Source organism: Melopsittacus undulatus, chromosome 7 (genome assembly GCF_012275295.1).
Source record: "Melopsittacus undulatus isolate bMelUnd1 chromosome 7, bMelUnd1.mat.Z, whole genome shotgun sequence".
Taxonomy (NCBI): Eukaryota; Metazoa; Chordata; class Aves; order Psittaciformes; family Psittaculidae; genus Melopsittacus; species Melopsittacus undulatus.
This window is the reverse complement of record NC_047533.1, coordinates 67,159,413-67,231,501: the sequence shown is the minus strand read 5'-3', so window position 1 is coordinate 67,231,501 and position 72,089 is coordinate 67,159,413.

The following is a 72,089-nucleotide window of genomic DNA, read 5'->3' as shown; positions in this document are numbered from 1 at the left end:
ACCAAAAATCCCAACAACAAAAAACCAGAAATCTGTTGTATCTTTCCTTTGTTAGACTGTGTCATTCACCTTTCCTAGTGAAACAGTGAAAATTGGTTTCTGCTCCACTTCTGGAGCAAATACTATTGCTCAAGAATACGCAATAGATGGTAAGTAGTAAATAAATCGAGCTAACAGCCTCTACATCAGAAGATGATTTTACTAATTTTGTTCCTGCTTTTAGATCACATAATGTGTTCTCCTTGCTTACTGCGAGTGCGCACTACGCTATTCAGAGGTAAATGACTTCATTAAATGGTGGAATCATTCAGATTTCTTGTAATTTTGTTGCTTGGATCCTGCTTGCTTAAGTGCTCATTTGAAGCTTAATGGAGATGCTTTGCCCATTCAGTTACTAATATCTAAGCATGTTTTATTCACATGCAGAATTTTCCCTCAGTAAGTGCTTCTCTACTTAATAAATAATATAATTAATTTACTAATAAGCAGACCTAGAAATGATGGAGAATTTTCTTCCTGTGCTACATAAAATCCCTTTTCCAGCCTTCCATTCACCTATTTTTCTCATTTTCCACCACTGAACTTTGTGTTTTCCAGCTCTTTCTAATGTAGCATACACTAAGATGGCAAGACTAAACGAAAAATGCCCTTGTAAGGTATACTTTATATAGCAGTTCTTGATTTGTGAGTGAGACTGAGATAGCAAGATTACAGTAAAGGTGAGGGAAGGTCATAATTAAATGTTAAATATGTTAAATATTATGTTTATTGTTTATATGTTAAATAACATTAAATATGTGCCATGTTAAATATGTTAAACTGTTAAACATGTTAAACTGTTACATACTTCTTAATAGCTGGGATTTGGGACAAGTGTCCACATCAGTGGTAAAACCCACTTGCACTTCCTAGTTGTACTCAGATGGATGCAGAAAATCTCCTCTGGAACTTGAGCAATATTCCTCATTAAATCTTTATCAAACCCTCTGTTTCCCTTAAAAGGCTTGGTTTTGTCAAACTGGTATTTGGAGGGAGCAAAAAATGTTTCATTGGTAGCTCCTATCTCTAGAAGTCAATTAAAAATAAATGCACATAAGCTTTAAATAAAGTGGATGATTTCACGTATTTCACATCTAAATTATCCAATGAACATCTTGTTGATTGCTCAAACTTTTCCCCACTGTAGGTTAAGAATTACCTTCCTTGTTTCACAAGTGGAGAAACAGGAACAGGGAGATTAACCGATTCATTCAAGGTCATGCTCAGAGTCCATGTAAGAGCCACCAGCACAGAAAATGAGGCTTGATCCTGCCTATTGCTCCATCTTGTAATGATACCTAGAGATGCTATTCTGGTTTGGAGAGTGAGGACTTGTACTTGACATGACTTTCTGTAGTGAATTTCCCTGACAGCCTTAAAAAAGCCCGAGTAAAAGATAACTTCAAAATGTATTTCAGGCTTAGTTTTATTCTTTAAAAGAAATTATTTATTTAATATCCTTTTAGTTCCACTGGATTCAAATCTTTCACAATTGACAACTTTGGAGCCTAATTAAGTTACAGTCAGGGACTATTTTATCTTTTCTTAATGTCTCTGATTACATGGAACATATTTGTAGAGTAAAGCACATTTCTGATTTAAAGGTGTAATGGAACAAATACGTATTATATAGTATTCCTCCTCAAGGTAAACTGGGATGGATAATTTAATTTCCAAGGCGACAAATTATCTTATCATGAGTGAACAGGCAATTTCTTCCCTGCAATAAACTAAGTAGGTACAGACAGCTCTAACCAGATGAAATCATTATCCTTTTTAAAGCAGAAGCATTGAGTAGAAGTAATTTTCTCAGCCTTAGTTTCATAGTAGAAAGAAGCTCTCGTAAACACTGTGCACTATGATCTTAGGTAAGAGCAACAAGCTTAACCCTTTCAGTGGGAAAAAGATTAAACAGGGCTACATGATATAGTTGATGAAAGGAAACAAAATCATATCTATAAAATTGCACATATATATGTATAAAGAAATTGAAAAATCCAGTGCAAGGTAGAAATAGTTTAGAAAGCAAAGGTAATAGATTTGTTATACATTTTGAATGTTTCTAGATATCAGTTGCATGAATTCTACTAGAAAAGGACTACATTGATTTTTACAAAACTGCAGTATATTGTTTGGTTATGTATTTACATTTGGAGTGTAAAGTTGGTATATAGTCCTGTGTCTTTTCGTACTTTGCAGTTCATTTTATATTATAGTAATAATGCACATGTATGTGTGCATGTACATGTACACATAGGTTCATAAGCTGCCCATCTTAGCTTGTAACATAGAACAAAAATTGACACTTTAAGTCTGTCAGTTTGCGTGGGCTGAAATTAAAAAGGAAGATGAGGTTTCTTACATGTCGGGAGAATGAGAATCTTTTACACAACTTCAAGTGCCTTTTCTGAGGAAATAACACCAATTTCATGCCCTTTGGAGGTGGTGATTCTTAGAAAATTAATTCAGCAACAAGAGAACCCTGGGCTGTGTCTACCTGAGGAAAATCAAGCTTTCATTCCTAGTTTTTAAGAAAGGGCTCTGAATCTGGAGGCTGAAGTATCTTCCACTCACAATCTCTAGCCCTGCAAGTGTTCTGCTCTTGCACAGTGGTATAGCTTCCTTAGGCTGGCTTCATCACAGCCTTTTCAGAAGGCATGATATCTTCCTGAATTTGGAGAAACAGGATGCTGTATGAGGATAGTTTACAACAGGTGTTTCTTCTCTCTTCACTGACACAAAAGATGGAAGATACCTCCTCCTCTTTACAGAAGTGTTTTGGGGACAATATTACCTCTTTAGGTGTTGAAGTCATTGCTGCATATTGAATTCCACGGTCTTTATTAACTTCCTGGTAGACGGAGACATACATGAAATTAACAATTTATCTATGAAGATACCCAAATATGATAGTTTGTGCTTTGTAAGATCTGGATTTTCACCCATCTCAACTTTTTTCCCAAGAAAGCTACTTACTGCTAGAGTGTTTTAGTTTTTCCTCCCTCTCTCCAGAATTAAGCAGGAAATCAATGGAACAAGTGTCATGATTGCCTCCTTGGTTTGCTACTGAGAGATGAGGGGATTATCGCCATATTTGTGTAAATTAATTCTGAGGAGTCTAAAAACCCTCAGCAAGTAACACTTATCCAATAATTCTAAACAGGTCTTGCTGCTTAAGAATGTGGGCACTATCTATCTTTGATATTGTCAGAACAGATTTTTTGAATGCTTGATCTTTTCAGATGCATTTAGTTGTTTATGTGTTTTCACCTATTTAAGCAAACCTGTTAAAATTATTGTTCCTGGGATTATGGGGCATTTCACTTAATGTGCATAAAGTAGCATAACTAGCATTACAATCATCTTTTATGGGTGTTAATTGCAAACAATAGGTATGTGTGAATTTAGTATCCTACATTTAGATATGTGTGAAATTAGTATTGCTCTCATTTAATTCTTCTTTTTAAAAAAAAGACACAAAAGAAACCCAAAAAACAATTAGCTCCAGGGTTTGGTTGTTGGTTGTTGGTTGTTTTTTGGGTTTTTCTTGTGGTAAGTTTCCAGGATGGAGATAACATGAAAATGAGAAACACTAACATAAAACCCAGGAATCTGTTCTTACATAGCCTATGTGTTGTGTTGATAAACCTTGATCACATTGTTTAGGTTGAAGGCCACAGGCAATGGAACAGGGGTTGAAAGTTTGACATTTCTCATTCCACTCTGAATGTGCACTTCCTCCCTGTAAAAACCTTCTAAATGATCTGATATTAATGACTTCTTGAGGAAAAACTGTTGGATTGGAGGCTTGGAGAGAAGGAGGTTTCTTGGGTTTCTTGTTTGTTGGGTACTGTAGTGAGCATAAGAAACCATAAACAAACAGTCCTCCAAGGAAATAATTTTAAGCTGATAGTTCAATTTTCAGTTGCATACACAAGCACTCTAGCTGACATGTCTAAGGAATTAAAAGTCATTATGTTTATACTTAACCATCCCTAGGTTTTAGCAACCTCTAAAACATTTTGGCACTTTGAACTAAGTTGTGAGAAGTTGCTGACCTCATGTTGCTATCTCTGAAATGTTCTGTGGATTTCTGTGGTTAATGTAGCAATGTCTTTCTGAAAGCACTTTATGATACCCTTAGTATAAAAGACTTCTATCTAAAGTCTCATTCTGTAGTCTGCCTCTCCTTACTTCTGCCTCAAGCCATTTTCCAAGAGAACCACAAGCCATTTTCCAAGAAAACCTGGTCATGTAATTTCCAAGTGTAATTTAGCATATTTTTAATAATTTCAGTATTAAAAATCAAGAAGCAGCTATGTTCAGCGGCCTCATGTAGATAGGTAAACATAGAACCATAGAATCATAGAATGGTTTGGATTGGAAAGGATATTAAGATCATCTAGTTCCAGCCACCCTGCCATGGGCAGGGACACCTCACACTAGACCAAAGGCCCTGTCCAACCTGACCTTGAACACTGCCAGGGATGAAGCATTTACCAGTTCTCTGGGCAGCCTGTGCCAGTGCCTCACTACCCTCACAGTAAAGAACTTCTTCCTTATATCTAACCTGAACTTCTCCTGCTTAAGTTTGAACCTGTTACCCCTTGTCCTATTGCTACAGTCCCTGATAAGAGTCCCTCTTATCTGAAGGAAGGAAACTATATGCTTGATGAATCAGATTTGACTTCTGTAGCAAGCTTTCTTTCTGATTGAGGATGTTGGTGTTCCCTTCCATCATAATTTTTTTTTTTACCCTCTTGATTCAAAAGGAAAAGAACCAAATTGCTACAAAGCAATTCTGCATTATGCTCCAAAGACATGAGTTTTTAAAATCTAAAAATCCTTACACTGGGGTTAGGCTTTTACTGTCATAGGTGAGAAAAATGTGTTACTGCAGGATTATTCAATGATAGGGAACACCAACAAAATTACAATGGCCACTCACTACTTCTGGCAAAAATCAAGTTCAGCACTATCCTTGCTTAAGGCTGGATTACTTTCTTCCTCTCTCAGAACTCTAATATTTGCTAATGTGGATTAGCTTTGAAGGGCAGATAGTTTCCTAAAGCAGAGAGCTTTTTACAGCCTTTAGTAATTTGTTTCTTTTCCCTCACAACTGAAAATGCATTTCTCTTGTAAGTTCATGATAGGTTTGTTTCAGAAAGATGACAAATTGGTTTTGGGTAGTGATTTACATAAACATGCAAAAAAAGTGAGGTGTAAAGCCAAAATGAAAGTAAGGGCTTTTTCTGTCTTCTGTGCCTGTGAGCAGAAAGCTGTGGCATTGATTGATGCAATACTATAAGCATTCTGCATAATTCTTTTATTATTCCTTGTACTTAAAAATAAAGTTTATCAGAATCGGCAATATCTGCATGACACAAAACCACATTGATGAATTGGCACTGCTAATCAAAGAACTAAAGTTTCTTCTACACAAGTGAAATGTCACATCCTGTCCTTTAAGCCTAATAATGTCCTGAAGTCCACATTTACTGAAATTCCAGGTACATTTTGTTCTTATTTGTACTGGGAGTATACTTGTACTTAACCACTAATACAGTAAAAAACACTGTGGCTTTATAGTAGTTTGGACCAGCAGCACTGGAGAGTAGTACTGATCATTACTGGTGATTGTTTTCATGGTTAGTCTTCTTTTAAGTCATAAGGTACCCACATTTTCGTCATTTTGGCTGAAAAGCAGCATGTGTAAAATTACTGAGATGACTCAGTCAAATCAGCAAGTTAGGAAATGCAGAGATGCTTCATAAAAATGCAGTTTGTGGGTAGTTGAGGTATAAGATTACTCTTGAAAAAAAATTACAATGATTGTAAGACATGTAAAAATGGAATTTCAAACATCCAGGTGGCTGACCAGACATTTCTTAAATGCATGTTGTTTGAACATTTTAAAGGCTGAAAAAGGACAGCTTCAAAGGTATCGTAGATCTATTTTTTATGAATAAGCTATTTTTTGGTGTGGGGAGCCAGCTGAGGCTGTAGGGAAAGAAAGGGTTGACCAGAAAAGGACTTTTAGCTCAACAGTGAACAGCAGTCATTTCTCTTAACAATTCACTATATTTCTGTTGTTTTGCCTGAAAAAGTTGAATTATTTGCTGTTACTCTGTTGTCAAGAACAGCTGGGGAAATTAGATGCCATCCTTTCATCTATCGCAGATTCCCTGGGAAATGCTAAGCCAGACACATACACAATGGGTTTTTTTTTTCCTGCCTTGAACACCTGATACATGTGTGCTGAGTGTTTCCTGCTGCAGTTGGTGTCCAGGAGAGATTCGCCCACACTATTGTTATAAAATGATAACACACACTGCAAGAAAGGATTCTAATTCACTTATTTTGGTATCTGTCTGTCATGAATTAGTATTTTTTAGCTTAATCTCTTTGCCCAGTGGCTCTTTATTTTTAAAGTGATTGCAGTGATTAAAGCTGGTGCCTGAGTTGTTAGGCAGATGCCATTTGGTTTAATGAAGCCACCCTAGTCAGCATCCACAGGTACCTGATGGGACTGTGTTGATGTGAAAGCTGATGTAGGAAGTGAGTCTTGCCTGGTCTTCTGCCAGCCCAGATAGATACCATCCCAGATGCAACCACAGCGGTGGTCTGAGTATCCTGATGCCACATCCAGCGTGGAGCCTGGGGCTCAGCTTCCTGCCAGGCAGGCTGCCACCAAAATGAGCCACTGCTGGGTCCCCCCTGCCTGGACTTCAGCTTATTTAAAAACAAACAAACAAACAAATCCCTTCAGATTACCCTGGGGTAGGTAAGAAAGCTTCCAGAGCTGACGGCTGCCTGCTCAACCTCTTCCAGAAGCCAGATAAATAAATGGTCCTGCTGTGGAAGACTTTGAAGTATTTGTGTAAGAGTAGGATGTGTCACCTGCTTCCTCTGAAACTGAGGCATTATCCAGACATGGTTGCAGGGTTGCATTCTCTGTTTCTGTCTTTCCTTTCCCCCACGAGTTGCCTGTGTTGAGAATGACCATCTTTTCAGGAAAAGATTTTTACGTGTATTTTCCCCCAGATATATAGATTTCCTATGGGATAGTAATTCCAGTTCTCTCAGCATTAATGAAAGCTGTTGAAAGAAGAACACATGATAAATGCTGAAGAAGCAGTTAAATATGACAGAAATCAGGACTTAATTTTATTATCCTCATATCTGTGGTAATGCATGGTATCAAAACCAATACTAAATAGCAAGAAAATGGAAAAGCTTCTCAAATCCTTTGTTCTGAAGGAGAGGGTGTCATTAGGACAATGCAAGTGAAGCCTGATCCTGAACCCATATGCATTTTTTAGTAGAGAGGAGAATATGTTTATGTGCAATTTTAATTCTGATATTTCCTATCTGATAGCATATTGATTTTTTCAACAGTGATAAGTTTGTTTAATGTATTTGTGTCTGTAACTGCATTTAGGTAAACACTTGCTACTGTGAGTATGGGGTGGTTGGGGGGGTTGGGGGAGACAGGTTGTGCCATATACTAGGCATGCAGAGAATCCAGTCTGGGTAATTATATGTCTACATAATTTAAGGTTAATAGTCATCATTTACTCAGTGAGGTTTCAGTGAATTTTTAATGAAGGTCACTGATGCTCAGTTTATCAATTGGATTAGTCTTGTTCCCACCAGATGAGTGAAGATCATAAGTAGCTCTAACACTGATTGCCAGGACCTCGGTGTTTCATTCGTCTGCTTCACTTGATATATTTCCTGTGCAACCTGAGACTTGATTTCAGTGAATTTTCTGACATCATCCATTTTAGTGGCCTTTATTAATATATATTATGCCAGTAGTGAAGTTTCACCAAGAGCAACTGAAACGTTCTAATTATTTCGTACCAGATTTTGATCATATTCTGTGTAATTGCCTCAGATTTACTCCTTTGTAATTGAGATCATAAATTGACCTGATATGTTAATGACTTTAAGGTAATATAAAAAAAATGATGAAACCATTTAATGAATATTTTCAAATGGGGTCACCTACTTGCTCATACACTCAGACAAAAGGGTGTCTGATTAGTCTGATAGAGGTCATCTGGGGAATGTTGGGCAAAGGCCAATGTTAGTGTCTCTAAGTGCTGTCAGAAAGGGTGTTTCATGGAAAGTTAATATCTGAAAGAGTGGAATAAACAGTTTCTTGTTGGCAACAACGCAATCAAAATTCAGGTTGGATTAGCATTTTGGCAGCTGGAATTTATTTCAAGCAGAATAAGGCTGCTGGATTCCACCAGTTCATAGTAAATGACAGCAAAGGCAAAAAGCAGGCAAGATTGCCATGGGGGCCAGGAGGACGTGAAACATATACACTTTTGAAATGTACAGGTGCTGACATACCTACTTTCTATTCCAGCTATTAAAAATGATCCATTTCTGGTGGGTAATCATAACCACTAGTGATAGCAGCGCTCTTCACAGATGTACTCTGTAGCCTGTCTGGCTCAGCAAAGGCTGCTATGAGTTTTAACTCAATAACAAACTGCTGCTGCACTAAAAGGCAAAGGCCTTGGACCACTAATACGCCATTTTCTTCCAGTTCCAGAGAGGTGAAGTAAGTTTTGGGGTTTGGTCCTGACACTCTGGATCATTTCCTTTCGCCTTCCAATGACACAATGACAATCAAACTGGGAAAACGCTGGGAAGGAAGAGGCAGAATTTAAGAACTTCCCTTTCTCTCCAAGTAACTCAGTGTTACCTGTAGTTATATTTCTTTTGCTGCTCTCCTTTTGCACCAGGAATATTACCCTCAAGGGAAGAGAATGTTATTTTCAGCTCAGCTGACTGTCTGTCCTGGGTTTAGCAATAGCAGTCATTTTTCTCCTTCTTAGTAGCTGGTGCAGTGCTGTGCTTTTGACTTTCAGCCTGGGAACAATGGTGATAACACTGATGTTTTTAGTTGGTGCTCAGTAATGTTTACTCTGATAAAGGACTTTCTCAGTCTCATGGTCTGCCAGGGAGGAGGGGAAGGAGGCCATCAGGGCAAAGATGCAACATAGAGATGGACTCATGATCAAGGGGTGGACTTAGCAATGGGCACTATTGCCCAGGTTATTCACAAGTGTGAAACGTGCTGCAATTAAGCAAGCCAAGTGGTTAAAGCCTCTCTGGTATGGAGGACAACGGGGAAGTACAAGTATGGGAAGTCCTGGTAGATTGACTACATCACACCCTCTCTCCTACTCTGAAAGACTGTTACAAGAGATGGAGCCCGACATCACGGACCGGTTGGAATCAGCAGCTTTATAGGGATTGGTCCATGCACTAAGGAATGATCTCTCTCTCCCTTTGTGTGGATGTATATATATGAGACAAGTATATTGAAAATGTGGGATCTGAGCATGATGTGAATGGTATGGAATAAGGGGTGGATACTGTCCTGGGTTCAACAGTAGCAGTCATTTTTCTCCTTAGTAGCTGGTGCAGTGCTGAGCTTTTGACTTTCAGCCTGGGAACAGCACTGATAAACACCAATGCTTTTAGCTCCTAAGTCATGCTTACTCTGACCAAGGACTTTCTGAGTCTCATGCTCTGCCAGGGAGGAGGGGAAGCCGGAGGAAGCAGAGACAGGACACCTGATCCAAACTAGCCAGAGAGGTATTCCCTACCACAGCATGTCATGCCTAGGATGTAAACTGGGGCAGTTACCCCAAAGGGCTAGTTCACTACCAGGCTGGGTATCCGTCAGCAGGTGGTGAGCGGTTGTATTCTCTTCCCTTGTTATTTCCCTTATCATCATTATTACTGGTGGTAGCAGCAGTGGTTTGTGTTATACCTTAGTTACTGGACTATTCTTAGCCCGTGGGAGTTACATTCTTTTGATTTTCCTCTCCATCCCACTGAGAGAGGGGGTGATGATGAGGTGGAAGTGAGAGAGCGGGCTGCGTGGCTGGGCTTAAACCATGACACCGTCCACTTGTTCTAACTCCTCCTAAACTGGAAGAAATGGTATGGGAATGAGTGGTGGTTGCAGATGTTACATCTGCTGTCTTTTGTATAGAACTCGGTACTTAAATATGTACCACTTAAAGACCTTTGAGGGGCTTTGTTTCAGGAAAGCTGAATCTAATTACATGTTAAGATACTGAAACTGTGACATGTGATTACCTGCTTTAGATTGAAGTAATCTGTCACATTCCTGGTAAATAGGATAACAGTAATGAACTTTATGTGTTGACTACTCAGTTTAGAAAGCTGTATAGTGAAGGATACTTACTAAGAAGAAAGGTTTCATGTTGCAAGTTTGGACTTGGCTCCAGACATCAAGTCCTGCTCTCAATGTCAAAGCACTGTTTCAATTCTGCTGTGACTTCCCAGGAGTCACACAGGGAGAAAATCTTTTTCTGAACCGAGAGCTCAGTCTGGGATTTTTATAGCTCCTGATCCAGGCCCTTTCCAAAGACATGTGGATTCTGTTGCCCGTATGCTCTCACATGTGCCTCCTGATGCCCCAGAGAAAACAGAACTGTTGTGTTTTCTTCTGTTTCTTCACCCTCTATCAGTTTTGTTTGTGTTCTGATGTTTTGAATTACATGTAAGACAAGTTCAGAGGCTAGTAGTCCTTCTCAGTAAACACAGTCTAGTTTTCTCAGACAAGCTTCTGCTTTTTTTTCTCGCTTTGCTACTTCCTTTTACCCTATAGCTGTGTGCTTTCTATTATGGCTCTACAGGAATTGTCACTTTAGTTATCTCAAGAAACTAAAGCAGCTGGGTTCTTTTTACACAGATATCATGTGTGGTTTATTGTATATTTCCTAGAAGCCTCAAGTACAGACCTCAGTGTCTGGAAAGGGGAAGTGTTTGGAAGGTTTCCAATAATTTTTAATCCCCTGTTTAACTGCAAACTAGAAACGTGAATAAAAAAGGGGTATGTTGTTCAAACTTAACAAAGGTCTGTTCTAAATCTCTGCTGCTCCTCTAGAACCACAGGATTATTTCACAAGACATCAGTATTCAGGATCATCTGTTCTCTGCAACAACAAGGCTTGTCCCTTAACTGTGAGAGTTTAATGAAGTAAAAAAGGAGTCTGAGGTGGATCACCCTTCTCTTTACTGGGCTGTTTCCTTCACCTTGCTTATGTTTCCCATTCTTCTTCTAGTGTGTGAGGCTCTGTGGTTAAACTGCAGGCTGGGGAGTCTGACAATTTGTGTCATATTCCCAGCTCTGCCACAAAGTTGACATAGCAGGATGTATGGCTTAGCTCACAGCCATTTTTTTATTATAAACATAGGAACATTACAATGTGTGCAGTTGCATACCTAATTTATGCACATAGCTGTAACAGTGACCATACATGTAAATGAGATATTTGCAGATGCAAATAGCTACTTATGCATATAACAGGCCAACAGAAACACACAGTGGTAATTATACCCACAAACTGTATGAATGAATGAACAAGCACGTTAGGAAAATCAGACTGCTGGCTTCACTGTTCATTTATACCATTTTAAGACCACAAGAATATCATTAATATTCCTAACCATGATGAAGCATGGCTTATTACCATTTGTAATCAGCTTTAATATTATTAAGTGGGAGGTGCTAAAGATCAGCAATATTTTTTATCTGTGCCTGGGGATTAATTTATTTCATAGATTCTTCCCTTTGGATGATCTTGAAAATTTATGAATTGTTGCTTGGCTCATATTTGCAGAACTTTGTCTAACAGGGCTGGTGAATGGGGGTAAATGCAGGCTGCTCTTCCCTGGTTCTGAGAAGTAAAAACAAGAGCGTGGAGATAAAATGAAGTTACTCTTTTGGTACTTTTAAACCTTCCCTGAGTGGTGCCATGCTCTAGGAGGCAGGATGGGACTGGATGTGGAGGCCATTTGTTTGTTTTGTAACTTTGCTGCCATCCCTCAGGCACTTCATGTACAGCCTAGTCAGTGTGATAATGTAGCAACAGGGGAGAAAGGGAAAGGCAAAGAGCCTGTCAGAAAGAGCGTTTTAAAGTCGATACTCAAGTGGCTGAAACTTGAACATCCTGCTTAGGGTTTTTCTTTCAGGAAGAACCAAACCAGAGCACCCTGCCTAGGAAACCAGGAAGCTCTGCCAAACACAAAGTCAGGCTAATTGCATGAGAGACCTGTGCACCCAAAGAGAGTATTGATCCTGCAGATTTAAACCATCTATTTGCCAAGTTGTGTATTCTAAATAAGTGCTATTTATGAGGCAGTACTTCCAGAAGTCATTCCTACTCTTGGCTAGCCCTTGCGCTGTTATGCCCTACCAGAGAGTGATTGAGAATCAGTTATGGCTTGGTTTTTTCCACCCAGCTCATTTCTTTTGAGAGCTGCAATGGAAAACTCAATATCTTTTTATCAAATGTTCATTTAGTAACACTAAATTACAAGCAAATGTAAAAGCAATTATCCAGGATAAAATAAGGTAGCAGAAACATAAGTATTTGTTTAAAATACCATGAATTTTTAATTCTGTATTCTCAGTTCTTCCTGATTAGGGCTGTATTTCATGACAGACGACCTTACAATACACCCTGTGCATGTGGCTTGCTAACTGCTTGGATGGGAGGACATGGTAAGTGTTTGCACTGAGGGTGGTGAGACACTGAGACAGGCTGCCCAGAGAAGCTGTGGCTGCCCTGTCCCTGGCAGTGTTCAGGGGCAGGTTGGACAGGGCCTGAAGCAACCTAGTCTATTGGAAGGTGTCCCTGCCCATGGCAGAGGGTTTGGAAATATATGATTTTTAAGGTCCTTTCTGACCCAAACCATTCTTTATGGACATGGTAGGACAAAGGGATGTGTGCTTGGATCTTTTCTGAGAAAAAGAGTTTTTCACCCAGGTTTCAACAACAAGAGCAGATTTTTCCCAGGTACCTTAAGACAGATACAGGTTTAATAATATAATTAATTACTAATGCCAAAAGAGCCTTATTTTACATCAAATTATTAGTAAACTTTCAAAAGTTTCAGGAGTTGACCTTAATGTGGATTGTTTTTCTTTTATATTTATCTTTTTTTAATTAATTCTGTCAAGAAGATAACTCATATATACAGTATTTGCTGTAATACAAGGCACTTCGGTTGCATGGAAGTACTTGAAAAGATTATATAAATATTATTATATGAAGGTATTATTGAACCCTATCATAAGAATGTTTTGAGAATATTTGTTTTGTGTCTACTTTGATTCCTTCTTTTTTTTCTCCCTTAGTTTTCCATTGTCTCTGTTAGTGAACCTCTCCTTTGCACACTATGTAGATGCAGCCTTATGTTAATATCACAAATAGAACGCTGTTTTGGCTGGTAGAGGGGAATGTTACTGGGACCAGGGCTGTTGCATCCTCATATTAATTTGAACTGGGACACTAATAAGTGTTCACAATAAACAGCATGAGAGGCAGAAATGTTAAAACAAAAATCATTGGTAAAGATATAGCTGAAGCAAGTATTAGGAATATGGTTCTCCAGTTAATCTCCAGGGAACAGCTCTATCATTTAACTTCAGAATATTCAGATGAATTTTAAACTGTGTATAACCGTATCTCCACTAAATGCATCCTACTCATTGATGCTAATGGAGCCATTTAGAATTCTGAGATTCTGAGCTTTATCTAATAACTTTGTAAACTTAGTTTGACTTGAGGTTTATGACTCACATTAGAAGTTGGACAGCTACTAAAAATAAATTTGTAATCCTGTGATAGGCAATCTTTGAGAAACTTTGTGCACTGTCTCTCAACTCATCTAAACTCCAGTAAATCTTGCTTGTCTGGAAATCTCTATGGAAATCTGAGGAAGTTAAGGATCTGTCTCTGATATTGAAAGCACAGAAGATGGAGGAAAATCTGCAGTCAGATCTGCCACTAAGTGAATGACTTTGGGTAAGTGTCCAGATGCTGAGGTTAAACCTCAGCAAGAATTAATTTCCTTTACTGTCACCTTTTTTCTTTTGCAAGCTAATGGATACCAGTGTTTTCACCAGAGAATTTGCATAGATGTACCCCAAACTGCAATTTTGGTGATAGGACTGAGAAAATCAGTTTTATTTTATACAGGGGGTTAAAAGTCTCTAACTGGTATCTATCATATGGTTTTGTATCATAGGTCCTTCGTATGCCAAAGTCCTTGGAGGCTTACTACCATAATAATGGTGGTTACATCAGTAATAGCAGGTTAGAATGATTAGGAAAACCCCTTTGTGAGATACTTATTTATTTTAATCTTTAACTATTATTTAATCAAGAACTGACAACTTATTTAAAAGAAAAACAAAACCAAAACCAAACAAAAACCAAAAGACCCAAACCAAACCCCAAACAAATAACAACTAAAACACCATAACTGGATTTTTTTTTTTGCATCTTGGTATAGATACAGTTTAGGATTCACTTGGAGTTTTATCACTATGCATGCAAGTCCTAAGGCTACAAGAACTGGTGTATGTCTCTCTTGGATAAAACAAACTGAAAGAGAGAAGGGAAATTATGTTATTTCTTCTTTAAGGACCCTTTGTTACTGTATATGTTTACTGGAATATTTGATAATGAAGATAGCAAGTAGGTGATACATAGCAAAAAGTCTGTGTAGAGGCAAGAAATAAGCAGCAGGATATGAATGTTCGAGACATTTAATGATAGAAAGGAATTTCAGATTTTGGGAATTATGTCTATTTTGCTCAAATAATAAATAAACCAAAACTGCAGATCCTAAACCTGCTAGCTGTACCCTGTGAAGTTTATAAGCAACTCTCGGTTGTACAGCTTGAGAAAATCTCTAGCACAAATACAAAAGTCTTGTTTATATAATTTCATGAGGTGATGCAATTAAGGTGAAGTGTACTTAGTATAAATATTACAAATATGCTTCTCTGTGAACATGACACTTTTAAAGGACTGTAACAAGATGGCTTAAGTAGCAGACACAGCACCTCTTTGTCTGCATTGCAGCAATAATTGGCTGAAGAGGCAGACAATGTTAGTGAACATTTGTCTGCACTCCTTGGAAAATGCCTTCAGTCCTGGCAAATGTATTTGCTCTGCAATTCATTTTGTAGATATTAAGCAGAGTGCCATTTGCCTACCAAACCATGATCTCCTTAAGCAGATTATGGTTTATTGCTCCAAACATCAGCATCTGAAGGGGAAGGAGCATTTCTATTACATCATCCCAGCAGGTAGTGACATTTTTAATGCTTGATGACATTTCCTCTTGTAAATAGACAAGAGAAGTCAGTAGGTGCAGCATTGCTTTACCTTTTGTGAAATGTCACTGCACTGAGGAAAGCGAGAGAACTCCTGTATATTATTTTATTGTGTCTGGGAAAGAGAAGGAAATTACAACAGAAGGCTCATAGTACCCTATGTATTTCTTACATTATTTGCCAAGGTTGCTCTAAAAAATACCAGTGAACTTCAACTGCATGCATTGTTAGCTTTTATAATAAATAGCTCTCTTACTCAAATCCCTGCCTCTTTACACTTCTAATGCTTCTGACTTTAGCTCATAGAAAACACATCTTTTACAACCCTACCATCTGTCCTCCAAGATTTACTTTAAAAACATTGTAACACCAGAAAATGTTCCCATCACTCCTGTTTGCTTTCTAGCACCTGAACTGATGCTTATATCATTAGAATAATGTTTCCAATTTTGGTCCCTGCTCCTTTTATTATCATTTGAGTCTCTTGGCTGTCACTTGTCTTCAGTCATCTTGCACCCTAGTATTCCCTGAGAAGGGTAATGTCATTGTGGTGCTTGGCTGTAGTGCTTTTTTCTCTACTGTCAGCATCCTGAGACTTTTGTGACCACAGATTGCAGAAAAGGAAATACAATTATACTGAGTATAGTCATCCACAAGAGACAACATGTATGATCTGCAGTGTTACCTTTATCTCTGGAAAGCTGAGCCCAAATAGATCTGTGAGTTGCATAGAAATTTGAGTCTAATGTAAAAACACTTTAGGAATAGTTTGGTGCAAGATTCTGTTCCTAAAATACTTCTCCTGAATGTCGTCTGTCTTTCCAGTCTGAGCTGTAACCAGCTGGTTTTCATCCAGCTCACTGTTTCTGCCAGCTACTGAAAGCAGTTGGCACCATCTCTGTCTATCTCATGCAAGAAAGCAGCATAGAAAAAGATAGAATCAGTATGCTAACAATAATATTTATAGCCCAGGCTCATTAAATGATCATTCCCAGTCATTTTCCATCAAAATTGAACTGAACCCACAGACTATTCTGACCTCACAGGACCTTGTTTATTTGGTTATTTAAGAAATACTTAACAAATCCTGTCTTCTAAGATCATTCTAAGGATTAGCTAATATAAGAATGAAGTATCCTGTCTTTGCTATATCAACGTTCATTTGGAACAGCAGCACACCATTGCAGCCACGCCAGTGCTCCCCACCCAGTGGGTGCTGATGGCTTATCCAGCAACCTTTCTGTCTCACTGGTGCTCCCTCAGGGTCTCCGAAACCTCTTTCTGTCTTCCTGAGCACCTCATGCTGATCAAGCTTTCTTGTTTTGAGCTGTTTCTTCACTATGATGCTGTTGAACACCAGAAGCACCAGACAGTGATGAGATGCCCCTAGGGACATCTCTGCACTTCTCATCTCTTGCAGATAGATCCTATGTCATTACAATTAACACTTTAATTTCATCATTTTATTCTATAGTCAGAGGTCTTCTCCTGTGCAATTAATTGAAGGGCCACCAGCGCCCTTGTCCAGCATCCTTACTTTCTTTCTCAGGAAATCTTTGTGCCACCAAGTCTTCTTTTATCAACAAGTTATCTCTGGAAGTTTATTACTTGTTCTGAAGACCAGATGAAAGCTCTTCATATCTTATCTCTTCTTAAGCCTACAACACACACAAGGTGTTGAGTGTGATGAATTTGCTAGGCAAGTTGCTGTCTTGGTCTTCCCATTCTCTATAACTCCAGAAAATACTTCCTCTATACCCAAAAGTTAGATGCCCGCCATTTATTCTTCTGTTTTCTTGATCAGTTCATAAAAGTGCTGGTGCCACTCCATCTGCCTAAATGAAACTGGATGAAAAGTTCTTTTGAGATTTCCTAACAGAAATTGTTCAACACCATTCACAGAAGATACAGGAAAGAAATCTCTGGATTGTGATACAGCGCAGCTTGGGAGGCTCGCTATGATTAGCACAATTTATCCTCATCATGTTAGAGTGGCTGTGCCATCAATATTTGAAAGGGCACAAATCATCTTCCAAAGATGTGATTCTGTGAGTAAATTTTGCACCCACTCAGTTTGAGTGGGTTGTAAATATATTCACACATTCTTCATCACAACTGAGCAGCAGCAGCAGTATGCATTCCTTTTAAAGGAAGCTGGGACGAAAAAAGCTGCCTCTAAAAAAGGCAGATTAATCTCTTGGAAACTCCCCACTGGAACATTGTAACATTAACTGGCAGTTTCCTCGATCCAGGTAATTTATTCATGAAACTTATGGAGGTTAATCAAAAGTTCATATAATTGTAATAAATAGAATACATAATCGACTAATCATGCAATTCAAGGCATTTTGTAATTTATTTGAAATATCAGATAAAAATAACTAAGAGGTGTGCCAGGAAGCCAGCAATAATTTGGAAACTGATGAGCATGGCATACCTGCTGAACTATGAATAGATAACGTAGTGTCTAAAAGTATATAGATAAATATAATAAAGTAGCAAGTATTCCGCAGGTGTATACTTTTTGAAGGCTTTAAAATTGATTCTAAAACTCACATTGCCACCTCTTGTACAATCTGGTTTCCAGTGGAGCCCTTCAGCAGCAGTGCTCTGAGGAGTCCTGTGGTTAGGATTTGAGAGGCCTTAAGAAAAGGAGATGCATTTGTTCCCTCTAAAGATGAACACATTAGTCAGACAGCATTCACGACCAGTGTATTGCTATAGCTAATTTATTATTTATTTAAAAATAAAATTAGAGGGAATATTAACTTTTGAACATTAATGTATATTTGTTGAAAAAAAGCATTCTGATTTTGACTCTTCTTGGAGTAAAAAATAAGCTTGTGTGTTAATGATGTTTATTACGACTTAAATGGTAAGTGCAGGATGAGGATGTAGGATGTAACCACCCTACCAACTGCACCTAGAGAGCCAAATCTGACTGCAAATCCATTGCACTAGTATACCAAATATGTAAGCATAAAATAGACATTCATTGGTTTGCTTTTTCTTTACCCAGGAAACATTTGTTAAAGATTAATAAGGACAGAAGCTATGCTATAGGAACACACTTAAATTCAGTGTTCTTTGTGGCAGAAAAGAATTATATACTATATGTGCAAGCACATGGACATACAAAGCATGTTTTCTCATGAATGCATAGATAAGAGATATCTATAGATATAAAGTACCTATAAAATAGATATGTGTACATATGTAGGGATGTGTTCTGAGTGATGACAGGTGGCTGAACAGTGGCCCAGGTTGCCTGGAGAAGCTGTGGAGTTTCTATCTGGAGATGCTGGATATACTCAGACACTGTCTGGAGATGGTTCTGGGTGGCCTGCTGTGGGTCACTTGCTTGAGCAAGAGGGTTGGACGAGTCCAGGAATTTCCTTTCAATCTCAACCATTCTGTGAACACGTGAAATTCCACATTTGAGTAAAATACATGCTTTAATGGAGGAAATACAGTATTTGAAAATATTTCATGTGCTTTCCTTATTGAAAATGTAATTTTACAGTTGGCTTCTTGATAGCTATTCAATTTTAAAGAAAAATTTTTCATTTTGCATAAAAACTTTGTATGGCTGGGCACTGAAAATAAAGCCATGTAAAAATGAAATAGTCTAATACACTGCATAAAAACATGTTTTCTAGAAAATAAAATGTATGTTATAAAATGTCCAGTTCTGAAAACAAATCCCCAAGCAAACAGTGTCAGCTGCAGAGAGGGTGAGCAGATATAATCCAGTTTCCTGAAAAATCCTAATTTTCACAGGATACAGAGTTGAACACCCTAATAAGGGGATCATACAAAAAGAAATATTAAACATTTCACAGGAAGGCATTTTTCAGACCTTGGCTGGGAGACTTTCAACTCAACAGCTGCTTTAATCAGTTTAGTCAATTATATTCAGGGGAATCACTTCAAAAGCACAAGAAAATTTCATGTTATGCCTTGTAAGTGATGAATAACTTCTAGGATCTGTTCCCTTCTTAAACCCATACAAAAAAGATGAAAAGATTAGCACTTCCCATAGCACCTTCACTTGCCAGGATTGCCTTGAAAGCAGTATGTAAAGCATCGTAGATTTTAAAACTAAAGAGGCTATTGTGCAGAAATTAATTGATGGCCTTGTTTTGACTGTGTGATAGCAGCAGAAGTAATGAGTGTAGACCTTGTTTCAGCATTTTGCTTTCCAGCACCTGGCAGAAAAGTTGGCAAGCTGAATTCTAGCAGGTAAGTGCTTTTTTTTTGAAGCAGGCAGGCTTTTTGAAGCAAGTGGGTAAGCTCCTCTCTGAGGCTGTATTTTTTTCTCTTTCTTATAGGCACTTTTCCTTTCAGGCAATCAAATCTTTTTCCACTCTGTACACAAGCTCCTTCCTTTCAGGCAGGTAAACTTTTTCCTCTCCCACTTCTTCCCCCTGGTAAGCAAACATAACCTGAAAGAAAAGGACAGATTAAAGCTGTTTGCCCGTAAAACTCTGCCACCTTCGTATACTAGGAATTTGTCTTGCAACCTACTTCCTTAACAGCGTTTGCTATTGAGCAAGGACAAACCCCAAATGTCATTTCACGACATAATCCACTGTCAAAACTGGCACTAGCCAGCAGGCCTGCTGGTGGTCACTCACTGATAACAACTGTGGAGTAGGCATAGCAAATTAATTTTTTCCACAGAATATGGTAAGTCAGGGTTGAAGAGTATTGGGAAGGAAGGGTGGGAGAACTTGTGCTGCCTCTGTCATGTCTCATATATTCTTGAGACTTAAGTTTGCAGGACTTGTCAATGAGTTGTCAAGCTGGAATTCCTCAAAACCACGCCATTAATTGGCATCACATAAACACACTGTGTGTATTTTTTACAGTACCAGTAGTGGACTTATTATTTGCCCACTTCTCCATTAACGGTATTTATATATACATATATACTGGATCTGTAAGCTGATAGTCTTAAGGACAATTTAGTAGGAGCTAATACTTTGGAACCTTCCTGTTTAAAAGACTGTAATATTTAAGTTCTGAAGTTTGGAAATCTGAAAATAACGTTCCCTTTGTAGGCTAATATCCACCTTTTCACTGAGACTGCAGTTTACATGATTACTCCTTGTAGAGGCCTAAACACATTCATCCTGTTTATAAAATACATGGTACAGTTACTGTAAATAAAGTTCCTATCAGTATTGTGCCAAGCAAGAACTCTTTGCAATATCAAAAGCTTTGCAAGCTTATTTTACAAGACTTCATTCTAAATCATACAAGTACAGTTGAAGAACACTGAAAAAAAGGCTAGGTTAAGACATTGAAGCTGATTGCACTGCAAGAGTCTAAAAATTAAATGGGACTGTTTGAACCCAGTTTTGAATTTCCTATCACTTGGGATGAAATTCTCTATTCATTAAAAGTTTGTATTTTAATGGGAGAAAGAAGATTAATTATTTTTTTTCTTAACTCACCAAGGTTGTTTTCTCAGCATTTGAAGTATTTAGGCTATTGATTAACATCTATTCCTGAAAGTGCCTTTTTCTACAGATCGTGTAAATGCTTCAAATTTCATAGGCACAACTAGCTGAACACAAATATTCCCTGATAAGAGATACATGCCCTATCTCATCTGCAGGCTTTGATAGCTGTCACTTAGCATCATGTCTCCATTTCACATTCACACAAAAAAAAAGCACAAAAATTAATTTGTTTTTTGGCTGCCTTGACTGGCATCTTTGCAGCTATGCACCTCATCTTATTAATATTGCATCATGCCTGATTTCACATGCAAGGTGTCTGTAGGATACCTCATCATGCTGAGCAGATGGGAGAGGTGCCAGACCCAATGGCCATGACTGGGTTTTGTGCAGGATGTCATGATGATCATCACCGCAGTGCTACAGAGGACAGCAAGGCAGCTGTGTAAAGGCCCTGGGTAACTTGTTGGATGTCAGCAACGCAGCAAAATATTTTCACTGTACCTTTGAGCACATGGAAGATGTAGTACATTTCCTGAAAAATAGCATACATATTTAATTGAGCTCCTTGCCCAGTGAATCTAACATGTCACATCAGCTCTTACTCAGTGTCCTTACACAAATCTCAGACATTACTTCTGTTTTTTCCTCTGCATTTCATTCTTGTGCAACAACCGCCTATTGCTTTTAGTAATTTGCTGCAATATTTGCTATGGATGCAACAGGTGAAAATAAACAATGCTATGGCTTTTGCAGATGTTAGATAATGTCTCATGTGGGCCTGGTACCTGGAGATAATTACACCTTTTAGTAGATTTACGCTGCCCGTTTTATTTCCTGTCACCTGGGGAATAATTATATGCTACCTGCCTGCCTTTTCATACTGTTTTATCAACTATTTCTTTTATTTATGTACAGTGGAACTGTTGGGACCAGTAACTTTTATTTCCTCCATTTATCAAAATGTTTAACTAGCATACTCCAAGGTGAGTCATCATTAAATAATGGTTCAGGGCACTGCTGAGGTTAAGTCTGAATCATTATAGTTGTTTCTCCTGCTCCAAACCCCCCAAATCTCCCTTCTGGCAGTGCAAAAACCTTGACAGCTATGGGCTTAGGTCACACCATTTAGTATTAAGGAACTGTCAGATCTTGTTCTCTTTTTGCTATTCTGCTCATTAGTCAAAGCAGATTCTTTTGCTGCAACAGGTCTGCATATTGCATCCTAACCTAGTACATCCTCAGGAATGTGATCCCAGAATGATCCACCATACAGGGTGAAAACATCAGTGCTCTGTCACAGGAAACCAACTGTAACATCTTCCTGCATTCACTTACACAGTCTGGCAGTATTGCAGGTAACCATATTAAAGAAGCAGCCTTCAATTTATCTTTTTGGGGGTTTTTTTGTTTGTTTTTTAACATACCTTGAGGAATATGCATGTATGCATGTAGCAGTGCTCTCCATGGATGGCCAGTACTTGACAGTATGTTGTTTGTGGATGACTTAAATCAATCAAAAACTCTCCCATAATTAAAAGGTAAATAGAAATTCAGCTATAGAAAAACATGTTTCTATTTCCTTTGTAATCTATTTGTAAAACATATGTGGAATTGAACTACAGTGTTTTACTGTAACTTTTTAATAAATGACTGAACAGGGTTTTGGGTGCAGACAATTTTGCATGAATAATATTCTAAAAGCATTGCAACACAAAGTCAAACTAAAATCTGCTGTTCAAAGTACATGAAGAATCAACCCCTGATGCATCTTAATTGTGGGGTTGTGAATGCAACATACTGGTTTTCCTCTGGGCCTTCGATTCATTCAGAATACTGAACAGACTACAGAAAACTTCACCCAGTATAGGAAATGGAACACACAGCTGTCCACTGGTTTCTCTTTATGTTTTATTCCAGTCCTCCTCTTCTGCATATGTGAGCAGCCCTCATGGGGTACTGCTGCCTATAACATGCTTATTATGCTAGCTCCCCTTCATCATTCAGGCCCTGGGTAGCTGTTCAAGGTGCTGTGGTACACCTGTAGATGTGTTTTCTGGGCATTATCTGGGAGGACTTCAGTGTGCTTGCCCGCAACTGGTGTTCATCACCACCATTATTTTCCTTTCTGTTCCTCCTGTCACAGGTTGGATCAGAATGCTCCAAAGACTTCCCTCATTTTTGTCTCATAACTATCCTGTAAGGAAGGTTCTCCCCATTTTATGGGTGAGGAACTTTAATGGTGAAACAGCTCATTTTAGGGTTGCAAGTTGAAAAGCCTTCCCCCCCAGTATTATATTTTGTGAAATTTTTGAATCCTTGGAGCTGCTAATCCGACTTCATGGTGAGCATCCACTATCAGGTGAATACCCTCTTAGTGATCATTATGTGACAAGGACCCAATAAAATGAGAATTAAAGGGGGAATTTAGGAATGTGCTTATAGAACCACAGGCTGTCTTCTTGCAGTGCACTTAGTTGGTAAACAGAGGATACATGTGCATTTATGTAAAACTACAGTTCAAATACACAGTTGAACTGTTGAACAAGTTGAACTTGGCTTGTGCCCCCACCACCCAAAAAGTAAAGGAAAATAATAGCAGAAAGTCACACTGCCTAGAAACATTGTCCAGGTATGAGGAACTGCCTGTCCAGTGTGCAGTTATACAGTGGTTTTTCTCTATCTTTCCTCATTGTTTGTCATGCAGGGTTTATTTCACAATGCATTACAGTAATTCGGATGTAACAAAGAACCAAAGTGTTGCAACACTGTCTTGAATAAGCTCTGCTTTCTGTTGAGCAGAGCTGATGCTCATCACAGGAAAATGCTGACCTACGATTCCTGCGGTAGCACAGAAGCAGGTAAGATGCACTAGCATTGTACTTTTTAAATAAGTTTTGTTTTTAAAACTAGCAGAAAGAATTCTAATAGCCACATAGTTACATATAAGGTAGGACTAATGAAGAAAATGGGTCAGAAATGTATAGTATGAAGTAAATAATTTTTTAAGGACACATAAATGTGTAAAAAATAAGTAATCTAATAAAAATATGATATTGTTTCAAAAATATTATTTTCCAATAATTTACAGTAGAAGGTTATTACAAGAATACATTTTTTTCTCTGGTAGCAAAAAACTTGTATGCTTGGTTTTTCCTGGTTTTGAATATAATATAAAATTATGTTCTTGTTTCAATTTATTTTCAAGTTCCTCAGGCTGGATCCATGTTCTAAGGTTTAAGCTGTCCACAGAGGCCCCCTTAGAGCAGACAGGGAAAACTAAGCAGTTCCATAACATGATTCATCCTATCCCAAGGAAGGTGCCTGGAGTAGGTCAGGTGAATCACCTTGGCAAAGTGACTGCAGCCCTCCTTTAACTGCACAGGTGGCAAAAGCTCAGCAAAGGTGTGGACATCTACTGGACTGTCATCTACAATCAGTAAGATAGTGTCTCCATATGTGTAGGGGTTTAGGTTTTTTTCTCTTTCCATTTAAAGTGCTGTTTGCTGTGTCTAAATGATACACAACAAGGAAGACGAATTGCAGGAAGATGTTGTCTAGGATATCAAAGTGGCCTCAGATATCCTTTTGTATAAACACCGGCACTACATTTAATTGCTTTTGATCACAGCTGGATATGTATGAAGAAATTATAAAATCCCAGTGCTTGCATATTTGGGGAAAAAGAGGGAAAGATGAAGAATAGAAAAGCTGCATAGTAAGGGCTTATTTTTATATTTTTCAGAATATGGACTAATCCACAGATGCAGGTGGGTTTGCTGACTCTGGAAAATTCCCATGCAAATCCACAGATGTCCACAAGTGATCAAAGGTCAGCCTTAAAGGTAGGCTGGCAAATTTAAAGTAGTTGGTGTTCCATTCAGCATTTGTGCAAGAACAATATTTGATATGTGAAGTAATGCTATCACTGGCAAATGAATTATACCTGCTTTGCTTACATCTGTTTCCATGCACCTGTTGATAGAAATCTGGCAGTAGTACAGTTATCAATAAAAAGGTAAACATGAAAAATAATATAGACTTGAGATAGCCATGAAAAGAGTGTGTATATTCTTACCTAGTATTGGTTCCATATAAAGCAATGCTGGTTAAATGTAATTTCTTTTTTCTTTCATATGTATCTGAAACTTGTATTTCCATTGCTAATCTACTAAATTGCAAAGTGTCAGTGAAGTGAAAGCAGGATTGGAATTACTTTCTAGTACTATGTTTGCGATTGTGTACTCTTCCAGGCTAACCTGCTTTGAGAAATTACTGTTGAAAGAAGAAACATCATGACCTTTAAAATTGCTTTCTGATTCTAATAATCGCAGAGATCAATGATCTTCAAACTAACATACCCCTGAGTTTTAAACATCCTGTTCAGGATTTTGAATACTGTTACTACAGGAAAAGAAAAACCAAATCCATAAGCAGAGGGATGCAATTCCAGGCAGCAAATCTTCAAAGATATTCTTTTTTTTTCAGTGTGCTGGATCCTAAATTGATCTGCAAAGTAAATATAGTTATTATTAAGAGGCCAAGCAAAGCATAACTGATATACAGAAAACACTACAGATTAATATATGCTTCAAAGGGATTTAGCAACATAATGTGTACCAAGGCACTCTTGGAGCTTGAAATTAAAACATTCATGCAACATCCATAAGAATATGGTTTGTTTTTTTTTCTGCTAAGATTTCTTTCTAAGAAAAATGAGGATCTTTTTTCCTGACTGTTGGCTCCCCAGTACTTCTTCTAGTTCAAACCACCATCTGCTTTCAGACATAAATTACATACACAGTTTAGAATAACTCTTCAGCAACACCTTCAGAATAAAAAGGCATGTTTGCATTTGCTTATACTTTCAAGTGTTCCTTGAAGAGTCATTTTAGGGACCTTCTCACCTTCATCAAAGGAAGCAGAAAGGATAGATCTATGAAAGTTTTTCAACTAAATGGGGCATTCCATCTCCCAAATAAGGTAGCTACATCACAAGTCTGGTGGACGTAACCTTTCTCAACAATCTGTTCACAGGCTCACTTCCAGTACTTAGGGCACCAGTTGAAAGTCAAAGGATCCTTTAAAAGTTTAGCAGTTCATGAAACTTTTTAAAGGGACTACCATGAAATAAATAAATTTAAAGAAAAGTAACTAAATTTGCACCACTTACACAATACTACATTCAAAATGTTGTTTGCAGTAAGGTAAATAATATATTATTATTATAACTGAAATCACTAGAACCTAATTATTGTTAGTCCAGCAAAAGGTGGGAAAAGAACACAGGATTTTTGCATGAATATTTCTTGGTCTCTAGCCCTTTTCCTGGTGCCATGCTACCCCTTTCCAGATCCTTGGGACCCTAAACCAAGAGGTTTCACACTGGTGGTGGCCATGGGGTATCATAACAAGCTGTGTCCCTCACAAGAAGGAATACCAGGTTGTTCATGTTGATGGTTTCTTCTTCTTCCCTACAAGGTCTGCTTGGGGTCATTTTAATATGTTTGCTAATGTGCTAATTTTGTCCAGCTCAGGTCTGCATTTCTTCACCACAGATGAACTGCTTATGGGCATGAAGTCTCTGTGCCTGTGCCACATCCCCATCCTCCCACGACTGCACTCCTCAGTTTCACGTACCCAGGCTACTGCAGTTCTTCCCAGGTATGTGTTTCTTTGCACTGTCTCATTGTGTTAGAGCCCTTAGTACCCAGTACTATGTGGGTAACTACTTGTTACTGATGTGTCTGCATAAACCTATGGCTGTACCACGCAAAGTTAAACAAAAGTAAAATAATCTTGCCATACACACCCAGTTGATCAGAGAAATTGCTGTTGTAGCTCAGCCAAGTAAAGCAAAGCTGCATGTCAGTAGAGGTTCAAACAGAACAGATATGAAAAGCTTCAGTCCTGAGGCCTCACAAATTCAGTATGAAGCTTATGGCTGCCTTATAGCTATAGTAATGCTGCACTGCAGGGTTGCTTGGTCATAGCAGCATGATACTTAAAATGTTGTGGGGTTTGCTTTTATTTTATTTTTTTTCATTTTTTGCAGTTTTTAATTAATTTTGCTAGATGGTAGTATCTGAGATGCTATAAAATATACATACCATAGGAAATACTGAACATGTCTTAATGCTTTGGTAATTTCATTTTGTCAAAACAGACATGATGAAAGCAAGGTTTGGAGGTGGTATTATGCTTTAGTAAAACATCTGGGCATGTATGTCTTATAGTCACGAAGAATGTCTATTAAATTTAAGACAGTTGTAAAGTTAGATTTACAATTAAGCAGCCAAATGAACGTACCGTGATCTTCAGAGTCTGCATACAGGCTGTTCCTATGATATCCTATCTCAGTGTCTTAAATGACTCTGGGCTTATTTTGTGTCATTACTGACAACTGTATTCCCAGCTGTGGGTCATGACGTGACCATTAATGACAGCATTCCTGTTCAGAGGTTACACAAATCTCAAAGTAATTGCTTTTGCCATTACACTTAGACTACTCTGAAATATTGGGTTTTTTTTCAAGAATTAAAAACAAGTAATTTTGAAGAGGGCCATGGATTAAGGGCTGAAAGTAAACAACTATTGAACCTTATTAATGACAATGAATTTTCATTTGATGTTGTTATGAGATATTACTGGGAAGCAAACTCCCATCATTCTTACAAATACTGATACTTGCATCTTTTCAACCTCCTGTCACTAAGGTGATAATTATTTTGCATTTTCCTGCTGAGTTAACTGTGTTTGATGATGTTCCTATCTGTGGATTGCTTAGTCTGCTTACTGTGAATGGACAAGCACTGTCCTGTATCTTCAACAGGTCATCTCAAAAGTGGTGGCAACCATTACAATCCAGCTGTTGTGTATCCATAAAAATAGTCAGTCTCATCCCTTCTGTGTCATGAGACTTTTGTCAGGAACATAGTATTCACTTCAAAATCAGTTTGTTCCTTTGTAGGCTTTTTGCTGGTTTTTTTTTTTTGGGGGGGGGGGTTGGGTTTTTTTTTTTCCTTATATTCCATTTATCTGACCCTTCTTCCAGTCTTCAGCTGCAGACTGATTAGATCCTAATTCTTTTGGCATGTTGTCAACTTGTCCTAGTCAGAATAACTATTAGGCCTTTGCTTTTGCTACTCCTCTGCAATTTTGTTTCCCTTTCTGTGCTTCATGTCTTTTCTTTGTGATTTTCACCTATTTTGCCTGAAGCTGTCTTCTGACAATATGTTACCACCTCTCTCTCTGAATTTGTTCTTTGCCTGCCCAAGTAATTTATTTATGTTTTAGCTCCCTCTTTGCCATTACCCAGGCTGTTTGACTTTGTGTATTGCTTTTCATAGTGCTTCAAATCCTTAGTATGTTAATAACAATTTGAAACAGTAGGACTTTTGTAGCTTTTAATGCCGCAACTTAATCATGCTGATGGTGGATTTTTTAAATGACTGAGATTCCACGTGCATACACACTGAGATGTTAACACCTTGTGTGTGCTTGTAACAGCTGTGGAACCAAACACAGGCTTTGGTAAGATTTGTTTTTTTTGTCCCTTGGCAGTTGAATGACACATTTAAATTACATGCCAAAATGAATAAAAATCAGTCTTTAGATTATTGTGTTCTACTCCTATATTTTCATTATATGTATCTGGGGAGAGGGACGCACACATGATGGGACACACAAAACACAAAGAAAACGTTAGATGTGTTCAATTGAAACAACCCTTCAAAGCCTGGTACTTGAATATGACAGAAATTGCATCCCATGGCTTGTTCCTAAACTCTAGAAATAAATGGGGAATCATATACAATTCAGAATAGGGTTTCTGTTCCTTTTCATTAGTTCCTCTCTAGAAAGAAAGCATGATGAAGACAGACAGTAGAAATTTAACAGCAGAAAGATCAAAACCACCTCATCTTTATTCCCCCTGCACTCAAAGAAAGCTAAAATGTTAATGTTGGATGGAATTGCTCACTCTGACATATGTAACATGTTGATGGCATGCTAATTATGTTTTCCTGGAAAACTGGTGAACACTGAATTTCTCAGACTTGTTATAACTATTAGTTTTAGTTACTAGCTATCTTCTGTGGGGTTTTTTTTTGCCTTTTTCTTTTTTTAATCTTGTGGGGGAGTTTGATTTAATATGTGCTACCTTTCTAGTAAAAAAAGTCTAAGTAGCCACACATGGAACCATGAGTTCAAACAATATCAGTATGCTTTGTATGGTTTTTTCCACCTTACCCATAAAGTGATTTCTCTGGGCAAGATAGTCTGTTTCCAATCTTGGTAAAGAAAATGAACAAAAAGTAATTTTCTCTTTCTGTATTTTGTTTCCCCTCTGTGGAATAGGTCTGGAAAGACAGGGAAGGCTTGACCCTGAGGCAAACACTGTCCCAAAGTTGTAGATCATGAGGCCAAGCTCGTTAGAAGGCAAGCATCTGGAGCAGGAAAGAAATGTTCCCCACAGTTTTGTGAAAAACATTTTATGAATACTGTGTGAATATTTTTCTGCCATATTGATTTTACTGACTAGGTTTTGAAAGATTATGGTTGTTGTATAAATGGATGAAGGCAACTTTTATCTCTTTCCATCTCCCTTTAAGGGGGAATCTCTGTAGCTATCTGAACAGCAGGAATAGCAGTCAAGTGCCCAGCCTTTCATCTTTGAGTCTCCAGAGAGTCTTCACCATTTGTCTTGAATATAGACTTCACTAGCACCAGCTATATCTTTGTCACCTCCAGGCTGGGCCCTGCAGAGCTTATTGCATGGTGAACGTTAAGTTAGAACTCTATAAACTTAATTTGCTTCCAGTGCTTCATTTGCTTCCAAGTGTAATTCTTTATATTGATTTTAACTTATATTTAACTTTTATGGTGGTAGTCATGTGTACTTAGGAGGCTGCTACTTCTTCACTGCTGTGAAACCTGACCTGGGTATTAGATTTTAGCCATCAGAGATGATGTTCTTTTTCTCTGGAAGGCACAGTAAGTATTAACCTAGTAGAAATGATATTTAAAGCTTTCAAGACATTCTGCGTAGCCTGTCTTCTGATGTTGTGGGACTGCAAGTCATCTGTAGAATGGCAGCTATTACTGGTCTGATCTAACATTTATGTATTTATTCCTTTTTCAAACTTGAGATTTTATTCCTGAGAAGTGTCTTTTAATAAGTTTTCTCCTAAATACACATGTATTTAGGTGTGTTGCATAGTGTGTTGCAAAAGATATCAGGCAAAATCCAGCAATGTTTTCTATTCATTCTCAGTTACTGCTATTCCTGATGACAGTCTCAAGAGAGGAATTGTAACAAGATATGAAAGTATCCTTTAATGGCTATCACCCATGGACTTTTTTTAGAAGATTTTGGAACTCTCTTTATATTGCAAATGCTTACGCTTTGGTTTTCCTCTTTTTTTTCCTCTCTCCTCAAATTTAACGTTAATAGTACACAGACATAGTTTGATTTTGATAAGATCTCTGCACTTAGTTAGTATGTAGCTGACTCAGTGACTTTTTTTTGTAGTCATTATTTCTTCAAGCTAAAATTTAATTTTCTATTTTTAGTATGTAGACCACTGTATGACCTTTAGGTGCTGTCTGGTGTTGAGCTTCAGCTTGAGCAGAAGTGTCAACTGCAGAAAGAGTGCAGATTCCCTGTCGTTCTGAACTACCAGAAAGGATCTAGTAGCCCTTGATGGAGTCAGGTAGAATGTGTGGATGTGGCAAATATGTAGTATCCTCTTGCATAGGCTAAGAGCAGTCATTCTTCATTCGGTCATGTGTACATGCTGTCAGTCAAGAAATTCCAGGTTTTATTTTGAACTTTCCTAGGAATTTTTGAGATGTATGAATCTCATGAGTACAGTCAGACCTTCAAATTTGAAATTGATTTTTTTAAAGGATATCTGTACTGCAGATTAATTTATTACCAACTGGTAAATGGCTTACATTATTTCAACTGGTGAAAGTTTTATGCTTTTCCATTAGTTTTCACTGTCAGTAGCGTTAGACCTACTGTCATGTAACACAGTTTGGGTTAAAATAACATAAGGAAACCTGAACATAGAAATAGACTGAAACACAGGTATGATTTATGATTTAAATAATAATAAATAAACTACTAGTTAGGTTTTCATAACAAAACATCTGAAAACTGTTTCCACTAGAGAAAGCAGATACTGAATAAATGTGGGTAAATACAGAAATTATAGAAAAGACTGAGTTTGGAGAATAATGACCCAAATGTTAAAGTTAATATAGTTTTCTGTAGAATGTAGTGAAATTGTTGTAGCTGTAAATTATCATCAGAGGATTGCATGCTTTCTTCAAAAGCAGTCCTCCAACCAGCCATCCTTCAGACTGTCAGGAAAAATGGGAAAGCCAGAAAACTTCCCCTCTACCCTGTCTATTATTGATGAACACCATATTCCGTGGGCTTTTTTTTTTAATATCTGTAAGTCAGCATTTTAAAGGAAAACCTTTCATAAGAAATTTTTCATCTAGCATATGCTACTGTAGGCAGTGGTTGATATCTGGGAGGCAGGAAGATTTCTAGCTGAATAATGCTGTCTTTCCAGAAACTCCCAGGGACTGTAAAGGAGTGTCCCCATCCACTGCAAGTGACCTTTCTTAATTTGTGCAAAGATTCTTAACATGTGGCTGCATGAAACATAGTAAATTGAAAAGAAAAGCATATTCAATACTTAATAAGCCAGTACTTCATCAGAAAAAAATATCCAGCTCTCACAAGAAGATTCAGGATGTCATAGAAAAAGCATCAGAGAGAAAATATAATTAAAACTATATAACAGCTTTATTTTTTTTTCAGTTTTCTGCAACTTCAATGTTTTCTATATTTATTCTCTTCTCAAAATTACTTTTTTATTACAGTAAGCATTAAATAGTTGATAAGGAATTGAAATTTGCTAATAAAGAGAATGAAGAGAGTAATGGCAAATAAAAATCTAATAGGAAGATACAAAAGTACATAAAATACTGGAACATTGTGGAATGCTGTGTTGTTTTTCTCCAACTTGTAACACCTTTGTGCTTTTAATGTTCCTGTGACCACTGATTCACTCCTTTCCAAATGACTAGACAGGTTTTCAGTTGCTGCTAATCAAATAGTTCAGTGATATTAATCTTGGTTTTTAGTGCCACAAGTGCTATCTTTAGAAAATAGAAATAGAAAATAGATTATAAAACCAAATTAATTCTGTACTGAAGTAGCAACATCTGTGTTGCCACCTACCCAGCAGATACAGATTTTAAACTTGGGATTTTTCTATGAAGTGGTATGCTGTGATTCTTATCTAGGCATTAAAACTAAGAAAATAAATTCTGCAAAACAAGACACCTGAAGAACACTAAAGTAATTCTTCTTGAACATGATTCTCATTAACTAATCAAGAAATAGTTGGAACACTGTAAACTATTACATGTGAGTAAATGGTTTATAAATCAAGATAACCCTTTGGGGATTCAAACCTGGTCTGAAATACTATGATTATGCCATTTCAGAGAAAGCACTTGCCAAAACATCAGCTGAAGCAGGAAGCTCCAGCTCGTAGTAACTGTAGCTGCGAGGTGCTTGAGTGACTCCCGAATGAAAGCAAGCTGTAAATTATAATTTCAGTTGATGGCTGGATTTCTCCTGCTACATTCAAGCCATGTAGCTAGTGAGGACAGCTGAAAGGAGAGCCTCGAGCCAGGTGAAACTTGCTAGAAATACACAGGTATGAGAAAAAATATATATAAAAAAAAGGTTTAATTAAAACGGACAAGAATTCTCTGCACATGATTGAAAATATGCTTTAATGATGGCTTCTAACAGTTCTGTTTAATCTCTGTCTACTAAGAGTGATAATGCGTGAAAAGGAGTGCTGGGACAAGGAGACTGCCATCCTAGGCTGGTGTCCTGCCTCGTTTCTACCTGCCATTACCCCTTTCAATTTTGTCAAACTATTTAAGCTGATAGCAGACATCAAATGCCAAATAGATGTTCTGTGATGGACAAAAAGAATATCAATATTTCTACGGACAAGTCTCCTATGGAGAGGTATGTCACACTTGGAAGTCTGAGGATTTCGGGTTTGTTGTTGATGTTGCGATGTGAGAGACTAGATGGAGGGCTACCACCACAGGTTTTCTTATACAGCTCATCTTGAATTCCTGACCTTTAGATTTTGTTTCTAAAATCAGATATTGTACTACTTCTGTATTATAATAATCAGCTAAGCATTAGATGTAATAATAATAATTATGAATGAATAGAACACAAAGGATGAGATAGGTCTAAGTAAGGAAAAAACTGAGTGTGCAACAAGCAGAGGATTAGAGGGGGACATGGCACGCTAGACCTTAGCTATAGTAACATTCCAACAAAGTAGATAATTACATTGAGATCTGTTGAGATCTACTGAGAAGATAGTTTTGAGTCACTTTTTCACACAAGATCTAACTTTTAAGATCAATCTTAAGATTTAATGCACCAACGTACAAAGCATGACACAATTGAAAAGCAAAGAATATGCAACTATTCCTGCTAAAATGAATCACTTCAAAGAAATTTTGTGTATTTTTAGCAGTGGAGAATATAAAAACAGGTATTTAAAATTCTTGCTGAAGAGAATAAATCTTAGGAAAGGAACTAATGCTGCCGATCTCCTGAAAACATCATTTCACATGTTCATAGCACTTGGTTTAAAAACAAGCAAAAGAAAAAAAAACTACCTCTGTGTTCCTTGGCTAAAAAGACAGCTCTTAATCAAAGATGATCTTGCAAGGAAATTCTTCCCCTCCTTTCCAGAATTAAGTTTAAGTGGTTCTACATGACTCATTTACTAATAGTACTTGTTAGTGAAGGTGGTGAAAGCAAAGGTTGTATCAACAATTTGCTCTTGATCATTTTTGATGTTGAAGTACTTCTCTAAGAGCCATTTAAATCGTCCAGCTCTATGTGTTCCTCCATTTTCTCATTTTTTTGTCAGAAGTACGAGTGGATAATGAAACTACATAATAAAAAAAAATAAACCAACAAAAACAATCCACAATGTTAACGGTTAGAAATGCTTACTGCAAATGCAAACCGGAAAAAGTTGTTCAATTGACTTATTGTTGTAAATGTATGCCGTAGAAAGTGTAAGCATTTCTACTACATAAATTACCTCCTTTCTATGAGGTATTCTTCTGTGGTGCTACCCCCGATATATCACTGTGCATTTGAACCAGCAGCGTTGTTGAAGTCCATTAGAAATTCCACTTCATATAAAACATTTCACTAGTACAGCAAAAGTCTTTACTCCCAAGAGTGAGCACTGTAATACATTTTTATGATGTAATTGTCCACAGCCTACAGAGCACCTGTTAGCTAAATCTGATTTAGTACATTGCTGCTACCACCTGTAAAATACAATGCTGTATAGTACTGTAGTTGTGAATCAAAGAAGTTGATTTGCATCTGCATGTGTGTGTGCATATGAACCAACAATATACATATAAACGAAGTATAGTTTCAGATTTTTTTTCTTTTCTATTGAAAATCTCATTCTGTATGTAGCAAGGACGTAAAATACATTTTTTGTATGTGGTTTACAACACAAAACTTTCTATTGAAAGGAAATGATAGAATGATGTTAGTTAGCAATGATACTTGGTAATTGCTACTAATATATGCTGTCAAAATGCATTCAACAATTTGATATTATACCTTTTTAGGAAACTTAGACCCCAAAAGTTTTATGAGTAAATGCTTCTAAAGATTACTGTGTGCAACTGGAATAATTGCATTTATGCTGTGGTTTAAGCTCAGCCAGTAACTCAGAACTAGAACTCAGCACTCAGAAGCAGTGATATAACCCTTCCAGGTAACTGCCCCCAGTTTACATCCTGGGCGTGATGTGCTGTGGTATGGAATACCTCTTTGGCTAGTTTGAGTAAGGTGTCCTGTCTGCTTCCTCCCAGCTTTCCCTCCTTCCTGGCAGTGCATGAAACTCAGAAAGTCCTTGGTCAGAGTAAACATTACTGAGCAGCAACTAAAAACATTGGTGTTATCAGTGCTGTTCCCAGGCTGAAAGTCAAAACCACAGCACTGCATCAGCTACTAAGAAGGAGAAAAATGACTGCTGCTGCTGAACCCAGGACAATTTACAATTTCACAATATATATGCAGTGTAATTCCTGATGCAACTTTGTAAGTCTAATGTTTTTGTGTTGTTTTGGGTTTCTTTTTAAATCATCATGTCCCACTCTGTTAACTTCCTCTAAATTGTCATGCTCAAATTAAAAAGTTAACATCATACATTCTGAGTTGTCACATATTTTAAGACATATGAGCAGATGTCATTTGAGTGCAGAGATGTCAGAAGAATTATGAGTAAGGCTAGGATACCACTTTTTTCAATAGGAAAATATTTCTGGTGGGGAATCCTTCAGACAATGTATTAGATCTCTTTCAGGACAGATGTTCCTGTTAATTTGTTTTCAAGTAAAAAATAGTTACTTTATCTCTCAGCTTGTATTTTTGCACAAAGATGTTAACAAACACCAACGAATCCCTGATTATGCAGCTAAAAACCAATTGTATGTCTTAGTTTTGGCAAGCTTCTAATGAAGAGAATTAAGTTTATGTATTTGAAAATTTAAATTATTTTTTTTTTCCTAAGGCTGTTGATCCTTATGACCTTGTTTGTGCTAAATATGGGACTGTCTGCAAGGGATGGCACAATTTTATACCCTGTGGGCTTAAATTAAATGCCTAAGAGCTTCAAAAGCCATTTTAATTGTTAAAATGAAAAGATGACACACCTCAAAGAATCTTTTTTTTTTTCCACTGTTGCCTACATAGCTTTTTTAATATCCATTTAAAGCTGTTAGACTTCACCCTTATTATGGAGTCCATGTATTGTCTTATATTTTTAAGGAGTGCAACATCACATTTTCAGGAGGACTGAGAAATCAAGAATGAAATTGCCATGCTCTGACTTGGAATCACAGCAGCAGATGGGTTCACATGATGCTCTCCCATTCCTGCGATCCTCCCTTTGCCTCTAAAACTAGATATTCCTTGGACCGGAAACCCAGCATTTTTTTCTGCAAAAGCCCTCAGTCTAACCAAGGGTGTACCCCAAAATGGACCATTTTTAAGGCAGTCACCTCCAGCACTGTTTCAGTGTATCCTACCCATAGTACCGCAGGTTATTTACTTAGCAAAAGTATGTTAATGGGAATTTCTAAAAGAACTGTACAAATGTCAGATGTAATAATCTCCACTAGAGCCTCTTGAAACTATGCTGTTAACTGGTAAACCATGAAGGTGTCTTTGAATTCCTAGTGTGCTACGGTTACAAGAGATCCTTCTGAAACTGATAAAGTAATGCCCAAACTGTTCATAAGTGTCAAAAATACTAAATACTCTTTTGAATGCTTTTCAGTATTCTCCCAAATTTAGGATTATAATCTGTGTGTGTATATGCATAACACATACAAATTTATGAAAGCATTTTATGTTATTGCAAGGATGCCTGTAGAATATTCAGTCAGTTGTCAGGACAAAGGGAAGGAGCAGAATCCCCCCAAATGATTAAATTTTCAGAGTTCTCAGTATCCACAGTTCCCACCAGTGGCAACTGGGGTAATAAGCTACTCAAAAAAATACGCATTTTGTTAAACTTTAATACTCCTTGAGTCTGGGCTCTGCTTTGGGGCATTAATTTCTGAAATGAATGTTAGAAATGTTACTTTGCATGCAATTCTATTTCTTAAGTTTTATTTTTTTAATAAGAGATCTTTTTTTTTCTTATGTAGAAACCTAAGGTGGATTCTGTTTGCTAGATTATGTGAATAAGACTGACATGCCATTAATCTTACAGTAGTCTGATGTCCATGTAACAATGTGTGGGTTTTGCCATAGCAAGTTATCACTGTGAAGGGTTTTGATAATGTAGATAGACTATAAAAATGCTTGTTGCATAAGAATAATTCAAAAGGCTGTGTTGATTTAGTTTAGAATGAATTGTGAGAGAAGAAAATTGATCTGTCCCAAGTCTGGCTGGGATGGAGTTTAATTCCTTCATGGTAGCTGTGTGGTCTTATATTTTAGGTTTGTGACCAAAACATAGTTGTGGTAATAAGGGTTATTTCAGCTATAGCTGAGCAGCACTTGCACAGCAACAAGGTCTTTTTGTTTCTAAACCACGTTCAGAGGTCCAGAGAACTATAACATAAAATTGTAGATTTTATAACAAGAATTTTTAATAAAAATAATGAATTTATCTATTTACAGAAAGAAGAAAGCATGGTCCAGCCAGATGTGGGTTTTCAAGCTTGACCTCAAAGGAATGGTCAGCTTTATAGCTTTTTATGGTAAAAAAAGGTGAGATAAAATTGTCCACCAGTTTATGAAAGTGCATCTTTTATGGTGGCTGGCTTACTAAATAAAGTGCTGTAGATGCCGTTTATTCTGACCTTAGCAAAGTTTCTAATTTGGTAACTATGCTAAATTATTAGTTCACCTGGAGAAACAGGTGGCTATAGCAAGAACCATTTAGCCATTTATTATGGCTAAAAAATTAGAGACGGCAGTAGCTTCTATTGAAAGGGAAATTAGTGGAGTGGGGAGATCATTAATGTCATTAATTATATTCTTACAGGAACAGCCTTAGGACTTACCTCTTAAAAAAGAAAAGAAAAAAAGAAAATGTATCAATAATTTTCAAGCCTAAAGTCAATGCCATTCTCCAGTCACATGTACAATATATTGTGAGATAAGTTCTTAAGCAACTCATGGGATTGGGATGTATTTTGTTTTATTTTGTTCATTTATTTTAGTTGTTTCAAGTTCAGGAAATTTGAGAGAAGAAACAAAAAAACTGAGTGGCTAACTTAGAACAATCATCCTTCCTTTAAGGAATTAATCCTTCCTTAAAGGATCACTGCCATAAGACTTAGTGACATAAATTTACATTGAAAATGTTTCTTCATACATTTTGTAATTCATAATAACATAATTTGGGGTGTCAGTATCAATAATTTACTATCATATATGGACTTAGATCTTTTAAACCTGATTGAGCTTAATACACAAACACTTGAAATAGTATGAAGCTTTAATGTCTGAAGATTCATACATAGTGGATGGGACAGCTGATAGCAGAAATAAAGAAAGTGTTAGATGATCAAAATGCATGCAGAATCCTACTGCAGAAACAGAATCCATTGTTCTTTTCAGTTCAAGATCATTGAGAACATAGGGAAAAAAACCTACTTTCCTTCTATAAACAGTGGAGTGGGTGAGTAGCTTGATTCTTTCCCAAACATTTACATTCAACATGTGTTTAGATGTTAGAAGGGTCAGCTTGACTTTTTCAATCTTCAAGGCACATTTTGAAAAGTAAATATTCTGCAAGCTTTCCTGCCCATAAACTGTGAATTCCATTCTGATGAGAAAAGGATGAGTTATGTGTTACAAATTAACATGTAACAAAATTATTTGTTTTAATTACTTTCATTTCTATAATTGCCAGAGTGTTACAGATACATTCATAGTCTCCCCATAAAAATGAATGAAAACAATTCATGGTAAGGTATATTAATGGACTGACGAAAAAGAGAAGGCATAATTAACAATATCAAGGGAGAAGGAAGAGATATCTTCAGGTGCCAGGCTAGCTAAACACATGCTGAACTGACTAACTGAAGGCTGATAGATTTTAGCATGTTATTGCTAATGAAGCATAAAGTTATGCTGAGAAATGCATCCCCTTTCCCTCCCTCTCCCTCTCTCTCAGATGAAAAAGGTAACCATGACTGGAAGAAGGAACTGTGTAGGAGGCTGAAGTGGGATGAATGGTGTAAAGATGGATATCAAAGACAGTGAGTACAGCGGGAGTATGGGACTGTCCCTGAGATGGAAATTTTACCTTAGCAGCATTAAATTGCCAGCAGCAATGTATATTACATCTGCATATAATGAAATTTAATTTTCTGTGCAATTTATTCACAAAACCTCTCATTTCCATTTCACCTCTAATTAGGATTGCTAGAGATTCACTTCTGAAAACACAGAATAATGAGTGAAGAGGATACTTCTGCCAGGTGCCTTTTTGTTATGATAAGGATTCAGATCATTAACTTTTGCATTGGATTTTGCTTTTTCATGCACAGAGTTTCTCAATCCATTCCACCAGCTTTTCAATAGCAGGAAGTTATGATCTTTATGGTATAAGCATCTCTCAGATACAGTGTGTCAGGAAGACAATGCACAGGATATTTAGCCAGGGAGAAGTGATTATTGTGTTAGGTTTTCTGGCCAGGTGAGTTGACAAAATAATGGAGGCAGAGTGCCTCTTCCTGCAGGCTGGCATTACATATCCTTAGGAGAAAATTACAGCCCATGAGAAAGATCTTTTGATGAAGAAAACACTGAATCCACAATTCTCTGATCTCCAAAGTTGAACTGTGGCTTCATATGACACTATTGTACAGGAAACAGTGCTGATTCACATTACACAAGAAAAGCACTCATAAAAACCTGATTCCTAAGCGCCTTTTCAGTGTACCTTGAGGTGGCAGTTCTATTATGCACACTCCCCATGTGAACTATGGCCTTGTCCCTTTATCAGTTTTCCCCAACTGCTATTACACAATGTCTTTGTGAAATAGCATAAAGAGGATAATTTCTTGTTCCTCTTCAGCTGCTTGAGCACAGATACCTTGAAACCTAGTGCCATATGTGTATGGAAAGATTGCATTTGCTTTTGCTCTTCTGTATCAAAGTTACTCAAGTTATTGGAGGAAGAAAATGCATCAAAATCTTTCAAAAGGAAAAGTATCAGCTGAAACTGAATCTGAACTCTACTTTGGTGGGCAGTTTGCTGGACAAACTCCTGAGAGAGATAACTAAACCCGTGGGCAATTAAAAGTAACTGTTTAGATGATGCTTTGGGACACCTGCCCCCAGCTTCTACCCCTTGAGGCGCCATCCCGTGGGGCCAACAGCCCTTGCCTGTGGCAGAGCTAGTACTGTACCTGCTGCCTCTCCACAGGGTCACCAGAGCCAATCGGAACGCTGCACGCTGCAAGGTGGGGCGCCATGGCTGAGGGTGAGGCAGCGTCTGTGCGGGTTAAGGGGTTACGTCCGCCTGGCCTATGCTCGGGCTACGGGTGATAGAGCTGCCCGCGTGAGGATACACAGAGCAGGGAAAGCTGGGGCTGTGGTAGCAGCCTCCTTGTGCCATCCTTCTGAGCCTCATCTGTAGTCTCTAAGTAACCTGCCCAGCCCAGCAATGCTGGGTGTTCTGCTTATTAACCCTGACCTATGTACCTTAAAAAAAGAAGGTGTGAACCTATGTGGTGAGTGCCCTGGGTTCATCAGTACAAATACAATGAGCTCAAATAGGAAATCCCAGTCTTGCAGGAATTCTAGAAGCCATCATGGACTGGCCAAGAGGGCAAAGATTTTGGAATGTCACCAGAGGAGGAGGTGATGCGTGTTGAAGAGGCCCAACCATATAATAAACTGTCAGAGAGTGAAAAGCAGTATGCCTTGTTTACTGAGGGGTCCTGCCATACTGTGGGAAAGCATTGGAGTTGGAAGGCAGCTGTATGGAGTCCCTTACAACAAGTTGCAGAAACTGCTGAAGGAGAGGGTGAGTAGTCAGTTTGCTGAGGTGAAAGCCATCCAGCTGGCCTTGGACATATCTGAATGAGAAAAGTGGCCAGTACTTTATCTCTATACTGACTCATGGATGGTGGCAAATGCCCTGTGGGGGTGGTTGCAGCAATAGAAGCAGAGCAACTGGCAACGCAGAGGTAAACCCATCTGGGCTGCTGCATTATGGCAAGATATCGCTGCCCAGGTGCAGAACCTGGTGGTGAAGGTATGCCATGAAGATGTCCATGTACCCAAGAGTTGGGCCACTGAGGAACACCAGAGCAATCAACAAGTGGATAAAGCTGCTAAGATTGAAGTGGCTCAGATGGACTTAGATTGGCAACATGAAGGTGAATTATTTTTGGCCCGGTGGGCCTATGACACTTCAGGCCATCAGGGCAGAGATGCAACATACAGATGGGCTCGTGATCGAGGGGTGGACTTAACAATGAACACTATCGCCCAGGTTATTTACAACTATGAAACATGCTGCAATTCAACAGCCAAAGGGTTAAAGCCTCTCCAGTATGGAGAACGATGGCTGAAGTACAAATATGGGAGGCCTGGCAGATTGGTCATATCACACTCCCATGACCCTGCCAAGGCAAGCGCCATGTGCTTGCCATGGTGGAGGCAGCCACTGGATGGCTGGAAACATATGCTGTGCCCCACACCACTGCCCGGAACACTATCCTGGGCCTTGAGAAACAGATTTTGTGGTGACATGGCACCCCAGAGAGAATTGAGTCAGACAATGGGACTCATTTCTGGAACAACTGTGGACCAAAGAGCATGGCATTGAGTGGGTATGTCACATCCCCTACCACACACCAGCCTCTGAGAAAATTGAATGGTACAATGGGCTGTTAAAAACTACACTGAGAGCAATGGGTGGTGAGACTTTCTAACATTGGGATAACATTGGCTTTGTGGTTCTGAGTTACCAGCTGGGCTTAAACCACAGCAGTCGTATACCTTAAACTGCAAAACATGTCAGAAATCCAAATAGAAACATAACTACTGTTAATACCAAATTTTCCGGGGCAAACATTTCTGCCTTCAAGTTTAGGTCAATCTGCTGAGCCTGTGCAAGCTGATATGTCAGCAGACACAAGGGCTCTACAGTCCTGGAAATGAACAATGATTTTAAAAGGAAGCAAATTAATATAAAAATCTTTGTGATCAAATTATGAATCAGTGGGTGATAATTTTTTTCTTTCATTTCCATCATAGATAGGTAACAGAAGCCTTTAAGCCAATATTATCCCTTAAGTAGTTCCTCTTCCTCCTCAGTATTTATTTCTCATAGGTAATTTTACAGTTCATATCCTTAAACTTAAGATGCTCCATTCTCTTACTCAGCCATGGAAATAGCACCAAGGCAGAACAGACGGAGGATATAAAATTACCAACTTTGTGTGCAGTGAAGTCTACTCCTCTTGTTTTCTACTTTCCTAAGCAAAGTAATGAAAATATTTAAGGTGTGATAGAGATAAGCAGCACAAAAAGACCTTACAGAGCCTATGCAGACAGCTGCCAACCATTACTGCATCACCAGTCTAATTACAGCGACATATCTCAGCTGCATAAAAAAAGCAGCACAGTATTCCTACTCAGGTCTAATGTCAGTGAAGTATTTTAAAGTATGTCTCAGGCAGTAAGCTTTTGGGGAAGAAAAAAAAGTTAAAAAAAATGACTAGATCACAAGGGAAGTGCTTCCTTCTCTGCAACCACCTCCTAAAACATCCAAGATCCATAAAGCCATTGTCTGTCTTATTTGCTGATGTGTACTTTGGTCTTTTCAAACACGTATGCCAGATATACTGTGTTTGTGTTAATTAAAATCCAGTCAGCTGAGGCATGAAACTGCTGGAAGCCATAGGATCTCTGGAGGATGAACACGGCACACTTTGGTCAAGAGAAATTTCTCTTATTTATGTTCTCTCACTGAACTTCACAATTCTGAATTTAAAGAATATAAAATTTCAAAGCCAATCAGTATTGTGTGTATATTTGCATATGCACACGTGTTTCTAAGGTAATTCACTCATGCACTGTACTTCAAATTCTTCATCTGCCTGGCCGTAAGTAGCTGTACTAAGTTTTGTACAGATTTTATTGTTTTAAAAGTCACTAAAATACCTCAGAACAAATGAAAACAATTAATTAGAATGAGGGCAGTTTTTCCACACAGGCCCTAAATATTAAGAAAAATATTCTGTATCACTGCTAATGACTTCCATTTTTAAAACCTTTCTAAAGCTGAATTACATCTAGGCTTGCACACAAATTAATTGCCTAGAGAAAGAACTTGTGGTCTAATCTGCAATATATTACAGGGATTCAGATCTGATTGATAGACGGTGCTGCAGTAGTCATATTTTCCTTTCCTCTTTGGAATAAAGCCAACTCAGAAGTGACATCTATGAATTACTGGGCTTCCTGAAGGTTAAGTCATTTAGGGAAAAAATATCATTTACAAGCTGTAAATCTTTTTTGCAAATCTTGCTTTCATTCTAGGTTGAATGATCCTAATGACATTGTAGGAGCCCCAAACAGAAAGCGAGATCACGGGTAAGTATTTGATGGTGTAGTGCTCCACTGGCTAGAAAAGAAGGATGCAGCCATTACTGCAGGCACGTGAACTTTGATTACACTTCTTAAAGCCATTTGCTAAAATGTAAAATAAAGTGCAAGAGGCTTATATTAGATGGTTCGTTGAATTTTAATCAAAGGGAGAAATTATATTTCTATTATTATTTCTCTAACTTCAAAACCTGACTAATATTTCTAGTGACAATTGTTGAATTTCTGGTTAGCATTAGGTATGTCTAGATAGTAATAAAATATAGTTTTAATGAAGTGACAGTTAATTACAAAAATTCACTCATACACACACACAAACCCCTCTGTTCTGATACAATTTTTAGAAGGCAAATTCCTTCTGACACGTGCTTTAGCAAGTAAAATATTAATACAGTTAATGTCAGATAGAAAAAGTCCTATTTTTGCTGTCACAATAATATTGTTATATTTCTTACTTCCTCAGCTAAGCCCTTCAAAATATTGGTATAGTACACTTACACATTACTGAATTGTAGAAGAGTTGGTGAGATACTTTGAGTAGATTAAATGTATAGAGTGCTCTATGGTGCAACTGTAACTTTTGTAATATGACAAAACCGTGGAAAATCAGATGTTAATAGACAAATGTTTATAGGTTATTAAAAAGACAGTCAATAATATCTGACAAAGCATTAAAAACATCCTGTCAAAGTAGGAAAGCTTTAGCAGTGTTGCATTTCCAGAACATGTAAAACTTGGAAGCAAAACTGAGAAGGGAGGGAGCAGAAAATATAGTTTTGGGGTTTTTTTTAGTAACAGCCAAACACACTTAAATGTGAAGATTTCTAACCAAATATGAGTCCTTCTTAATCACAAAATATAAACTGTACTGATTAACATTTAATCAAATTGCTGAAATGATACTCCTGTTTCTCAGGAAATCATTCATGTTTTGCCAAATTTTAGAGGCCTTCGTAAGTGGAATTTTGAACACCTCACACAACATTCTATTTTTCTCATCTTCATATAACAGAGCAGTCAAATGAAAACAGTTTTTTAGCAAAGTACTCTGTGAATAGTATTCTTCAACTGCATGTATTTTGACTTAAGAGTTGCTAAACTCTCTCATAGGAGAATTGTTCAATTCACATGAGTAAAACTACTCTCCTGCCAGAAGTTACCAATTTAGCAATGCCCATACCTGGAGGTCAACATGAAGTAGACTCTGACTCTTGCAGAAATAGAGAAGGTCACTTTTTTTTTTAATCTTAACAATAAACACTACTTTTGCATTTGTGGCACACTGTATTTGTAGACCTGGTGCATTTGTAAAAAAGTAAAAAAACAAAACACCACAAATGTATAAAATCACTCTCTTGCACTGGCTGTGGTGATTACAGTGTCTCCAGTTTCAGAAGGGTAAAATAGGATACAGAAATGTGTCTCTAATCAGTAAGGAAAACAGCCACAAGTTTTGTCAGTTGCACAATTAAATTCTTATTAGTCAAGAATCTACCATATTCATCTTCAGCAAAAACTCACACATATATATATACATGGAACACCATGGTGGTACTTAAGCTATGAGGGGATGAGGGAGAAGACTGACAAATTAATTCTTTGCATTATTTTGATCCATGAAACATCAACAACAAAAAATCCTAAATGGACCGTACTAAAACATAAAAAACATGAATCAATATGAACTTCCAATCATTTTGTGATCAAGGTTCCCCTCTCTAGCATAAATCAAGACTGACTTTTATGGAGCTACACTAGCCCATGACAGATGGAAGTCTGGATTTCATCAGAAAGGCTTAGCCATAGGAGGGAACAATAAAGAAACTCAGTTTCTCCAGCAGTGATTACACATTAAAAATAATAATAGCAACTGTAATCAAGGGGAACAAGAGGCTCCAGCATAAGTTTTGGCCAAAGGCATGCTGAGCTACAATAAGATTATAGAACACAATGCCAGAGGTGATTCACAAAACCAGGAGAAAGTTTCTGAAAGGCTAATGACAGTGCTCTTCAAAATTATGCCTGAAAGAAGCACTACAAAAAACACATCTGTTCCTGGTAATTGTCTCTCCTCTTCGAAAAGGAGAGCTACCCTAAGTTATTTGTTGTGGCTGTCATGAAATGAAATATCAAAGTAAAACTGAAATTTACTGTTATATTCTAGATCCCAGGAGACTGTCCTCAAAGTGCTTCCTGGTTATAAAAATTCAAGATCCCTTTGCATATTATGAATACACAAGAAACAGGCATACTCTGTCAAAGGCTGTGAGGTCTGGATTTTTATCTTTTAGGATGTAGCAAAACTTCTCACTTTCCACAGTTGGAGATAAACTGAAATGGTATAACTGATGGATTTTTAACATGACTTTTCATAACTTTAAATAAACTCAGCAGTTGCCTCATATTCTCATATTTACTGGGTTGGCAAATCTGAAAACTTGTTTGTGATCTAACTGATGGCATTAGACTAAAAAGTGGTTACTCTGTTATCCATCTCTAACAATATTGTCTACTATTACAGTCCTGCTGTACCTACCCCAAAGGTCTTCATTCATTAGGAGGGGATAAATTATGCTTGCATATATAAATAGACTTTCTGGACTACTCTTGAATTATACAGGACACTGGCCAGCCCAAAAATCAGGCCGCAACCTCTCAAGACCATAGGATTCTTGCACTAGGACTTCTACAGCTCCTACTTTTTCAAAGTCTTGGTAACAAAACATCATGGAAGAAAAGTAGAGCTTAGCTAGTCTTTATCAGAAGATGGGAAAGCATCACAGCAATGTAAATCCTTGTATATCTTGAATAAGATAGCATTTATACACAACTGTGCTGAGTGTATCCTTTTAATAGGGAAAAGGTGCAGTAGAATCATAGAATAATAGGATAGTTAGTGTTGGAAAGGGCCTTAAGATCAAGTTCCAGCCACCCCTGCCATGGGCAGAGACACCTCACACTAAAGCATACCAGCCAAATCTCTGTCCAACCTGGCCTTGAATATATATCTCCAGGAATGGAGCATTCACAGCTTCCTTGGGCAACACATTCCAGTGCCTCACCACCCTAACAGTAAAGAACTTCTTCCTTATATCCAACCTAAACGTCCCCTGTTTAAGTTTTAACCAATTACCCCTTGTCCTGTCACTACAGTACCTGAGGAAGAGTTCCTCCCCAGCATCCCTGTAGGCCCCCTTCAGATACTGGAAGGCTGCTCTGAGGTCTCCATGCAGCCTTCTTTTCTCCAGGCTGAACAGCCACAACTTTCTCAGCCTGTCTTCATACAGAGGTGCTCCAGTCCCCTGATCATCCTCATGGCCCTCCTCTGGACTTGTTCCAACAGCTCCATGTCCTTTTTATGTTGAGGACACCAGAACTGCACACAATACTCCAGGTGAGGTCTCACGAGACAGAGTAGAGGGGCAGGATCACCTCCTTTGACCTGCTTCAAAGCTCCTTTTGATGCAGCCCAGGATACAGTTGGCTTTCTGGGCTGCAAGCACACACTGAAGCTGGCTCATGTTCATTTTCTCATTGACCAACATCCCCAAGTCCTTCTCCACAGGGCTGCTCTGAATCTCTGCCCAACCTGTAGCTGTGTCTGGGATTGCTCTGAGCCAGGTGTAGGACCTTGCACTTGTCATGGTTAAACTTCATAAGGTTGGCATCAGCCCACCTCACAAGTGTGTCATGGTCCCTCTGGATGGCATTCCTTCCCTCCAGCGTATCAACAGAACCCCACACAGCTTGGTGTCATTGGCAAACTTGCTGAGGGCGCACTCAATCCCACTGTCCATGTCACCAACAAAGATGTTGAACAAGACTGGTCCCATCACCGATCCCTGAGGGACACCACTTGTTACTGGTCTCCAGCTGGACATTGAGCCGGACATTGAGCTCCAACTCTTTGCATGCAGCCATCCAGCCAGTTCTTTATTCACTGAGTGGTCCACCTATCAAACTGATGTCTCTCCAATTTAGAAAAAACGATGTCGTGTGGGACAGTGTCAAACATTTTGCACAAGTCCAGGTAGATGATGTCAGCTTCTCTACCCCTGTCCATCAGTTCCATAGCCCCATCATGGAAGGCCACCAAATTGGTCAGTATATTAGGATAAAGCCTAAAATAACAATTTTATGTGTCTAATGGTACCAAATCTAACAGCATTCTGAGAAAGATTTTCATCTTGTACTTGTTTATTATTTTAAGAAATACTCTAGAATCCTGTAGAGTTATAGCATAGTAATTATGAAAGACTAAGAAGCATTGGAGCTTGCCTTTCAGAAATACTTTGCCAAGATCTCAGAATAGGAAAGCTGTATCTAATTGCTAGGCTTACAAAAAAGGATTCAAGACTTTCTGACTTCATGACCATTTCAGGACTGGTATGCTGCAGATATGAGGTAATATGATCACCAGCATCACTAGGGAATTGCAAGCAATCCCTCCCTCACTGACAAGTTACACTTAACAGAACTGGTTTTAATAATTTTCAAAGAGCAGTCAGCATCTGAAATTCATTGTATAAACAAACTTAATGGAAAAAAACTTAAAAGGGACTCCTGACATTTTATTTTGTGAGTTACAGGAGTTTATGGACTCAGGAAACTGCATGAAAAGGAAAGCTGAATTGCTGTCTGGTGCTTAAACAGTTTCAGAGACAGAATAACCCTCTCCCTTTTAAAGATATTCCTTCCAGCTCAAGCATTAAGATTTACTGAATACCTATGTTTCAAATCTTACACACTGCTGACAGTGACTGACTTTTCTCCAAGTTGGGAGTAGAGCCCATGCTCCAGGTACACCTGCAACATATATATTTTAGTAAACATCTAACCAAATTCCCATTAAAGACAGAGTCCCAAATTCTGGGACAATGACTTCATTGCAGTGCTTTGTCCATCAGCAATCATCCCTCCTCTATTAGAGTATGACAGAAGGTCACTCAACACTCCCATGGTTCAGCTAAGTTTCTGTTGTTTTCTCTTTAATTCTGGCATGCTTCAAAACCTTCTCAGATTAAGGCAAGGCTCCAGGGTTGTAGTTTATTGTTACACAAAGGCAGAAGAAGTTCGAGCTCCCAACAAAAAAACATACATTGGGTATTTTCAATATCCAGTTAAGCAAAGACAACATCATTATAAAGAATTAAAAGACCTCCCATTTCTGGAACTCCATATGAGTCATTAAGCAGTTCTCAGGTATCAGATTCAATAACACCATTCAATCTTCTATAGAGATTAAACCTGTATCACCTGCCTCTGTGACCGTTTCTTATGCTGGAGTTGTGAGGGAGATGGACAACTGAAAAACATTCACACACTCTCTTAACTGTTCCCCATCTCAGATTCTGTATCTGTTCTGTTCTGTATCTGTATCTGTATTCTGTTGCAAGGTATGACTGTAAACCAACAGTAACTTCGCACCCAAAAGGGCTTACTTTTGATGAAAAGAAATGTAACCTTCAATTCCTTTTTCACTGGGCTATAATGAACTCGGGTGCTTTATGGATTTTAAGAAACAATTTCAGTGGAGACAAATCACTTGATTCCATTGGTTTCAGGTGATGAAGTAGTGACAACTGCTGTCAAGCAAGCCTCTAAAATTCCCATTCTCCTAAATCCTTCTTCAAGGGCTACTGGTCTTTCCATTAACATCAGGTTTCAGATTTCATAATTTTGTTTTAGCTTTTAACTGGAGCATTCACCAAGGAGCAAGCCATAGTTTCCTTGGCTCACAAAAATGTGCCTACAAACACAGTTTAGTAATGATCTTTCTCAGCCTGATGGTTAACTCTTTTAGATCTATAAATCACTCTCAGATACTAATAGTCTAATGCAAGATAATAACTCAAAATAGAAATCTCATTTACTTTCACTGCAATTAGGCCAAATGATATATAATGTACCTGTTTAGACATAAGAAGCTTTATCTCTGCCTTCCACGTTATGTGTGCCTGATGCCACAGCAGTACAGCTTTAAACCACATTCTGTTTTGAGAGATGGCAACAACAGGTTCTTTCTCTGAAACATCAGGCCTTCCTGATCATGGTACATCCAAAGTTTTTGCCCCCAGGGCTGTGTTTTTCCCCTGTGACTTTTCCCCGATGTGCAGAGCAAGAAACTCAAACCTTTCTCTCTGCCCCACCACTACTCTATGGGACACATTTTAATTTCCTTTCACAGCTAAGGCAATAGGTCTTTCTCATCAAATGCATTGTCAGTTAAGTGATTTTTTAGACAACAGGATTTACTGAAATAGACAGAAATTACTCAACTGTAATCAGAAGAATACGTAAGGACAAGAATAGAGTTTGCAAAAATGTAAGTTTTCTGATTTATTACCTTCACTCATTGAAACTCACTGTGTTATGCAGCCAATAAGATCCATAGTATGTGTTGCAGATACAAACTGACACTTACATACAAATTTGACTAGATGCAAATTTGCTGAAGAATATAAATGATTGAGGCTATAAAAATATTTAAAAAAACGGTAAAATAATATTCTTCTTAGAATACAGACAATACTTTCATACTGAGGGCATTTGTACTGGTTTTAAATTGTTGTGGCATAGTCAAGCATAAATTGACTAAATTTTTCCATGAGAAGAAAGATATTTACTCCTTGCACACGTGGAGCCAGATTGTATTCTGCTTATCATCCTAATCTCTGAGACATGAGGGCTTTATATGTACATATGCAACATACCAGAAAGCACTCAAAGAACCACAGATTTATTTTAGGTCCATTAAGTCTGGACCATATTATTACAAAATATATGAATTTTAGAGATAAGTGAGCAACTCATAGACCATAATTCATTGATTACTCTTTTTCTTCTGACAATGGACTGTGATTTCCAGTAAGGTATTTTATTTGAACTTTCTGAAGAATCTTTTTGATGAACAGGGCAAGGATTGCTGGAATATTTAGTGATCAGATTTCAAAATGAGAATTGCAATGTCTGCAGCTTCTAGTGTACTCTTGTGCCCTCATTAGACAACCATAATTTTAAAATAAGGAAGAAGGATTAACATAAATAATGTGGTTGAGACTGATGTTCCCATGAAGTTTAAAGGTAGGTTAATAAGCAGGATACCAGAAACTTGGAAACTGTGAACCATTCTATTTTCTGAAACAAAGGCCTTTGCTTGTAGAAATATTACAAAGAAGAAGAAAAGAAGCTGTATCTTTCTTATAAGGATTCTAATTTTTATTTTTTTTTTAGTCAGCAATCACAGAAATAACTGCACAGATATTTTTTGACCACAATTCTTGGAAGACTTCAGCAGCCAGTTCCATAGGGACATTCAGAATACCAAAAGCAAAAAAGTGCATCTGAAAATCTGTAATCCTGGGTATCATGGTATGTCATGGGTTCAGCAGTAGCTCATGCTCTGCCAGGGAGGAGGGAGAGATAGGGCACCTAGTCTGGGCTAGTAGGGGAGGTATTCCATACCACAGCATGTCCTGCTCGGGGAGGGGACTGGAAACTGGTCAGAAGGGAAGGGGTTAACAGGGCTGGGCTTGGAGAGGTAACTGGAAGCTGGCCAGGAGGGGAGGGGTTAGCTCCCTCTTCCCGGCTGGGCTCCTTTCGGTGAGTGGTATCATATTCTCTCTCCTTGTTTATTTCCTCTAACATTGATTTGTTAGTGGTAGCAGTAGTGATTTGTGTTATACCTTAATTGCTGGACTGATTTTACCTCAATCTGTGTGAGTTGTATTCCTCTGGCTCTCCTCCCCATCCCTCTGGGAGTGGGAGGGTGGAAGGGGGGGGGAAGGAGTGTGTGGGACTGCAGGAGTGAGGGAACTGTGCAGTTTAAAAAACCACGACATGGTATTATCACATCATTTTTGCTGTTAACTCATGATACATGAACAACTCTCCTGGGCCTCTCTAAATGAACTTCCAGCTCAGTGGTCTCCTTCCCAGCAGCAGAAAGTTGGGAATTGCCAGGGAAGATGCTCCCCCACCCCATGCACAACCAGACAACACTGTGATGGCATTAATTTCCACCATTCAGTGATCCATGAGTTTCTCAGCCAGAGGTGCTGGTTTTGTATGCAAAGCCATTATATCTTATAAAAAGCTCAGATGTCCACTGACATTAGCAGTCTTCCCCATAAAATAATTTATGCAGGCAGAGAGCTAAATGCTACACAGAGATGAAAATTATGTTATTGGACAATTCCTTACTACCTTCAAGAGTCTGGTTCCATCTTCCAATCATACTGTGACTTTGTAATTGAACAGATCTAGAACATATATCATTCCTTAACCTTTGTTTTCTGGCTCCATCTGAAAGGGAAATCAGGCATATGTTTCAGGTGGGAGCTGTGGCAGGCTCCAGCATTGCCAGAGTTTCGGTTATTCCACTAAAAATGGATGGGCATAATGTGCTAACCAGTCTGACCTACTTCTAGAATTAGGCTCCTATACTATACACACACACATAGAGTCAACTAGAATTATTTGAAATTACTGTTAATTATAACTCCAGTTCTAACATCTATGAGTCTGTCAAAAGCCAACTAGCTTTAAACCGGCCATCATTAAGTATCTTTTCAGTATATTAAGTACACAGCAGAGAGCAGTGACAAGAAGCCCTATCTTTTAAAGGTAAACTAATTTCAAGAGGCAAAACCAAAATCTTGTTTACTTTAGTTACATTCTGCATGACAGATCCCTCAGCATGGTCTTTGCATTTGTAGTATAGGAGGAATCTGGCAATTTTAGACTTTCAGCACAGAACTGAACAATTTGTATGCCCTTGTGGTGGGAACTCAGTTACACCAATCACATTGTGGGGAGAGAGGGGAAGTGATTTAGCTTTTTTGACCTTTCCATGAATTAGAAGACATAATTGTTTTAGGCCAAATCCAGGCCTAAGTTTCCTTCAGCAATTCACTGAAAGTAAATGTTAGCAGTGAAATTGCAAGCTGAATTGTGTGGAACTCAGTCCCTCGATCACACAAGTAAATATTCACAAGTTTTCTTTGTTTTAAATTGCATAAAAATTGTTAAAATGTTCTATTTTATCATACTGAAAGTATAATAAGTCTATCCACCTGTCTGTGATTATAAGTTTCACACAGTTTTGCCTTTCACAAGGTGTTCAGAAGCCATCATGCAGCACTTCACTGTGTTGGTGCACTACTGAGTATCCAAGAATACTTACAGAGGACTTTTGAGGGTGCAGTGAGGTGTGTGCTCCTAGAGCATATCTACTTCAGGAACAGCAGGACAAGGCAGAGACATAGCATCTGTTTCACACCAAGCCACCTTTGGACAAAGCTTTCTAGCCATGAGATCACAGCATCATGCCTGATATTACAAAGGCAGTTAAAACAAGGACTGCATTTCCACTGCCTCTAGGATTACCTCTGCACAGCACAGTCTTGTAAACATGCCTACTTGAAAAACTACTGGTGTGAAATTCAACTACATGGCATAAATATGCTGTGGTCATGGTTTTTTTTCAGACTCCAGTGAGTTGACTCTGTGGTCCTGCTTCCCATCCTGAGACACTTTTCAATCTTGACATTTATAATGAATCTTCTTAAAAAAACCCGAAAACAATCCTGTTTCTTTGTTGAAGCAAAACATAAAATTTCTTACAAATATGCTATATACATAAAATTGCATGTGATCCAGAGATGTTCATATGGACTACAGATGGGTAGCACTAGATATCAAGTATTAGATAACAGGAAGGAAAATATACTGACTATACTGGATGCCACACTCTCAAGCACAGGTTGAGTCCCTATCCACACTTTGTTTCTTCCTTTACACCCCAGAGAACTGAGTACTTTGTATATCTAAATTTCTGTATGTGTATCTAAACTAAGATCACTAGGAGTTCAGAAAAGGTCACAGACACTAAATAGGTTGCGTCAAGCTTTTGAAATAAAGTAGATAGATAGTGTTTATTTTCACTTCATTTGGCAAGTAAACAGTTCATAGCACTTCAACTTGACTTTCTGTAACATCGTATTTTTTTAATTACAGCAGTGAACTGGATGGGTTAAGTAGGTCCTCTTTCTTTTTCAATAAGCTCTTCAGACTGAGGGGAAAAGCCTTTTTAAGCCTTCAGCAGAATAGTGCTTGCAGCAAGGCTGTACCTGAATTAGCTAACCATCTGTAACTCCCATTGATGGGACTCGTGGATACAGGAAGAATATAAGATTGTTCTTAGTTTACTTTAGAGAAAAAGATAACAAAATGAAGGACATGGCAAATAAAGCATTTCAATTTATCAGTACAACTCAGGAATACATTTTTGTCTTATTTTTGCCCACTACATTTGTCATATAATTGTATTTGTCGTCTGAAAGATTATGCGAGAGTATGTCTATGCTACATTGGGTTTGCATGGCAAGTTTGTTGGGGGAGAAGCATGGTACAGGGGTGGCTTCTGCAAGAAGCTGCTAGAAGAACTGCTGCCCACAGGAATAATTTTTCCCAAAGTCAAGTCTGGTTCACTCATGACAGTATCTGGCTAGTGATCTCTCCCTGTCCTCATCTTAACACATGAGCCTTTCATTATAGATATCTAGATATCCATAATCATTACCAACAACAATGCCTAGATCACCTATCCAGAAGATAAACATAATTCAAGCAGATTCCTGTGTGACATTCAGTAATGGTTTTATGTCCTAAAACCAAAAGTTAAAAACGATCTGCCTCATATTCCTAGAGCCCCAGGTTTACTAAACACAGAACAGTTCTAGTTATCTAGGGCGATGGTATTGCAATTGCAGGAATTTTTCAGTACTTATAGGTCTCAGCCTTTTTCTTAGTAAGTGGACGCTGCTTGTACACCAAATTAAAGGAAAATAACAGGAAAGAGTTTCCTTGCGGTTACAGATCATCACAAGGAAAGCTACTAACTCTTGGGAGCATTGGTCATTTTGGAAACACACTTTTATATCTAAAGAGTTATACAATATTTACTGCAGAAAAATTGCGGTACAGATGTTTGTATCCTAATTCAATACTTAAATACTTTAAAAAGCAAAAGAATTCTAAGCCATGTTTCCGCTAACATGTTTACTTCTTCTCTAAAACAATACTCTCTGTTTTTTCAAACTCTTTTCATAGAAGAGAATGTTTCAGTGTGTCACATCATTTTCAATATTTAGAGAGATGAGCACAATAACTCAAATAAACCTTCACTGCTCATTTACAGACGTACATTACAATGTTTTCCCCTTAGGATTTCCTTCCATATTGCCTTTCTGCATTCTAAAATCTTGTTTGGGTTTTGCCTGAAGCTATATTCAGCAAAGGATTTTTTTCTGAGATTGCTACAAACAGCAGCAAGCTAACTGAGCTGAGTCAGTTTGGAAATCCAGAAGTTGTTCTGATATCATCCCATCTTATGTACCTTACTTTACATTCAGGCTCTGTTTTCCATTGTGTAGGCCCCCTAGTTGCTGAATGAGTTCTTAATTACGGTTGCCTTCCCTGGGCTTGGTTAACCTTCACTGTTCAACCCTTCATGCCTTGCGATCTGTGGTAAATCCAAGATTCTTCTCCTTGAACACTAACCCAGCTCTGGTTTTCCTGTCATTCACACCTGAAGTTAATTATTGCAAGGATACTTATATTTTTTCAATAGGCAGCATCTTCTGTTTGGTTGGCTTGTTTTGGAGTATTTCTCCTTCAGGTTTTTGAAGGATGTCTTTCTGGTGCAGTCATTTGAAATTTGTTATTTAGCTATGTAAGTTTCTTCCTATTTCTCATTTTGTTCAGCAATACACCTCCCGAGACACTATTACTGCTTCCTTAAGTAGAATAAATGCCATATCCAAGGAGTTTACTTTTCCTTAGGGCATTTTTTATGAGCTCCCTCATTTTATTAAATCTGTCTTTCTGAAGTTTATTGTCATTCTAACACTTTTGTATTCGTAACATTCTCATGATATGGATGCTAATTATATTGTGATTATCATTGTTTTGTAGCTCTGCCAGCACTACAATTTAAACGAATATCTATGTTCTACTTTCATGACTGAAAGAGGCATTCACATCACCTAGCTCTAGACACTTACCTAAATTCAGACACAATTTCCCTAGGTACCCTGATTGTCAATAAAGACAAAACACACACATTCAGGAGGCAAATCAGGAAAAATACAACTTGCCAACATGCAAATTATACATCCCCTCTGAGGTAAAACATTCTAGCTTCTGTTTGACATATGTGTGTCACTACATCCAGCTTTACGTGGAGTACATAGCCTTTGAGAGTGATGCTCTGCTTCGAGTGTGTGCACATCCCACAGAGCCAGAAGGGAGACAGTCAGGTATTCCTCATTCAGCTGTAAGGGAACTAAAATGGCAATCTGTTTTAATAAGATAGTATTAAATAATAATGTTCTAATTTTTAATTAGACTGTCTCTTTAAAAAAACATTTTGTCTGAGTAACATCTTTATATCTTCATTAAGTCTTCATAATGACAAGATAAAACCTCGTGCTGTCTGGGAGTCAAATTACCAAAGTGCTTCTGAAAGGGAACAGTATTTTATTAAATGGAGCCTTTTCTCTCCACAGTCATCAGAAAAGCTGCAAGAAATACCAAACAATTTGAAACTAAAATCTTTCAAGTAAGTTTTTCAAATAATCTTAAAAATACATATACGCACATTTACAGTCATCTTGTTTGTTCATTTTGGAAAGACTCCCTGAGGCTTAAATAGTAAAGGGAATTAGCAGTTGTGTCAGCTGTAGTTGTCTGAGCTAGATGTCCTATGATAAAACAGTGGTGCAGTTAATGTTCATACAGCTGTGGAACCATAGCTACTATCCATTACTACACAAAGACAGATAAGTTTTGACTCATAAAAACTATACAAAAGAAACTAATGGGACACTAATCTCCTGGTACCACATGGGACAAAGAGTGAATATGACATTTAAGGACTACAAAATTTGTTTCCTCTGCACATGCCTTGCAAAATGTGGTAAATAAATCATCAGTTTCATCATTGTTTGAGTTTTGTGACCATCACCATGAGAATGAAAAGAACCATGTCTTGGTACTCTGGGACAACTAAAGCATGAACTTGTCTGAGACACCAAATTCCTGTCTGCAGATATAAGCTTTTGGGAACAGGTATTTCATCAACTACTTGTTGATGACAATTATGTGATATTTACAATTCCAAAACAATGCAGACAGAATTCTCTCTGTATAAAACTTTAACGAGCAGCATGTTTTGTTGGAAGGGTCATAAAACTTTCATCAAAGTTCAAAATATTCCCAAGAAAACAGCTCTGTCTTTGACAAGAAGATCAGAAATTTGCAGTTTAGATCAAACACTGGGAAGAAGAAGAGAAATGTCGTCTGTTATAATTATTAGGATACGATAATTATACTTTTACAAGCTCAGAAAATTTTTAAGAAGCAGCTCAGTAAACACTGTAAAATCCAGTATTAAGATTAGCTTTTATAGTTTGCCTTATAAGGAAGATAAACAAAGTCAGAGTAGCTAAAAGCAAAGCAATAATAGTAAGAAAGAAAATGTTCATTTTCTTTTTGGTACTGTTATTCAGAGAAGACCATAGTCCCTGGGGGGGGGGGGAAAAATATTTCTTTACTTTGCTGTGGAACAGTACTTTCTTCCAAGTAGGTAAAATTCCATTACTCCTTTCCCATAAATGATACTATAGATAACCTTGTAGAAGGAGGAGGTCCTCAGTTCACTGGACTTTATAGCAGTTCTTAATTGTTAGCTTGTGAGCAGTTGGCAATAAACTGAAGTATGCAGCTTCTCTATGCAATGGTTGCATGAATAATTGAATAAATGGCCCTTTGTGACCTTTAGGGCATTAAGAATTAAAACAAATCAAGGCCCAAATAAGAGCTAAGTATTTTCATACAAGAAAAGTTAGGATGTAATTAAAGAAAGGGTAAAAAAACCTAAACAGCAGAACACAGGAAAAAAAATGCAGGTTTAGATACATAATATGGGAACAGACAATACAAAAGCCTATATAATTTAATCAAGAAATATATGATTATACATGTTCCTTTCAGTTGCTACACACAGATTAATGAGAGCAGATTCTGAGATTCATGGTGAAATCACAACAAGGCTTTTGGTTTTGCTTCATTTTTCTGTGTGTAGCTGCAGCATAGGCCATAAGGAAACCCTTTGCTGCTCTCCGTCATGTATACCTGGCCTTGTTTTCCACGCTTGGTGTTGCCTTCTATAGCATACACCAGAGCTCTCATCTGTTCCCTGAGTCTACGTTTATCCTCCCTGACATGCTGTTGAAGTTTTAACCTGGTCTGCATCAGTTCTCAATTCCTGAATGTTTATATGGTTTGTATTAGCCTAACAATGGATTAAAATAGAAATAACTTTGACAGTTGCCCTCATTTCTTTCAGATAAACCACTGATGCTTCTTTCTCTGGATAGATCAGCTTATCAGAAGTTGTAGTGAGGTGGGCATCAGTCTCCTCCCCCAAGTAGCAAGCAATAGGACAAGAGGTAGTGGCCTCATGCTGTGCCAGGCCAGGTTTAACCTGGATATTAGGAAAACTTTCTTCACCAAGAGGGTGATCAGGTATTGGAACAGGCTTCCCAGGGAAGTGATGGAATCACTGTCCCTGAAGTGTTCAAAAAATGTGTAGACGATGCCCTCAGTTATGCGGTTTAGCGGTCGGCTTGGCAGTCCTGGGATAATGGTTGGACCTGATGATCTTATAGATCTTTTCCAGCCTACTTGATTCTGTGATTCTATAGCCCAGCCTCCTTAACAGCAGATCCCCAGCCCCTTCCTTGAGTATATCCTTCAACCTAAGCCAAGCAGTAGTGACAGCACTTCCCTTCCATGTTAAAAGAAAGTACAGACCTGCTATCAGGCTCAAATGAACAGCAGTAGCTGCAGAATTGGCTCCAGTCACCTTTAGTTGTTGGCCTGCTTTAAACTCCTAACTATCCTGGATTGAGTCACACTTCTTTGGTCAGTCCTTAGTTTTTTAATCTGAGAGACATGAAGGGAGCATTATCATTCTAGTAACATGGTGGTATACAGTACTGTTCATTTGCAAATGTGTCCCTGAAAACTCTTAAATCCCTTCTGAATTCTGTTTTTAGGTACCCATTTGTTCAAATCAGGCTGCTTCTGAGCATGTCTGAAAATCAAAGATCTTTGCTGTCAGAAGTGAAAGCATCAATAAGGTTAGATAATTCCAGGAATTACCTAGCAGTTAGCAAGATGAATCTTTGAGACCTACCTTCCTAAATGTGGGAATAAGGTGGAACTAGAACAAGCTTAAATTCAGTATAAGGGTGGTGAGACAGTGACACAGGTTGCCCAGAAAAGCTCTGGCTGCCCCATCCCTGGCAGTGTTCAAGGCCAGGTATAGCAGAAGGTGTCCCTGCCTGCAGCAGGAGGAATGGAACCAGGTGGTCTTTAAGGTCTCTTCCAACCCAAACCATTCTATGATTCTATTACTATATTAATTCATTTTATGCCTCCTCATATGTGTATAAACCAGTGGATATGGTTTCAGACTCATTAGAGCTTTCTGTTACAAGACATACTGCTCATCTCATTTATGTCCAGGATACTACAATTTGCACAGGGTGGTGTACTGTGATGGCTCTGGCCTCTGGACCTGATTATTTTCCCAGTATTTACTAAATTGGAAAAAAACAGCATTTAAATTTTGGTTTCAGATACCACTCCTTCCCTCCAATTTGCCTTTATTAGCTACATCTCTCTATTCTGAAGAGCCACATATTCAAAATTACTTTCCAGCCCAAATGTTTAGGTAGCAAAATAATAAAATGCTGTTTGAGCTGCATAGTGACCAAAACATCTCTTCGCTTCCTGCTCAGACTCGGGAAGGCAGAGGAAGAGGTAGGTACAACCACAAGCTCCCCAGTTTCACCTGCTGCTCCCACCTTCAGAACGGGAACTGCAGGATGGATTCTTTAAGAGAGGCCAGGGTTTTTCATCTTCAAATCATTTCACTTCATCATTGTTCCAGCCCAACTGCTGGGAACATTTTTCAGCCATTTGAATGAAAAACTGTCTGGTAAATAGATCCAGATATTCCACAGCACACCTTTTGTTAGCCTGCCTCTTCAGTCTTCCCTTGCACTTCTCTTCCTCTGTTGGGACTGCATTTTTAAAAGTTCATTTCTTCTCTCTTGTGCATATGTCACAGGCCTGTTTATACAGTATGTATTTATGTAGATAATTATGTTCAAAATTATGTAGATAATCATGTTCTGGGTTAACAAAAAAAGGCAAGTAGGGTAAATCTTTTCCTCATTATATACCTTCAACACAGAAAGTAACTGAAGTATTCTGAATATTGCTGAAGACTTGAAAAACACAAGCAGAGCCCAGATAGCAACAGTGCAAGATTTTCAATAAAAATAGTAGGGGTCATTGAGTTAAAGATTGTTGTAGAAAACTACTTGTTAAATTAAGAGAGAGAGAAGTGAAAATGGATTAATTTAATTATGCACTTGGGTATATAAAATAAGATACTGAATGCTTATTACTAAGAAGTGAAGTTATGCCAGTTAAAAGTTTATCTCTGCTTCCAGAGATCTCTGTGCTTTCACACAACAAAGACATTGCCACAGATGTTGGAAATATAGCTGGCTGGATAATGAAAATAAGGTATTCGTGAGTAAATTATTCAAAGATTGACAGAAAAATCTTGAATAAATTATTCACAGAACATTATTTAATAATCTAGAGAGCTGGTCAAATAATGGAAATATGTATTTCAGATAATTTATTCAGAGAATAATGTCAAAACCCTTTGGCTAGTCCATTAGGAATGAATAATTTGACAAGTTATTGATTATAGCTCATTTCTGTATTAAAACAAAATCCAGCAGGAATGCAGCTAAGCAGAAAGATACATAATTGACAATAAAGTGTCATCATCCTGATGATGAAAATCTTTTATCGTGCATACAAATGTGCATGTTTAAGGGTTATTTTGTACAGTGCTTACTTACTGCCGTGGTTTAAGCCCAGCTGGTAACTCAGAACCACGAAGCCACTCACTCACTTCCCCCTTTCTTTCTCCCCCAGCTCCCAGAGGGACAGGGAGGAGTATCAAAAGAATTTAACTCCAATGGGTTGAGATAAGAGCAGCCCAGTAACTAAGGTATAACACAAACCACTGTGGCTGCCACCAGTAATAAGAATGATAAGGCAAATAACAAGGGAACAGAATACAACCGCTCACCACCCACCGACCGATACCCAGCCCAACCTGAGCAGCGATCTAGCCCTTCTGGGTAACTGCCCCCAGTTTATATAGTGGGTATGATGTGCTGTGATATGGTATACCCTTTTGGTTAGTTTGGACCAGGTATTCTGCCTGTGATTCCTGCCTGCTTTCCCTCCTCCCTGGCAGTGCATGAGACTGAGAAAGTCTTTGGACAGAGTAAACATTGCTTTGCAACAACTAAAACCATTGGTGTATCAGTGCTGTTCACAGGCTGAAAGTCAAAACCACAGCACTGCACCAGCCACTAAGAAGGAGAAAAATGACTGCTACTGCTGAACACAGGACAGAGACATGTTAAATATGTTTTCAGGTTCATTTGTTCCTTCTCCCCATATTGCTAGGACCTCAGACAGCACAAATATCCTTGAATATATCCTGCTTGATTGCTTGTTGTGTATTATCTGCAAGTTTTAGTTTGAGGCCTTTCATTATGGTTCCTGTGTTTCTTGTAATATGTTAAGAAGTGTTTGATAAGCCATAATGAACAAGTGGGCATAGTAAACACTCTCCTACAACCTGTGAAACTTTAAAAGAAAATTATATTTAGAAAATTAATACAAGATTTTCTGTAGATCTTTGTTTTATTTCCCACTTGTGACTAAACCACAATGTAGATTAAATGGTGTAGGCTGCAGTCACAACAGTGTATATATTACTTTATTTGGTGGCAAATAGCTAGAACTTTAAGCTTCCTCAAGGAAAAAATACACCTTTGTGTAAGAAATGCACATAAACCAAATAGATTAATAACAGAAAGGGTGTTGTTGAAAACAGGAAAGGCCACAGAGCTCTCTAAAAAGTGGGAAAAGTGTTGAGTGATAGAAGCTAGCTCTTGAACTGGGGGCAGAGAGGAACCCACAAAAAAAAAGAACAACCCTAGCTTTACTGAAATGAGAATCTGATTAAAATGTACTCTAAAAACAACTTTATGGTCAAGAGCACCTACGTGTGAAGCAATGAATGTGGTGAACATTAGAATTTTTGGCTTTGTACAGCTTGCCCTAGATCCTAGGATAACAATTTTGGTAGCAGTAGGCTGCAGTACTACAACAGGACTATCACTGATCTTGCTGTGTAGCTTGCTTTTGTAATTTGTGCAATGTCTGAGCCTTGCAAACTCTCCTGGTCAAGCTTTGGAAAAACACAAACATCTAAGGTTTTGATGGACATTTGCCTTGTGGTTTTGTTTTTTTCTTGGTGCTCTACCTGCATCAGTGCCCACTCCTTTTTAAATCACATGCTCAAAGAAAAGATTCAAAATTCTCTTGTAATGTTTATGAACACTATTGACTATTTCATCGAGTCTCTTTAAGAATCTCTTCTGTGCATATTTTTAGAGCACATCATAAGCACATTGTATTCTGTCTTGTCTATGCAATAGTGTCATAAGGAGTTATTTCTTCTTCTTCTAAAAGGTAAGCGAGAGTGGTGGATATTTTTATTTAAACATTTTCATTTGGGAGATGAATATCTTTAAAACGAACTGTCTGTGACAACATATCAGTTTTCAGTGATAAACTTTTATGATGCAATTTTGTGTTAAAATGAAAGACACTGACTACTTTCCTTTTCTCACAAAAGTGAATAGAGTGGTCTTGGCATGAAGCTAGATTGGCGGAGACTCAAGTCCAATTATCCGTATCTAACTACCTGCCTCAGGTTTCCCAACTCCCAGACAAATATCTCAGCCATTTGCTGTTCTGGAATAGTGGTGTTGCTTTGCTCCCTTTTGCTTTGTTTCCCTTTTCTTCTAAAAATATGTTGGAGGAATAGAGGGAAACAACAGTCACTGGTATGAAGAGGGAAAACATGCTTATTTGTACACCTGTAGTTAAGTGTGTAGAAGTGTAACAATCCATACAGACAACTGTAGTAAGTGGGAAAATACCTTCTTTTGTTTTCACACAGCTTTTAGATCTTTATTGGAGAATGAAATTAAAAAAAGAAAAATGGAGAAGTAGCAGGAAGAATAACAAAAAGCTAAAACCTGAAATAGTTCCTCTTCTATAAGCCTTGAAGAGCTTCAAACTGAATTTATTTGGTAGCCTTAGTGCACTTTTAAATTCTAAAACAGTAAAGACTTTACTAAAAGGCACGGTGATTCATTTTGCGCTAATATATCTGGGTGGTGTGATTTGTTACAGCATGTCACAATATGAATTTTCCCTTCTGGTTTATTTAATATTGTAGAGTACACTAATGCCCCCTCATTACAAGTCAGACATTGAGTTGTTGGAGCATGTCTAAAGAAAAGCAATGAAGGTGGCAAAGGGCCTAGTGGAGAAGTCTCAAAATAAGTGGCTGAGGGAACTGGGTTTGTTTAGCCTGGAGAAAAGGAGGCTGGGGGGACACCTTATCACTCTACAGTTAACTGAAAGGCGATTGTAGCAAAGTGGTGATTGGTCTCTTCTCCCAAGTAACAAGGAATGGGACAAGAGGAAGTGGTCTCAAGTTGCACCACGGGATGTTTAGATTGTATATTAGAAAGTATTTATTCATTGAAAGGTTTTGCCAAGCACTGGAACAGACTGCCCAGGGAACTGGTTGAGTCACTATCCCTGAAGGTATTTCAAAGATGTGTATATGTGGTATATAGTTTAGTAGTGGATTTGGTAGTTCTGGGTTTATGGTTCGACTCTAATCTTAAAAGTATTTTCCATCCTAAACAATTATATGATTCTGTATTAATTATGAAGATATGGATTAATGCTGAAACATGATTGAATTTTCCTTTTTAAAGTTTGACTTGGCTACTGTAGGCAATGAGTAGATACAGCTAACAGTACTTTTCATTCAATAGCAAAATGCTTTTAAAAAAGGAAGAAATTATTGTACTCTGTAGCAGCATATAGGCACCATGAGTCTAAGCAGACACACCATGTCAGTTTTGATTTTACTATTCTTCATTATTTTCCAGTATTAAAGTCAAGAGCTTATTGCTGATGAAAGTGAGCATCAAGCAGTGAAATGTCAGGTTTCTAAACTGCTACCTCCTGATGAAGTTTCCTCTCTTTTTGTCTGTCTTGAAGAAAAGAGAGTAAGTGGGTAGAAGGCTGTTGTGCTGTCAGTTATAAGGAGGAGCCTGAGCCCCATGCAGGGTTTCTGCTAGTTTGCTACTATTAGGATGCTTTTGCTAGTCAGGTAAGGGAGGCAGACATCAGGGAAACAGACTGTAATAAAATCAAAGATTAATAAAACTTTGTAAGATATTTGGATGTCGGGCTCTTTAGGGGCAAGATAACTGGCCAGCACCTGGTAGACAACAAATAAGAAGGTTTAGGATGATGAAGGTGATAAAAGTAAAAAATGCATCTGCTTGTTAAATTGCTGTCAGACCTCTGTGCAATGTCTTGCTTCCTAATCACTATCAGATTTGTTATTTTCTCTATGCACATGCTGCAGTAGAGAATCCCAAAGTGAATTTGTAGGACCCTTGTTAATGTGTGTTGAGAAAGGTTGTAATTGGCTGAAATAAGGATCTTGTTTCCTAGGTGTTGAAAGTCTGCCTTCTATTGTGAATATATTTGTGTTGCCTTGGAAGAAAAATAAGGATTTTCCTCTACTGGAAAAGCTTCTGAATAATCAGAACAATATACTTACAATGTAAACTACCCTGTACTGGTAAAGGAGTTATGCCTTTGCAGTCGTTGCATTCGAATATTGTGTCCCACTGTTACTAGTCACCTTTCACCTACACCATGTTGTAGTGAAATCTGTAGAAATTTGCTACCTTAGATCATTGGTTTCCAGTATTAGAAGAGCAGAAACAGTATATATATATCAAAGTTTGATGTTGAAATTCATTTACAGATGAATGATATTTTACACAGTTGACAATGTCAGGCTGATCAGTCTCAAAGAAATGTCTGTCAATAGTTATCAGTTACTGAAAAAAATGTATTTGCTCTTACATGATGGTGATTTCTGGAAACAAAATGTAAGATGTATATAGAGATGTGAGCTTAGAACATAGAATCATAGAATCATAGAATAGTTAGGATTGGAAAGGACCTCAAGGCCATCTAGTTTCAACCCCCCTGCCATGGGCAGGGACACCCCACACTAAACCATATCACCCAAGGCTTCATCCAAAGCCAACACTTCCAGTATGTTGGTTAAATGTAATGTTTGTGTAATTATTTAATATTACATTATTTTGTGGCTTGAGATGAGTCATCTATGCCTACAACAATGCTAAAATCTGCCCACCCCTGCCAAATTTCCCAGCTGTGCAGTTGGCTGAATATTAAGGGTGAGGGGGGAACAGTAAGTTACTAATATCTCATTTTCCACGAGCCAAAACAGAAGAATAAGCACACATGCACACTCTCCATACAGCTTTGTTTTCTTAGAAACTTTAGGCCTCAGTCTTGCTTGCCTGGTTAGCTGGTTCATTTTCATTTTTGTTACTTTGATTTGTATTCTCATAAGCATATGCACTTTCTGTACTCTAGCAGCTGGTGCTGAATCTTAGATAATCTGCTGCTGCTCTGTCTGGAGTGCAGTCCATTATGACCAGAGCCTGAAGAATCAATGAATTTCATAAATTATTGTGTGCGTATTGAAGTGGTAGATATTAATCAGAAAGTGTTTTCTTATGAGTCAGATAATACTAGTTAGTATTCTATCATTTCATGTTCCATGTATGATTATAACTTCATATCAAAAGAGCAAACAGACATCTTAAGAGCAGAAGAGTTCTTGTTATAAAAAAAAAAAACCACCAACAAACAAAAAATAAACTACAAACTAAGAGATTTAGGGCTTAGAAATTTATTGTGAACATATTTCATGAAAGCTAATAACATAATTATATATAACTACGTCCTGAGTTCAGCAGTAGCAATTCTTTTTTCTCCTTCTAAGTAGCTGGTGCAGAGCTGTGGTTTTTGACTTTCAGCCTGGGAACAGCACTGATAACACTGATGTTTTTAGTTACTGCTCAGTAATGTTTAGTCTGATGAAGGACTTTGTCAGTCTCATGCACTGCCAGGGAGGAGGGAAGCTGGGAGGAAGCAGAGACAGGACACCTGACCCAAACTAGCTGAAGAGGTATTCCATACCACAGCACGTCATGCCCAGGATGTAAGTCTGAGTTACCCAGAAGGGCTGGTTCACTGCTGGGTCGGGCTGGGTTTTGACGAGTGGTATTGTATTCTGTTCCCTTGTTATTTCCCTTATCATTATTATTATTGGTGGTAGCAGCAGTGATTGGTGTTATACCTTAGCTACTCGACTGTTCTTATCTCAACTCGTGGGAGTTACATTCTTTTGATTCTCCTTCCCATCCATTGGAGGGGGGCGGAGAGGGGTGGTTAGAAGGTTGGGGGTAGACTGTGTGGTTCTGATTTAGGGCCTGGGCTTAAACCACTATGGTTCTTTTTGGAAAAAAACCCTGCTACTGCTGAACCCAGGACAAACTAATAGATAACTTTTCATAACCTTTCAACAATTCCATTTATATTTAAATTGGAACACATCTGCAAGTTTGATTAGATTGGCTCCTCCTCTGTTAGTTGGTATTGGATCATAATTTCCTTCAGGGTAATATCCTGTCCACATTTGAATTTCAGCCAACCTCTTGTTTGCTTATAACCTTTATTCTGTTTTCCATTCAAAAATTCTATGTTTCAGTCTGACTATCTGCAAGACAGGCAGATTTAACACTTCTGAAGATTCTTGATAGTGCTGAATTTATCACAGTGACAGATTGTCTTTTCAGTAAGCTATGAATGCAATCATTACATTATTCTTGAGAGTTATATTTTAAGTACAGATTTTCCCATGAGACTTATCACCATAATAGACAAAAATTACCTGTAAGAACTCTGTTATTATGAAAGTTAACGGATAAGTCAAGTAAGTGCTGTTTCAAGACAATGAGATGATACGCATTAAAAAAATTCTTGTATCAAATGTTAATTGAGTGCCTCTGATAGCATATTTAAAATATACTACAGATGTGTGCTATAAGCATATTGAGAGTATGTGCTCATACAAATGTATGTGATATACTTTGCTAAACTAAGTACATTGCTGTGCATAATTTTTACTTTGAACTCACAATACATGGGAGTTGGTATTGATGTCAAGCTCTGGAGCTGCATATGAAAGCTGAAATTATCAAAACAAATAGGAGAGGGGGGACAGAATAGCATATATAACCATACCCAAGAAGAAGTGTTCTTCAGAAAACTATATCTGTGTTCCTCCAGCAGGATATGGATTGGGTAGGAAATGACTAAGGGGGAATGAAATGGCCCATCCACAGTGGGAGGGACCTTTCTTTGACTGCAAATAAGTAGATCCCTCTAGACACAGGAAAATGGTATGCAGGTGGAGCTGGAAGAGATTCTGATGTTAGAAACACTAATTTGTTGGTGTCATTAGAGTTGTGGTAGATCTTTCCTATTGTGACAAAGGACTTCCAATACCTCGAGATGTTTGTGAGTATTAGATCTAGATAGAATTTGAAGCAATACTGCTGCATAGGAATTCCAACTTCTGTACAGAGCTAAATCACATTATTAAGTTAGGAAAAAAATGCAAGTGAGGTTTTTTTTTCTAGCATAGTTTAGTTTGAGTTGCTCAGGTGCTTGAGCTAACCCTAGATGAGCTCATCGAAACTCCTGGTGCACCTCTTACTCTGCCCACATGGTGGTGGTCAGCAGGTACAAAGGTGAGGAAGCCCCTCTCATTGGAGACTGTGAATCCTTCTGTGTGTGAGCAGTGCAGCATTAATGCATTTTTGACACAGGGGTTTCCTGAATTCCTTAAGCATATGGATGAATCCCCTTTCTTTACAGTGAAGACTAGTGAGGGATAAGCATTAGTAGAGGAATCATCCTTATTCTGCCTCATTACTGAATCTCAGTTCTGAGCTGGAGAGAATCTTTGAGTCTCAAAAGGTACTTCATTAGCCTCTGAGCTGTGATTGCTGATGAGTGCCAATTAGTTCCAGGAGGCATTTGTTGCTGTAATAGAAATGGTAATGATAGCAGGAGAGCACTGCCTGGGTTAGGCTTACAGGGTCTTATATGTATTACATTAGCTGAATGTTTAGTGGTTTTGTAAATTCTGGTAAGTCACACTACTTGGAGATCTTTTTTACCTGCAATATGTCTGACTCAGCATTCTATAATTCATATGTACTTCTTTATTAAAGTTGGTCACTAGATTTCTGTTATCATCAATATTTGCCTGAATTTCAGTGCATCTATACTGAACAAACTTTGATCTCTAACTGGTCAAGATTTATGCAATTTATTGCTCTGATTCTACAGATGAGAAGAGAATAATTCTTATTAAGTATGTTATTTGCTTTATATTGAATTTTACTTTGTTTTGTGGATAAATATCTATTTATGGGCTCTTGGTTTTCATTTCTGCTTTCTGCCATTCCAGTAGACCTTTTTTCCTAACACATAACATTTTCCTTTAGAATTAATACAAATTAGCAATAAGATGTCAGCACCTCGTCACTTTTTGTTCAACTTTACACTTTCCAGTTAGGAAAGGTGTTTTTTGAATTTGTGCCCATTCCAATCATTGTTCTTATTAGTCCATTAGAAGAAATAGCTTACACCTTGGTGTATATTATTTATTTTTTGCCCGATGATCTAAAATCACTGCCTGTTCAAAGCCTCCTCTGTTTTTCTTACTTTTTCTGGTAATGAGAATTTACTAGATTGTGCTAAAGCCATGGGAATGCATGAATTGTCATGAGGGAAATTTGCACCTGTCCTACCAGTGTATTTGTACTCATATATATGCAATATATGTATAATTATAGATATAAATATATATTTAATCTTATACATTATATATAATATATAAGCTTATATGTATATAAGAGGAAGAAGCTACTTTTTTGTTCATAGGCCAAAAACAGAAAGGTATGGCATATTTCCAAGGCAACTTTGCATGCCATTTCTCATCCTGTACAGAAGCACTTCTGCAAGGAGCACTTCTGGAAGTATCTGCCCTGATTTTTCACAGAATGGGGCAGGTTTGTTTGTGCTTCTAGCACGTTTTGTTGTTTTGATAAAGCTGGTCTCATTGCAAACACCAGCCTCACAAAGCCAAAGTCTTTCATGACCTTAGTGTTTATCTCTGAAGAAGCTGGCCAATGTAAACAGAGAATTTAACTAAGCCTTAAGGTTTGTGTATGGGAGAGGTAAATTGTTGTAGTAATACTGCTGAATAACCATGATTCGCCCTGTCAGCTTTCAGAAGGGCCTTTGCATATACTTTTGTCTAGATTGGGATGTAAAACATCTATGTGCATGTTTTAAGGAGCATGTTTTATCTTTCAGTAGGTCTGGTTGAGAGCATCCAAAAGACATATAGTTGTGATTCATTCATCAAACCATTTGTTCACTTTTGTTCCACAATGTGATCATGCCTGATTGTGTTCATAGAGTGTACACAGAGTGTACATAGAGTAAACATAGACTGCTTGGAAGCATGCTCAAGCATGGGTTTGGATTTACTGTCGCTGGCAGTTAACAATAAAGTCTTGTCACTTTAATGACAAAGCTTATCATGGTGGCTAGATCCTGCTCAATGAAGGATGAGAATCTGGAATCACCAGTGTTCTGGGAAAAGAAACTGAGATGCCATGAGCTGCTCTCAGGTGTTATAATAGCAAAAGAGATTGATAAGATATGCAGAAATATGGCCTTCCCATCCTACAAAATACTTAAAAATCTCCTGGACTTAGACCTGTGCAATCTGACCCATGTAATGAGAAGAGATGGGATGGCCTTTTGTGGTCCTTTTAAATTAAATTAATCCATTGGATGAAAATATCTTGATTTCTGTGTTCATGGGCTTTTAAATAAAGAAGATTAAAAGGAAGAAAATCAGTAATACACTGTTAAACTTCAGCTGCTGACTTTAATGTCATCCCTTTGGCCCTACAGTTTCTCTTAGTGAATTGTTAAGGTGCTATTGCGGTATTTCCCCCTTTCCCCTTTCGTTATGTTTCTTGATTTTACCTTGTTATTATATTCATTAACTATTTAAGCAAAAATGCTCTTTATCTTATTCTATATTCATAACGTGCATCTTGTTTTCTGAAAATTCCACTAGTCTCACAAGATAATGCATTTTTTTAGTTTAATTTTATTTGACCCAGAGTCGTGTATTTCTTACAGTTACATATAGGTGAAAAGGACTGAAAGATGTAAAGTGGTGACAGTCAAGGGAAGGGAACCATGAACAAGCCAGTGTACTATTGATGAAATCAGTATAGGGAACTTATTTAGATTTAGAAGAAGAGATTTTACAATGCAGTATTTCACAGACGCTACTTGTGATTTCCTTGTGTACAGAGAAGCTCTGCTAGGAGACAGGATGTCCATCCAGGTTTGAGGCAAAGATTTTATGGTTTTCAGAGAGTTTCAGATTTGGAAACAAATAACATGTCTTAAAAGCATGAGAGCTGCCTACCTTAAACCAGATTTTGCTCAGGGGAAAGTCTAATAGCTTTGTAAGCTGGAAATTACCTAAAACAGTTTGCTTAGACTGGATAAATGCAAACATCTACAGAAATGGTGAAAAACAAAGAAAAACAAAATAAAAATTCTGAGCACATAAGGGCTTTTTCCTTAGCTTTGAGAAAAAAATGGTTTAGAAGCCGTAAATGGATTTAATAATTTTTATACATTTATATATTCAATGGGGTTAAAAGATGCTCATTTCCTCTTAAAAACAAGAGAGTAGTGAAGGAAGGCCAGTCTTAGGTGTACACTTTATCAAATACTTGCTTCTTCTGATTAGCATTCCATCTATGTATATTGATACAATAGATTTCATTTTCCTTCAATTCCAGTTTGGAATTTTCCAGTTTGGGCAAAAGTTTTTTCTTCCTCTTTGGTGGTGCTTTGAAATTCTACAGTTGTGTTTCCTGTATAACTGTATTTAGTCCCAAAACAAAAGCTCCAAAACAAAAGATCAACCTTTACTGGGCTGGTTTCAAAACCAAAGCAAACTGTGCATTATGCAAGCTTTCTCTGTAACATTCTTATTGATTTAATTTTTACAGGGAAACATACATACTGAACAGAATTTCAGAGCAGTCAGTTTCTTCCGTAAAAGAGAAAAATAAGATAGTTTAGATAAGCACAAGTGTGATATATGTTACACTAGCAAAGAGCTTTCCCCTTGGAGAATTCAGTGAAATTTTCTGTGAGTTTATGAGGTGATAAAGTTAAATTATACTTACTTTATCTTATTAAAGAAGGAAAACAAGCTGCTCAGCCTGCCATAAGCTATTATGTGTGATCTTACATCTCCATGAAATCGTCAGAGCATTAGGGATTTGGGAGTCCTGGGCAGTGGGTTTATCTACTCTCGTGCCTCTCAGGCATGGCATTGAGGTCTGAACTTTTGAGCCTGGGCTGGAAGACTTGTGATAGCTGTGAAGGCTCTTGTTGCTCTGTGCAGCCTAGCTGATAAACTGGCAGCTCTTGGGCTAGGATTTCTCAATATTGGATCTGTTTCTTTGGAATCTGTTTTCAGGTAACTCATCCCAGGGTTTTTTTATCCTAGTGATTTCTAAGGTGGTTTCTGGCAACTTCCACACCATCTCTTGCTCCCTTAAGTTATATTAATACAGAGTATAGAGATACTTTGCTGTAAGGCTTTTACTGGGGTCTGTTCTTTTAGAAGAAATTTGTTAGAGCTCTCAAGCTGTAAAAGGTTAAAAAACACTGAACCTAATTTCCCACATCTTCCATGGGCATTCCATGACAACCCACATCCTAAATTTTAACACAACTGCTTATATTTAGCTGTTACCAATTCCAATGGTAGAAATGGATATTTTATTTTGTTGTTGTTGTTCTAAATATGTGTATTTATAAATGCAGGATGTTAGATTCTATTTTTTTTTTAAAGTCCTCAGTAGGAATAAAACAAAAAGATCTGATCACTACAATCTGAAAGGACAGAAAAAAGAAAAAGGGGCAGTGTCCTCTTTTCAACTTATGTGTGGCCATTAAGTATTGAAACCTATCTACAGTAATAAACAGTTTAGGAATTCATTTAATTTTCTCCCTCTGAGTTTTGCTAAACTTCCTCCTGACAGAGAGATGCTTTTATGTATTAATGTCTGGGAGCACTTTGCTCTCCAACACCCAGAGAAGATTTCCCTGATCAGAAGATAGACCTAAATACATACACATTTTTCATCACTAATACATTTCATCACTAATGAATTAATTAGTGCTATTCTCCAGAGGGGAAACATTTTCCAAGTTTTAATATGGATTTCTTTGAAATCCCACAACTCAATAAACAGCACAATGTCACTGGAGTAACACAAGGGCAAGGAGAATGATGTGGGGGTTTGTGTTTTTTGGTTTTTAATCTGTTTTAAATAGTATGTAGGACAAACTCAAAGGGCCTGTTGTCTCATCCGTCATAGGAAAATGCTTACCGTGGTCAGTGATACATAGGATTTAAATTACTTTAAATAATAAAGTTGAGGGCCCATTTTCTTGTGTTTTGTTATTTTCTAAAAGAATGAAGTTGGTTGAAAACAAACCAATTTCACAGGTTAAAGCAGATTTTTTTTTCCGGATTTATTCTATTAATCAAGATCTGTTGTAGTGAAGATCTGAATTAATCTGTACATTAATTATAAGTTGTTGTTATAAAATGGAGTTTAATATAGAATTATAACAGATTTAGCTGATCTTACATGGAAGTGATAAAAAAAGGCTGAATAGTAAAAAAAATGATGAGGATCAGCTTCAAGGAATGTATGTTTGTCTGATGGAGTTTAGAGCATGTATGTATCTGGTCTAGTGAACTAAAATCTCGTATCAAGAATTTGGAAGATAGACGAAATGT